We start from the raw sequence: 72089 nt of genomic DNA on the forward strand, positions 1-72089 counted from the left end.
ATGTGGGTTGGTGGGTTGGTGGGTTGGTGGGTTGGTGGGTTGGTGGGTTGGTGGGTTGGTGGGTTGGTTGGTTGGTTGGCAGGCAGAAAAGCGGACGGCAGGTTACGGATTGTGTGGCTCCTACTTCCTGTGTCTCTAACCCAGCCGCCATGGAGAATACAGTGGTATGACTCCCTATCTATGGTTCCGTGGGAGTTCCTTTTTGGCCTCACCATGTCCTGTGTCCTTGTGCAGGGAGCGGGAGCTGAGACCCCGCATAACACCCTGCATGACAGATATTAACACTTTCGAAGTACATTTTTCCATACTTTTAAATTTTGTTTATGCTAATTTTTCATGTATAATAGTTTCACATTATTATATAGTTAAATCTACTAATCTCCCTTTTATTGGTTTCTACTTTTAGACTTGTGCATTTGAGTTCTTCCCCAAATCATGATTTATATATCTTCACCTATATTTTAAGTGCTTTATTTTATTTTAATCTATAATCAATATAGGACTTATTTTGGTATATAGTATGATGTACCTTGATTTTTTTTCTAGATAATCAATTGGCTAAACACAATGGGTAATTTATGCTTTCCCCATTGATTTAGAATGCCACTCATGAAACATATTATTTTTTTTATAAATTTTTATGTCTTCAAAATAGGCTGCAATTCCTGGTATGGCAAATTCCTTTACATTACTTTTCTTTTACAAAATATGCTTGATTAGTCTTGTAAGTCTGGGTTAAACTATCTCCCTACAGTGAATTGAGTTGTTTCCTACCATTTTCTATACTCTAATAGTTCAAATTCTAAGGGAGATATTTGTTCCTTAAAAGTATGGAACATTTTACCTTTAAAATTATCTGGGTGCCAATATTCTATGACATTTTTTAACTTCTTTTACAGTTTTTTTTTCTGGCTTCTTGAATTGATTGCTTTATTTTTATTTGTTCATTGATAATAATAAAAGCATACAAAGCCCTGAATTTTTCTTTTAAGTATTGCTTCTGGGTATATTTTGGATATATAGTTTCCTCTATTTTTTTATTGTCTTAAACTCTCATTATAATTTGTATTTTCTCTGATCTAAGAATTATTTAAGACAGTATTTTAATTTCTAATGATTTTAGTACTTTGTTATGATCACTTTATTGCCTGGTGGTCAGATAATGTACTCTATGTGTTACTTAGTCTTATTTTATCCTGTATTTTTGTATAGGGTCCGTGGATATTTGAAAATAATATGCATATTATTAAAATCCACTATCTCTTTTTTGGGTATGGTTTTCGTGAAATTCTGCTGATTTTTGCATCTTTGCTTTGTATATTTTGATGGAATGTTACTAGGCACTGTTATATGTACAATATAGAATGTGACAATATAAAGTCATCCTCTTTTACCCAGGTATTTTTTTCCTTAAATTCTATCCTGATGTCAATATGACCAGTCCTGAATTATTTTTGTTGACCTCTGCTTATCTTTACGATTTTGTTTAATCTTAGTCATTTCATTTTAGGTGAACCTCTAATGAAATGCATGCACATGCACACACACACCACACACACACACCACACACATGCACACAAACGCATAGGTGCATACAAAATTTTGGTTTTTGATCCAAATTGAAAATCTTTAAATAAGGAGATTTAGGTGACATGTGGATTCTATTCTCCTTCTTATTTTGTCTGTTTTTCTTGTGTCTCCTTTCTTTTTCCTGTCTTTGGCTGTGTATTGATCGAGTCTGCATATATCGATCAAGGCTGTTTTGTGTGTGTTTTTCTTTTTCAGCAAACTATGCAAGAATTGACCATACTTCTTATGTTTTTTCACCTCTTGATTACTCCTCCCCTACCCAACCAGATGGTTATTTCCACCATTCTTAATGTAATGTCTCAGTAACCTCTGATTCCTAAATACATTGGACACTTCAGCCCTAGTCTTGCTACACCACCCAGTGGCATTTAACACCATTGGTTACTCTGCCTCCCCCACCACCCCGTTCTAGATGGCCCTGCAATTTTTAGGTTTTGTCTTGTTATTTGTTGAGCTACCTTTCTGTGTCCTTCCCCTCCTCCCACTCCTCCCATGTTCTAGGTTCTAACCCTCTATATTCTACTCCAGGTCATCTCCTCTACTGCTGTGGCTTCAGGTGCTACCAAATATGGCTGGGATTTGCAAATCTCCAGTCCTGATCACTTTTTTGGAGCTCTAAACTCACATGTACAATTGTTCTCTTGACATTTTCATGAGTACCTCCACCTCAGCATGTCCAACATGAGTCCACGGCTTTTCCTTCACGCCAACCCTCTCCTTTCCTCCACCTCATCAAACTGCAGTAACACAGACCTGTGGCTCAGACCATAACCTGAGGGACATCACTAGACCTTCTTTTTACCCCTGACCTCTTAACATCACCAAGTCCAAATGGTTCTGCCTCCGGCATATTTTTGGAATTACTCACTTCTTTCCACCTCCACTGCTAACGACTTGGTCTGAATGGCCATCATGTCTTGCCTGGACTAATACAATAGTCTCCTCACTAGATTCTCCGCTTCTACGCCTGCCCCTCTAAAATCTATTTTCCACCCAGCATCCAGAAAGAGCTTGCTGGTATATATATATATCATAACACTCTTCTCCTTTAAACCTTCCAAAAGATTCTTCCACCCTTAGAATCAAAATCAAACACCACTGGCCTGGGCCGAACACCCCAACTTCCCAGAACTTCTTGTCCTCTGTTTATATTCCAGCCACCCACATTCCTTCAGTCTCTCCAAAATCCTGATTGAGTTCCCCTCGCACTAGCTCTCCTCACTCCCTCCAAATCTTTGCCAGCCTGACTCCTCCGTGTCATCCTGGCCCCAGACCAAGTCCCCTCAGAAAGGAGGCTTTCTCCAACACCCAAGGCACCTGATTCTATTTTCATCATAATCCTCATCACTATTTAAAAATTTCTATGGATAATAATTTGTTTACTTGCTTATGTGTTTCCACCCACTAACACATAAACTCCTTAAATGCACACAGCTTGTGTTTTCACTTTTGTGTCCTCAGTGACAATGCGTGGCACTAACACGTGCCCAATAAAATGGGTCAAATGAAACGATGCTTAGTAAATCCCTCCCTGCCCCTTATGCAGGCATGGAAAGATGGAGGTTTGGAGTCAGAAGATCCAGATTTAAATACTGTCTATACCCCTTATTAGATGTGTCTTTTAGCAAGTTATGTGACCCTCAGCTTTCTCATCTGAAATATGTGGATAACAACAGTGTCTACTGTAGAAGCCATACAGGGTTGCTGTAGGATTAAAGGAGAAAAAGACCTAACCATTTGCACTGTGGTGCGCATACAATAAGAGCTCCGTAAGTCATAGCTAGCTAGCGAGAACCTATATAAATCACACACACAGTCTCTGGTGTTTCTCTACACTTGGATTAAGGGTTCCACTGCCCTGCTTCCGAGATCTCAACCTGTGCATTCTTATCAACATCATGTTTCAAGAGCACAGTGCGAGTCTCTAACATTCTCTGACCAGTTCCTACCACACCCCAGCACAGCATGAGCTTTATAAACCTCTTGAAGTAATTCACCTGGAAATATAAATATTCCTCTCCAGCGTAATACAGTGTTTTCAAGCAGTCTCCATTCCATCGACTTCCTCAGAGGTCTGTGAAGAGTAAATACACACAGGGCTATACAAATATCACACATGTTGAAAGGCATAGGGTAAAATCATCGTTGCACTCACCGCACAATCCTATGAGTACAGGTTAGAGAAGTAACCCCCATTATGGTGAAATCTGCCCCCTTTAAAACACATAATGGCTGGAACACTTAAATCTTTTATCATTTATTATTTTTATTTGGACAACATATATACATATGTACAAAATACCTACTGTCAGAATCCTCTATTATAATTTCATTTGATTTACAAAAACGGGACAGCAAAATAACTTAGGTCACTAATACTGCACAAAAATAAAACTGATTAAACAGTTGTAAAGATCAGTATCTTACAGAGTTACAGATCATCTGTTGTGAAAGAACATCGCAGTCTATCCAGAGTGATGATTACTGTGCTAAACCTATCTGCAAACTTACCACTAATCAGTTTCTGTAATTATAACTACCAAATAGAAATCTCAAAAGAAGCATGATGTAGAGCTAGACCTTAAAGCCAGGGCATCATTCCACAGTGGTGAAGGGCTTTCTTCTTCCCTAACCAAGGAGAGGAGTTATCTTAACTCTAAAACTATTAAATTTTCCAGAATATGACAACTACTTACAGTATTAGATAAAACAACTTTTCTTTCTTTTTAAACACCTGCAATAGTCTTTCAAAAAATTCAGTTTGGTTAAAAAAGTAAACAAAAATTACTATCCTGCATTTGGATTTTTATAAGTTAAATCCATGGTCTTTTTAATATAAAAAGTAATTGTTTCATAGTTTTAGTGTTCAATGAACTCTAGTAGTCCTCGTTGAACCATATTTGATATAGTAAATCTAATTAGAATGCTGGTTCCTGTTTTGTGACATTTTAAAACAGGATTTATCACAAAGAATAAAAAGCCTTGAGTTTATACGTTACATTACTATAACATATAAGAGAATATCAAATGTGTGTTCATCAACAACTTGAAAAGGCAAGTAGCAACTTTTTTTGGGAAGTAAATTGTGCATTTTTTTTTTTTTAAACAAGTTGCTGCATTTACATCCATCTAAGTGCTGGACACAAGCCACATACAGATTTACTCCTGAAACTACAAAGATTGTCTTTCACTGACTTTGCTTGGTTTTCCTTCGTTTCTTTCTGTGAGGGAAAGATGAGTTTGTACAAGTTAGTGAGTTGCTAGGCAACCCCAAACTCTTCACTCACTAAAAGGCAGCGTGCAGAGGATCACAAGCAGAACCATTCCATGAGTTCAGTAAGAAATAGGCAGCCTAACCTATTTCATATGGAAGAACAGATGTCCTTAAAACTTATTTTGGACACAGAAATTAAAATTTGGTTTAAAATAAGCGTTTCAAAAATCTGAAACAGAGGTAGAAAGTGTTCTTTATTTTTCCTGACATGTTTTCCCGTGAGAAAACACTTTCCTTTTTATCCCATGGACTGCTCCCAGTCCCTAATGTTAAAAGCAGTTCTCTTTATAGAACTACTAATACAACTATGTTGGTTAAACAAACAAACAAAAAAACCCCAAAAAAACAAAAAACACCGTGCTAGTGATGGCTATTGTATTGGGAGTAGGAGTCAGCTGTGACCCGTGCCTGCTGCAGGAGCCCGTACTGGTTCTGAACTGGAAAGAAGTCTGTATGGGGTGAAATAACGAGTTCACCGATAGGGAGGCACCCTGGCCTTACACGACACATCTTCTAGCACATGTGTAAACTAGAGTGCACCAGAGCTCCCTGTTTTAACTACCAGATAAAATTGTCAGAAAGCATTATTTCCGAAGAAAAAAAATGTAAACATTTCCCCCACGATCACTGCTGACTCCCCTATGTGAGGTTACTTCTTAACTATGAAAACTCAGTTCATTGTTTTGACCACGTAAAGGCCAAAATTAAGTTTTCAGGTAAATGGCATGTTATGGATGTAGTGGTTTAGGCCATTGTAGACACCTGGATACAAGATATATAGTGGTGAGGCTTCTGATGTAAAAGATACAGTGATGTATTTTCATTTGTACGTATTCCACGTGCCTTCGTTCTCCAAAAGGGATGAGTTTGCGGTCTCCTCTGAAATCATCGTGATGTTTTCCCTTGGCACTCACTACTCATAGGGGTATATTTTTCTTTTACATAACTCTCACACCTGTTGGTGGGAGTTTTGCAGGAACCTGGAAAGGAGACCAACAAACCTGCCCCTTCTTACCCCGCCCCCCCCCCAAAAAAAAAGACAGGTGTTTCCAGAGCTAGTTACTGTTATGCACCCATTCAAATAAAACCCAACAGAGTCAAAGCCCTCTCCCTCTGTGGCATTATAGTACAATAAGGTGACGTTAACTAAAAAGATCAGAAAATTTGGAAAAGTTGAGAGAGTTAAAATTCTATTTGTTTTTTTAAATTAGAGAACAACAACAAAAAACGAAACAAAACAAAAAAAAACTACCCTCCTTCTCCTTCAGCGTCTGTTGTATATATACTGCCCTTACATCTCTGCCATGATTTCTTAGGGAAATGTGTATACTGTAAAATAAGCCGATTATAACGTGGTTCCAAACAGAACGTCTGCTTCTATCCTTAAAGCATGTATTTAACTTATTAATCCTCTGCATTGGAAAATAAAAGTGCAGCTTATGTTCAAAAAGTACAATTCATACAAAGCAAGGTTTAAAAGTTCTGTACTTAGTGTAACCTTTCACAGGTTTGTCTTGATTAGTATAAATTCAGACTGCTTAACCATTGACTATAAGTAACTTTTTGTGTTTTCAAGTCTTTAGATGACAGATCATGCTGGAGTAGGTGTGCTCTTGCTTGCATAAAGACAGCTGTGCTATGGCGTGTTGTGTTTTGTTTTTTAAATTTCACAAGTTGACGTGATTCAAAAGAGTGGTTTTGCTAAAGAAACCAAAGCACACTCGTCATTACATTAAAAGGTACGAAAACAATTCTGACAGACAGCAAGCAGAAAGGGCCCAGAATGACTGTGTGACCCCCAGGTCAACTCACCCAGTCAGACATATGTACACCAGTGTTGAATCTTTAAAATTCTACCCCAGTCTTGGCTTAGCCCCTTATCCCCACCCGTTACCCATCCCACCCCCACCAAAAAATAATAATAATAAAGGAGAAAAAAAAACAACAGCATTTGCCTTCCCTCCAAAAGTCAAAGTTCATGGTTGCCTCTGCAAGGGGACCAAATGTAGACTTTGATCTTAGGCTACAATGTGCTTTTTAAAAACAATGCAGGGAGAGGAAAATTAGAATATTGACCAAAAAAAACTGACTTCCGGTGCTGGCAGCGTGCCTCTTCTGGGGCTCAGTTTCCACATGTCTGTCTGTTTGCTGGGAGTAGTTTTGTCTTTCCGGGGTCCGTCCTCCCTGGCTTCCGTGGGTAGCACCTCACAAAGGGTTGGCCGGTGCCTTTTTGGATCGCTTGATCATACTGGGGTGGAACTCGGTGTGACGCCGGGCGTGCTTTGTGAGGTGGTCACTCCTCATGAAGCGCTTCTCACAGAGCGGACAACGGAACTGCTTTTCCCCAGTGTGGGTCCGGTAGTGACGGGTCAGCTCGTCTGAGCGGGAGAACTTTTTAAGGCAGTCTGGCCACGTACAGGGAAAGGGCCGTTCACCTACGAGAAGGGAATCAAGACAGGATAGAGTTTAAAGAACGCGTACCCAACATTCTGAAGGCTGGTGATGGTCAACGATCCCTATGACTCAAAGTATAAATCCCTAATCTACAAGAGCAATGGGCTGAGTTGTGTGGCCCTGACCCCCATTCCTATGCTGAAGTCCTAACCCCCAGGACCTCAGAATGTGACTGCACTTTAAAGAGATGGTTAAAATTAAATGAAGTCATGAGGCTGGGCCCTAATCCAACAACTGGTGTCCTTAATAAGAAGAGGTTAGGACCCAGACACAGACAGGGGGAGAAAAGGCCATGTGAACATGCTGGGAGAAGATGGCCGTCTACAAACCAAGGCGAGAGGCCTCACAAGAAACCATCTCTGCCAACATCTTCATCTTGGACCTCTAGACTCCAGAACTGTGAGAAATACATTTCTGTTGTTTAAGCCGCCCAGTCTATGGTACCTTGTTATGGCAGCCCTAGCTAACTGATACCATAAAGCAATTGTTGAGAATCGTCTTCTCCAAGCAAATGAGCTTGCTACTTTGTACCCAATGGACCTCCAAGAACCTTGGAAATTATATTTTCTGGTTTTACTCTGTGGAGTTGCTTGTTTCATGAGTTCTCTCAGAGGAGTCAGAAAACTCAGTCCTTTGCTAAATTTCATGGCCTCATAGAGATGGAAGAGTTACTGAGGTATCCAGTCCAAATAACCTCCCACCTAGAGCAGGCATTTCCCCTCAAGCTCCTGAGTCCCTGTCTGAGCAAGTCTGGTGATGGGGAGACCTGTACCTGACAAGAAAGCCTGCTTGTTGCTGAGCATTTCTGTCAATACACTCTTATTCATGTGAAATCTGCCTGCAAAGACCGTATTTTAAATCAGATTGGCTTCATATCAAAAATAAGCTTATTCCCTCTGCCACATAAAAATCCTTCAAATATGTGAAGACAGCTATCATGTCTTTCTCTAATCTTTCTTTGTCAAGACTAAACAATGAGTTTTTTCCATATTTCTCATAAAAGAGCTAACATTATTGTAAAATAACCTAAGTGCAGTCACAGAGCTAAGGGCCTCATATGCACTGAATTCTCACAAGACACCCCACGGAACTGGCCCATTTTATAGATGAGGAAACAGAAGCTTAACACTTGACAATGTTTCCACATCCCTCCCCATTCCAGTTGCAGCTAAGACCCGCCTTCCAGATGTCATCAGGCCTCCTCATCCCCAGATGGCAGAGGAGGGACTGTGTCCATGTTTGGGAGGGACATACACAAGCAGAAATGCAGAACGGGCTGTCTGTCTAATAAGAGTCTTGCTGGCTCCTCTTAGGAATAACTGCCCCACTCCCCACCCCCAGCTCAGAGTGCCTGCCTGCTCCTCACACCTTTCCAAGCATAGCACAAAGCACAGTCTGCTTCACAGACTCAGGGCACAGACTCCTGGTTTCCACAGAACTCTCCAGACACTCCTTTAGTAGGTGTGAGGAGTGAATATTTTCTCACTCCTGTCCCCACCTTCCTGAAATCCAGAAAGAGACTCAAAAGGCTGGGAGCTGTCCAGCGTGGTGAGTCTGAATCATCCAAAAGTTATTCATTCTTTTCCCCAGCTTCTCCTAAACTGTGCCAGAGATGTAGAAATAATGATAGTATCAACAAAACAAAACCTTGATCACCTTCATGACAACCTATACGTGACTAAGGTTTTATTTGCTGTTCTCTAAGCAGAGAGAGCCACAGTCTTCATAACCCGTACAACCTACTTGTTCTTACAGGAAACCCAACATGGACAAGGAGGTCTATATACAGTAGTCCCCTTATCCGCAGGGTTATGTTCCAAGACCCCCAGTGGATGCCTGAAACCTCAGCTAGCACCGAACCTTATGTATACTATGTTTTTTCCTATACACACGTACATATCTGAATCGCCAGCATCACTACTCTTGCACTTTGGGGCCCTTATTAAGTAAAATAAGGGTCACTTGAACACAATCACTGGGATACCAGGCTAGTCAACTCGATAACTGAGACAGAGTCTAAGTGACTAATGGGCGGGGAGCACATACAGGGTGGAGATGTTGGACAAAGGGATGATTCACGTCCCGGCTGGACAACGCACATAGCAGAGTGGTCAACACACTACCCAGAACAGCACACAATTTAAAACTTATAAATTGCTTATTTCTGGAACTTTCCATGTAATATTTTCAGACGCTGGTTGGCTGTGGGTCACTGAAATTCAGAAAGTTAAATGGCAGGACAGGTGGGGGTGGACTACTGTAGGTGGAGTCCCTCTACGGGCAGTTCTAGGTGTAACTCCTCACTGAACTCTGCGCTAAAAGCCACAGCAGCAAAAGGCACAGCCAACCAATGAATGAAGACCCTTACCCAAGCTGGATGCTCAAGGTCTCTGGTGTGGCCGAAAAGAAAGAAAAAATAGAGCTTCAAACAGAACTCTCTGAAAAACTCAATGACATGGAGTTGAAAACTACACTTTGCAACTTGGTTGGATTAAATAGCATTTTTACCCAGTTCAGCAGAACTTTGAGCAAAAGCTGAAATGCAGGTTGTCACAACCCAACAAGGTTGAGTTTCCTCGGGCAAGGACAATGTCATGTCTGACTTTTGTGCTACTTGTGCTGCCAAGCATTTAGCAAATGCCTAAACTCATGTGTGTGTGTGTGTGCGCACGCGCGCGTGCGTGTGTGTGCATGTGTGTGCGTGTGTGCTGTGTAGTGAGCGTGTGCTTGTGTGTGTGTGTGTGTGTGTGTGTGTGTGGTGTGTGCTGAGTCGGTTCATCCTGCAAGTCACTCACATGACCAAAGCCTGCTCAGAAGTTCCCGCATCACCGGACAGACTTCAGGGCTACTGCAGAATTAGACTGCAACACACCCCTCTCTAAACCCAACAAAGTATCTATGGGAGAAATGTTCTTTTACATATGTATGTTAAAAACTACAATGAAGAGTCACAATTTATAGAGTGATAAATTATAATAAAAAAAAAATCAAAACACTCTCTCTGCTCTCTCCTTATTGGAGCCCTCTCACCACCATTATGATTTGATGGTAAGGAAAGCCATAACAAGGAAAAGCTCAGTGTTTGCTCAATGCTGCTTAGGACAAAAACTCATCAGATGCAGTTTTCCTCGAGGGGTGTAATGTGGTCTAGATTACTCACTGGCACATGTTTCTTTCAAGTGAATCATGAGAGGCGGTGAATTTATTTGAATGGATCTGTCTCCACTGTGGAGAAAAATGGATCGGAAGACCACTCTGCCGTGTGTTAGGATCAGAAAATAAGGGACTCCCTCTGTCTGAGGAGGATGGTTTCATGGACGTGATAATGGAAGATTGCCAGGAAGCCTGAGTCAGCTGTACGTACAGGAGAGTTACTCAGTATTGATGCTCACAATGTACATATATTTCAAGTGTGAGCAGGGGCCATTCCCGTTGAGTTCACTCTCGGCCTAGCTCACCGCTGTGCTCCCCTCACTGATCCTCATGGCGGTCATCCTGTGATTGTTCTCGTTACGTCTAACCCAGACGCCGGCGCTGACATAGCATTCTTAGCCCTGAGTGTTTGAGATCAGAGAGGCCCCCACAGATCCCAGCGCAAACCAGGGCTGGCAGCAGCCTTTGTTCAGCTCATAGAACTTGTATAATTCTTACAGTTTCCAAGCCTGTAGAAAAAGATCTACTTGAAAGTGAGACGCTAGTGTAAAAAGCTCCAGGATCATTTTGCTTCTCGGATCCTTCGGAAAAGCATTAGGAGCTTTGGATCAATGATCTTAATCAAGGGTTGGCAAACTATGGCCCCCAGGCCAAATGTGATGGGCCATCAATTTCTGTGAAGTCCACGAGCGAAGAATGGTTAGAAACACCATTCTTACATTTGCTCTTAACCAAATGGCTGAAAACAAAATCAAAAGAAGGGTAATATTTTGTGACGAGAAAGTTGTATGAAGTTCCAATGTCCATGTCCATACACAAAGCTGTACTGGAACACAGCCGTGCTCACTCGTTTCCGTATCATCTATGCTTGCTTCTCCTCTACAACAGCAGTTGGCTACAAGGATCGTATGGCCACAAAGCCTAGAACATTTACTGTCGGGTCCTTTAGAGGAAGTTGGCTGACCCCTTATCTCAATCTGAAGACTGGAACTTCTACCTGGTGTCAATCCAAACGTCTTCAAGAGCCAGACACATTATTAAAAATGGGTGAAATGCCAGGTTATTAGATCATGGGTTGTGGTGGAACCCATGGCCAATTGGAGAGTGCTTTTCCCTCAGAAAAGCATTCAGAGTCAACACTTTATAAAACATTGTGCCAACCAAGCAGTGTGTGCAGGGGACCCCGGATAATTTGAAGCCCTTTAAAGTCACCACCTCTTTAACCCAAAGGGGAATTTGCATACAACCTATTAGGAGATACATTTCAGCATGCTAGTCATTGATAGACGCATAATAAGGTATCATCGAGGAAATAATACATGTTTTACACCTAAGAAAGTATGAAATGGGGAAATCATATGTAGAGAAGGAATAGAAGTTAAGGCTGAATGGGACCAGAGACGCTGAGCAGAGGAAGGAGGAAGAGGTTAGGATTTGCCCTGCATCCTGCAGCCAGGAGGAGATCAAAGTCAGGCCTTCCCTTTTAGCTCAGTGCTGGGGCCCCAAAAAGAATGGTTACCCTACTTCATAGTGAACACATCATAAGGCACAGCAGCTATCAGTTAAAGAATATTTAAACTTGTCTTTAGTATTAATGAGAGAGTTACCATCCTCCTGGGGATGGGGGGAGAACAGACAAGTACTAGTGCTTTATTTCTGGCCTTCACAGGAAAACACACCCAGAGGCAGTGACACAATAAACTCTGCTTTACTGGAGCAGAGCTGTTAACAGCACAAGTTTCTCGGCGTTTTCATTATTTATACAACACTCCCCTCCCCTTTCAGCAACAAGCTAAGCACCTTTCGCTGACAGCCTCAGCTCACAGTATAAAATAAACCTGATCAAAACCGCTACTGCACATTGCACCAAATGTGTAAAAGACTTTCTTTGCAGAGAGGCCAGGCCTCCAGAAGTCTCCTGGGCCTCCAGTGGGCTTAGGAGAAATGGAGTGGGGCTTGCTGGCTCTGCTCTTGCCTATTTAGCACAAATGACGGCTCACTGCTTTTTAGAAGGAGCCTCCACTCCACCGGGAGATGAGTTTGACTATGCCAAGTGAAGCTTATTCTTGTCAGTAAAGTCTTGAACAGTGTTGAGTTCTCCATATTGAGGGAGAAAGGGGACAAGTGTGGGGATTGCTAATTGGATACACCTAACCCTGTCCAGGCTTCCCTAGGTTCCAACACGCTGCCCATTAAGGGAGATCTATGCTCTCAATACGGCCCCTTTCCCACCTGGTTCTTCTCATCTTCCCTTCCACGATTCCACAAAAAGGTCTAAAACAGGCTAACCTTAGCCGAGGCACGAAGGTTAAAAATACAAATTCTGAAGTTTCCATTGCTTCTAGCAAAAGTAACCCAATCTAGTAAATTAAATCTAAGGAAATGAGGCCTCCTTTTTAGAACAAAACTCTAAAAATGCCAATTAAGAATCATAGCTTCCTACAGATGTACAAAATCAAGGCTGCTGCTTGAGGAAAAACAGGGGTTTTTGAGTGCAAAAAAAGAGCAAGTAGGATTCCAGAGATAAAAGGATAATATATTAGAAAATCATATTGATATTTATTCCTCATTATAACACACTCACACCCACCCAGACACATATCTTGCCTTGACAAATATAAAACAGTATTTGATAAATTTCAACATCCATCCCTAATAAAAACTTTCTGAAAAATAGTTCCTTAACAGGATAAAAAATATGGATCTGAAACCTTTCCAAGGTCAATCACAAAATAAAAGTAGCATTCCCATTCAAGTCAAGCCCAAGGCATGAATGGACACCCACCCCCATCATTACTGCTATTTAATGTTGTTCAGGAAATGTTCGCAAGTGCAACTACATAACAAAATAAGAAGTAAACTGTGGAAAGGAGAAAGTGAAACAGGCATTCTTAATATTTACAGTCAATACAACTTTCTACTTGGAAAGTCTAAGATAAATAACCAATATAAATTAAAACTAAAATAAATTAAAATGCATTCCTAGGAGTAAGTACACAAAAGAGCAATGGTTTTCTTATATGCTGACCACAGCCAGTCAGGATAAGCCTTACAATAAAAGTTTAGGGCCTGTAAGAAGAAAATCATAAAACCTTAATTAAAAAAAAAAAATGAATACATAGAATACTTCCCATGTTCTTGGATGGTAAGACTTAATGGTGAATGTGGCAATTCTGTACAAATTCATCCATAAAATTAACAGACCTCCCAGAAATTCATTTTTCTTGAACTTGAAAAATATTCTAAAGTTCACTTGGAAGAATAAGTATGCTCAATTTGCCAAGAAACTTTTGCATTAGAATAATAGTAAGTGAGCACTTGCAATACCAGTTATTGAAATGTACGGTTACAGCTGCAGAAACTAAGACAGTGTGAGACCAGCACAGGGAAAGGCAATTCAGTGGCGCAGACTCAAGCCTGAAAATAAACTCAAGACTCTATCGGGATGGGACATTGCAAATTAGTGACTAAAACGATGCTTAATTCAATTAATGGCATAGACATCTGGTAAAAAAAACAAATAAATCTGGATCCCTACCTTATACCTTTCACTTAAATTAATTCCCAATGGGCTATATACATAAACGTAAAAAATAAAACCATGAAGATAAAAAAATAATATGTGAATGAATATTTTTTAGAATCCTGGAATGGGGAGAGACTCTCTAAACACAAAACCAAAGGCAGAGCCCTATTTGAAAGACAGCTTTGAAATACATAAAAATGTTAAACTTCTACATGGCATAAATACATAAGTAAAAAAAAATTAAGAACCATAAGAATTAACTAATAAAGGAAATTGCAGCATATGACAAAAGGTGAAAATCTGTAATATAAAAAGGACACTTGTAAATCAAAATGAATAGCCCAATTTAATAAAATTGGGCAAGAATGCAAACAAGTAAGTTGTAAAATAAGTTGAAAATATATTCAATCTCACAAGTAATCAAAACATGCCAGTTAAGACACCAATAAGATACATATCAGTCTGGTGAAAATGTTCAAGTATGTTCTTAGACCTATCATTGGTGCAGGCATGAGGAAATAAGCCCTCTACTGAATGGATGGGACTTATAACTGATCCGGAGCCAGTTGGCAATATATTTGTCTAAGAATTGTTTTTGGTAATAATTAGATAGGAAAACAAAAACATACACGGATACCAGCATTGTTTATAAAAGCTAAAACTTGAAAACAATTTAAATGTTTTCAAGTTTTAAACCAGTAAAGAACTGGTTTAATACAATATAGTGTATCCACACAGTAGAATAACATGTAACTGTTAAAAGGGTACCAAGTTGCTACATAATGGAAAGATGTTAGCAGCATATCCCTAAGTGAAAAGAGCAGCATATGTGTGAGAACAGGTATGGAGAGAAAAAATCCTGAAAGAATATATACAAAATATGAACAGTAGTTATCTATAGGTGAGAGGATAAAGAGTAACTTTGACTTCTTTCTGTAATTTTCCCCTACATTTTCTAATTTTTTTAAACAGTAAGTACAAATTTATTTCATAATGAGAAAAAGAAAGTCTCACAGAAAACAAAAGAAACAATGCTGCACCAGAGTTTAAATTCTTCCACAAATGTTTTATAATCAAGAATATATATAGTCCATGTGGGGAATGGAGGGGGGAAAGATTTACTTTCTACTGAGAAATCACTGGCACACTCCAATGTACAAGATCAAACAAAGGAGAAGAATCTTTCCGTTTCCTTTTCAAACAAATTGTTAGAAAGTGAGAAACTTTCTGAACAAACTACATCTGTTTTCTCACTCCTCCGCCACCTCCACCTCTCCTATGATTTCTACAGTGAAAGGAAAATGGCCCCTACGAGAACAGACAGGAATCTCCCTTCAGGTGTGGAGTTACACCCACAGTGACAGCAGGGCTGCCCCACCAAGGACTGTCCTCATTAGGAAGTGGGGACTGAGAGCATGCGGACGTGCAAAGCCAGAATCCAACAGTGCTTCTCATGGACCAGGCTGGTGGGCCTCATGTCCACACAGACCTGCCCCCACCCAAGTCCCCTGGCACCCTGTTGTCCATTATCACCTGGCCTTAGTACCCATGGGAAGGCAACCTTGACTTGCTGGTACAAAATGTGAGCCTTTGCTCTCCTGGTTTTCATTTCCATTGCCCTCAAGTGTAAAAGCACCCAAGCACTTGATAGAGGAAGTAGGCAGACCACTGCCAGGTAGAGACAATCCCACATTTCCCTGCATGAAGCATTCCAATTAATACTGGACTCAAAAATCAAGAGCCTTCTGTTTGCCAAAAAATATTGCTCCCTATACATGTAGATGTTCTGACAAAATAAAAACACTTGATAGGCTTTGGAAGAATAACCCTGCCTGAATGACATTCCATCATATTACCATTTGCTCTTGGCCCCTCTCGAAACACCTCTTGTGATTTGGTTTCCTTTCATATGGCACGTGTTGATACGACAGAATCACTATAGAGTTTGGATATGTGATTTTACTTCCTGGCCCCCGTGTTTATCTGTGGAAGGCAACCTGTCCCATCCTTTAGGTTCTGAACTGGGAAGTGGGTGTGAGTCTGTAACATCTGTCAGGAAGCACTTCCTCACTGGACCACGTTGGTGTCTAGGAAGCAAGTCTGTCCGAATACCGCCTGCACGGTTTCAACTTCGACTGATCTGTGAGACAGCCTACGTGCTGGGACCTCAGGAAAACAGATGGCAGACAATAGATTCTTGACTCTTTCAGTTTTCCGCCCAACATGAGATATGGCTTGATGTCTCAGTTATACAGCCCCCACTCAGCACTTCTGAATCAGCAGAGAGGTGAAGCAACCTCCCCACAACTACACAGCTAGCTCCATGCCCGGATTAGCTGATTCCCAAGCCCGCATTCTTCCACCATCCCAGACTACGCTACTTCTCCCCAGTTACTTGTGGGAAAGAGAAATAATAAATAAACCTACTAGGCACTGAACATTGAATAGGATATAAATATTGGATGGCAAAACTCTCCTGAGAATGTAAGATTCTCTGCATCTTTGCATTTGGGGTGATTTTTATGACCATCGAATTCACACCTGTTCTGTTTCTGATAAAGCCGACTCATGAATGTGGATGACCTGTTCGAGGTCACCCTTCCATTAGAACTAGTTTTCAAATTCCTCCTTCAGGTGTGAGCACAAAATACGATTAGGTTGTGAAAGAAGAGCAAAGGCCCTAACTAAATATAGTGAGAGCCTTTTACCGCACGTTCTTCTAATTCTCTTCCTTTCCAGATGCATTGCCTTGCAGAGGGCAGAGACAGTTTAACATAAGTAAATTGGTTGTTGAGCTTTAAATTTCAAAATGGAGTTTTAACAATGTAAAGCACACCCCGAAGTCCTTAAACTTAAACTCTCTGGATTTGCCAGTTTCATCCCAAGACCTGAGCTGTAGAGAAGGAGAGATTGGAGGGGCTGTGATGGAGAACAGACACAGAGGTCTCTAAGAAGTGCCTGGCAATCTGCACTTTCCTTTTAGTAACAGGCTTGGGCAGTCCCAGGGGAACGGCCACTGTCACCAGGCCCACAGCATGCCCAGAGCTTCTCTGAGCCCCTCCCAAAGGATGACATGTAACATGAACAGCCCTCCCAGAAAGCCAAAATCAGAGGTGAGCCTCTTGCCCACCAAATAATCCATTATTCCCAGGAGAAAGAAAAGCAAAGGGGGAGAGAGAGAAAACTCTAATTTTGCAAATTTTTACCCAAAAGAGGATACAATTTAAGACAAAATTCACTGAGAGACCCTGAATTGCCAAGATAAACTATTCCCAACAGAAACGGGTGGGGGGATGAAGGGGCTTGAGAACTCAGTTCTGGTTACGGAGGATTTTGCACACCCAGGATTGTGACTGGGAAGTTAGTTCTTACCCAACACGCATAGTTGCTTTTCCAGGGCCACTAAGTCTTTTGGCCTCGTTAGTGAACACAAGGGTAACCTCTCCATTTGTGCACTTCAGTAAAATTACTTGTTAGCATCCGCAGCTTCTGGTCTGGGGACAACTACTATCCAGAAAGCCAAAGCCTTTGGCTCAGAGATGACAATGGGCAAAAGAGGAAGACACTGGAGAGGAGACGGGAACCTGATTAGTAAATGCTTACTCTACATGCCAGCCAGGTTGGGGTCCTTGTCATGACTCAGAGTCACTAGTGATGCGACTCTAACATGTGTTTCTAGCTTTTTCTCTTTGGGCTCAACCTCTGTACACTACTGGCACCAGAGTAAGACCATATAGGTCCTCTTCACACATCCCACAGGGGTCACCGTCAAATAGTTTTTCAAGCTTTAACAGAGTGAGCCACGAACTCATACTGCCTGGTGTTTGTCCCCAAAGACCATGAAGAATGGCAAGTCTGAGCTGTCCACCCTTCACCAACAGCCCCCTGCCTGGCACCCCCAGCCCTCCTTGGGCACTCATTCCTGAGCAGTGTTTTGAAATTTGGGAGCAAGCAGGACATGGAGAAGGAATGACTCAGGATAGAGGGACACAGTCCATGTTTCCTTCATGCTGGGAACCCCCATCTCAGTGGGGTAATACTCACCACACAAGCATTTTGTGGCTCACCATGGGTACGATTTACAACATGATAGAGGGAAAGCCAGCTGTCTGGTTGTCATGCTGCTTATTTTCATTAAAATAGCAATGGTACAAAACTACAGCAGAATTATGGCAGCATAGGGATTTAAGTCATTTTGATGTGTTTTTGTAAGTTATTTTTAAGATCGAATTTTTGCCTCTTAGGATTTATTACGGTGTTTTTGTTGGGCATTACGCACACTGAAGAGACTTCTGAATTCCAATGGGCATCGCCAAATAAACAGCTCATCTTTGGAAAGAGAAGGCCTTTATCTATTAGTACACAGAGTGACAACTGCTCATGGAGACACAATTCATTTCTCTGGACATTAAAATGGAAAGACGACTGGAATTAAGACCAAGTGAGTCGTGCTACTGATCACACTACTGCTGTCCCACTTCTTCCCTGTGAAGCTTTGGGTTTTGGCTCCCAGAACAGTCACTGAGGAATGCATACGGATATGAGCCTGAGCACAAGAAGTCCATGTCGAAATAATCCATCTCTGACAGAGACCATTTAGTACATGCACGGGTGACCTAGCTTTAGGCTGGACTCCAGAGATGGTTCAGAGCCCTTTCTCTTCCAAGGGGAGAAAAGTATGGAGAAAAAATGGTTGGCATACAAATCTGTCTCTCATTTTGTCAAGCTCTGCTCTTTGGAATGTCCTGCTTGGAACTCTACATGGGCGGATAGCGAGAATAGCTGTTGGTTTGTCTGGCCTCCACTGCCTCTTTTGACTTTCTCTGGGAAGTCACCCCTTGCCTACTCTGAGTCTATGTAATTCCAGTGACTGACCCCATTCCCTCAGATCCAGAGGTTGGATATGATCCAGCTGTAGCACAGTGACTGAGTTTAGGGACAGGCACAAAATCGTAACTCAGATGTGACGTTTGAATGAAGCCTGGCACTTTTGCTGGCATCACTAAGAAGGGGGAACTGTCTTTCCACAGGGTTTGGGAACTGCCATCATACCACTGTTCGGAGACAGCATGCCCATCAACGCAGCCAAAGTGAAGGACAGCCAAGCCAGGGACAGCGGCAGACACTGTCTAGTTACACCTGTAACTAGAGCTACCTCAGATGTGTTCGTAATTCGAACCAATAAAGTTCTATGTTTTATTAAGCCATTCCAAGTTTGGATTCTGTTGGTTGCAACCAAGAGTCCTGATGAATACAGCTATGGACCCAGAACTGGGGTCTTTTTCAGGTGGAAGGAAGCAGGTTCTGGATAATTACTGGGAAAGACAGGGTAGGTTCAATTCAAGTCCAATATTTCTACAGATATTCCTAACCAAGTTTCACGAAAACCAACCACAAGCCAGAGTTAGAACACACAAGGAGTGAGCTAAAGACTGGTGGCTTTAGGGCCACATTCAAGAGAGCCATGCAAAACACAGGGACTGTTCCCACTGGCAGAAACCAGGCCGTCCAGGTCAATAACCATTCGTGCACAACTCCAAGCAGCCAGAAACATACTAGGAAAATCCCAGAGTAACCTTGGACTAAGTTCACTAACTCCAAGTCTAATTCCTCCTATAAAATGAGAATAAGACGACTTCTGTGAGTTTAAATGTGACAGTGTACGTAAACCATTTGGAACTTGACCTGTAATAAATGCTGGATATTATCGTTATAATTACTATTATTACTATTACTATTGGTACTGCTAATACTAATAATTTGCTCTTATTATGATTATTGTTGGTACTATTATTCACAATATGCCTACTGCCTGCAATCAACATGCTGCGCAGCTCTTTGCATGTAACATGCAAGAAATAAATATTGTTTATGAATGAGCCACTGCTGAATTAATCTGGACTTGTAAACAAAAACTCTAGGAACCTCAAGGGCTTTCTTGGCAACACATGTAAATCATTCCTTTTTTAATTTTAATATTCAGTATATGGGGACACTGTAATCAATGCTTTAAATAACTCATCTGCATTAAGTCTCATAACAAATCCATGAGTATATAAATTATTGAACTCCATTTTACAGATGGGAAAACTAAGGCTCAGAGTTCTTATAATTAGAGAATGGCAGAGGCAGGATTCAAACACAAGGTCTGAGGGACCCGGAAGCCCGCACTCTAATCACTCTATCTACTGCAGGTAAAGGCCTCTTCTGCAGAACCCCTGCATTCAAGTTCCTATGAGGGGACTGGTGTCTTCATCAGAGGCCAAGCTCTTTTTTTCTGACTGCCTCTTTCTCATTAAAGCTGGATCCCTGGAAGGGAGAGACGGTGAATCCTTTCCCCTCCCCTCCCTATCTTTTTGAACAAAGATGATCTATAAGATTTCTTCTAGGCCTGATATGTCCATAATTCTCAGGCAGGATTTCTGGACTTTTGTCTGCCCTACTGGTTCCCACTTTGGTTCCCATCAGGTCCGGGAGGGACTCACTTCCAAAACAACAGACTTGCCATGGAAAAATGTTCAAAATTTGTTTAATACAAATACTACTGCCTGCATTTCAAATCCTTGTCATTAATTCTGTATCATTTAAGCTTCCATCTCTTCCGTTTAATCCATTTAAATAATGTCCTCACTTTTCAAAAAGGTTCCATCAGGGATGAACTCCTTTCTCCAGTTCCTATTTGTGATCATTCTCAATTTTAAAAAAATGAAACAAAATTCAAAGACCCAGTGGCCCTGGCCTTACATGGTGAGCTCACTGGTTCGTGCAGCTCTAGAACCTTTAGATTTCAGATCCAGATGATCAATTCTCATCTCAGGACTCCAAAGACTAACATACCTCATGATAAACATACCTCATGAGTAAAAGGGAAGCGTGCAAGTACACCATCATAAACATGGGCTTTAAGCACAAATGGAAATAAATGCCTTGGAATATCCCATGCATAAAAAATAGATGCGTCTCCCTCCCTTAGTGAGGAAGGCATTCTCTAGAAATAATAATGTTAGTCCTATTATTTGCTGAGGGAACTGCTTAAGGCCGGGGTAAGACAAATGTTTACTCTTGGCCTTAACACACCAAAAAGGTATTAAAGTTTCAGGAGGGCTCCAGGAAGGGAGGAGTAGGAAATTTCACAGGCACTGGGCCTTGGGCTGTTTCACAAAGTATATAATACATAATAAAAGGGCGGAGGTCCAGGGCTGACTCCAACTCTGCTGGAAGAATTCACAAGGAAGGGAGAGCTCTACAGGGACCCCGCTCTGGCCACTAGCACTTCATCTTCTTCACAGCCCTTCAAAATACCTGGTGCTGCTGAGGAAACTGAGGCTTCGGGAGATTCCACACTATGTTTCAAAGCACACGCTTGTCAAGATGGACAGCCAGCTTTGGAACCCTGAGGGTGCACTTCCAAACCATCCAAGGCCCTCAAAATGCTTCAACGGGACAATCCCTATCTATCTGTGAGGGTGGGCATATGCTTTTTTAGAAACAAAATGATGGATGGGATGACCGCTTGAGGTCACTTCCAACCCCCCAATTCTATTCTTTTGATAATTGGGCGGGAATGAGAGGCAGGATTGCTCAAAGACCACTCAGAGGGTCCCATTTCTTTCCCTTTTTAACCATCGGTGGGTTTTTTTCTCCCTCCTTTTGCCCCTCCTTTCTGCATGTGTTGCATAGAAACAGAAAGTGCCTTTGTACCAATTACTAGGCACTAATTTACGCTCTTCAGTGGGCGCTGGGCCTGCTGGAGAAACATTAGGAAAAGGTGGGAGGGTCGGATGTGGGGGAGGATTTGAGCAGCAGAGGCCTGGAAGGCTGCAAGCTTTTTGTTCAAGCCTGAGAACAGCCAAAGGGGGAGAGGGGGGAACAACAGAAAATTTGGAAGTCAAAACTAACGAAAATGACAATGCTGTGGGTTTTTTGTTGTTGTTTTTTTTAAAAAATAAAGAATGCTAATAATCATAAGGCATTCACAAATCAAATTGATGGGCTAGAAAGCCTACTCTCACCAGGGCGTGTCAGGTTGTTGTAGGGGCTCGTGAAAGACTAAATACTGGGAACTCACCCACCCACTTTTCTTCCCAATGAGCTTTTTAAGGAAGGCCATTGTCAGCCACTTTCCCAATACGTCATATGATGTTTCTCCCAGGGAAATTCACTGTGGGCATTTCTCACAGATTGCAGAGTGACAAGTTCTTGGGATGAGTATCAACAATTGAGACAGGAGCACAAATCTGACCCTTCTGTTCATAGTCCAAGAACTCATTTCCCTCATGTTGCTTCTTTGTGTCTGAAGGTAATGGGGTGTTACCATCAAAACACCAAAGTATTATTTTTATTCTGGTATCACCCTCCCCAATCCAGCTCCATTTACACCCCTCCCCTTTCTCTTCCCACCACAGAAGATTTGAGAGGAAAATCAAGGAAGCAATGTTTTTACTTTGTAATTCTAATCCACTTGTATTTTCTGTGGTGAAATAGCAATCCTGCCAGCAGCAGCAACTTTTCTAAGGCCATCCCACTTTGTCTTTGCTAGGGCAGCTACATGGAAGATGATGGACAAGGAAGACACGAGAGAGAACCACAAATGGTTCCTCCACCTCTGGGATTAGGAAGAAAGAGCTGTTGAGTCCCCGACAGACCTTGATGCCCAGGGTGAGATTGCAGCAGCGGGCTGGGGTGGGAGCAGCTGTCTGGGCCATCCTTCCTTGGAATCAAGGAAATTTTAGCCTCTTGTCTAAAACCCAAGAGGACATCCTTGCAATCCTTAGAAACCTATTATCCACTAGACCTAGAGGCCATGTGTCTCCCTTTGCTCTTGAATGTAGATTGCTATTTTTTTCTGATAGGATACATGAGACGGTGTCTAGACGGTCTCACTGAGGGGAGGGGTGGGTAATATTCCCCTTAAGGGGGCAAAAATTAGATCTTTGGCAGGTGAAAAATTCTTAGCTATTACAATGGTTTGTGGTCTTCTAAAGGGGGAAAGTGCATTAACGGCTCTACAACCTATTTGTGGTATGAAAATGTCATGGGGGGGAGGACAATTATGGGAAAAAATGTCTAAAGTCTCTTTAAGGGAGAGAAAAACGGGGAGGGAGAAAGTAGAAAACCTATCTGTGCAAGCTCCACTCAGGATTAACTGTAAATCTATCTTGGATGAAGCATGTCAGGTTATGAAATACCATTCCGCATCGCTTTGAAGGGTACTCTCTGGAAAGAGCAATGGGGCAGAGAGAATGTCTCCATAAGGATCAAGGCACACGGCCTCCCTTCTACTAATGAAGGAAGACACAGTGGTACAGACAGGGCAAGGGCTATTTAATAGGCTGTCCAGAGTCTACCTCTGAGCTAAGGCAACTAGCATAGGGCCTTGCCTTGCGCTGTCCCTGCCCCCTGCCTCCTGGGGAGCAGAAGTGGGTCCTTCTCATACCTTTGATGGCACTGTAGTCTCCTGAACCAAACAGTTCATTCTAAAGCTTTTTGCAGTAATCAAGAGAAAAGAAAGAATAAAAGAGGCATGGAGCAAGCCTGGCATCTGTATAAGCAAAAATTTAAAACTTTAGTGTCAGGGAGGGTACATCCCATCTGAGTTAGACTTGACCCATGATGGACATTCCTAGAGAGGCCAGAAAATCTATTTCCCATAGTGGGGGATAACTTCCACGGTGGGGGTGATCCAGGTCCCTTCGGCCAAACAGTCTAAGTATAATAGGGAAATGTTCAAACAGGATAAGGAGAAACAGAAGCAGCCACTCTTGGAGTGTTTGCAACTCTTACCTCTCCTTGTTTTTACATGAACTTCCTTCTGCCTTATGATTATTTTTAATTGTTTAAAAACAATTTTTTTTTTTTCCTGTAGAACTGCAGTGTGATGGTTGGGATTTAGGGCTTTCTAATTTTCAGAATTCTGTAACCAGTGTCATCAAGCTCAACCCACTGTCACCAGTTGAGGATAGCTGACTTAAGTCCCTCCAAAAAGAAAGTAAAATTTCACCTGGCATGGAAAGAAGGCCTAAGGTTTCTATTGCTGGTATGTCAACCTGGTGTTAGGCAGATCTGACGATGATCTTTTGATCTGGAATTTGGATGTAGTTGTTTCCTTCCCCAAAAGACTCCCACCACCCCCCACCATACATATACTCTATGTACAGGGTAACCACAAAGTTGGGAAACTTAGGATCATTTTTTTTAAGTGCATATGGAGGGGTTATGGGGACGTGAGTAGCAGACGGGGGATGGGAAGTGAGTAGTTTTGAGTGGGTGTTTGTGGAGCACCAGTTTGGGGTATCTGCTGGGAGGTGGAGGAGTGTGGGGGTGTGGCTGAAGGGACTGCAGAATTTGTGTGTGCATGTGCATGCAGACGTAGAGGAAGGGGTGTGGGTGTGGGTCTGTGGTGGTGTGCCAGGATAAAGCCCAGTTGCATTTTCAGATAGCATGTTTGATACGTTTTCAGGCAAAGTACTCTAATTGTTAACATGAAACATTACAATAAATATACTCTAAAGTATGCAAAAAGTCTGGAAATGGAAAAGTGTTTTTGTTGCACTTTTTTTTTTTCAGATTAACCATGGAACCACTGCTTAAACTTTAGAGATACATCACCTAAGAAGACATCTCATCTCGAAACTGAAGGAAAACAAACTGAACATAGTATTAGAAAATGTAAACAAGCATACTTATATATAAGTATTTAAATATATTTAAAAATAACTATATCCTGTGTTTCCTAATTTTGAAGATCCCCATCATACACAAACTATATAATCCAGCATTTCTTGAGGGCCTACTGTGTATAGAATCCTATTAGGTGCTGTATAGATATTATCCTTGCACAAAACCTTTGAGATCAGTGATAATACCCTATTTTGTGGATTAAGAAACTAAGGATCAAACAGAGCAGAGGTTGCAAACTTAAATGCCAACAGGGTGCAAATTATCACAAACTAAAGGGCACTGCTCCATATAAAGAAAGATCAGTTCAAACCAATAATTGCTAACCAGGAATTCAGGCCCAGTATTGCCAGATCGTTCAATTTTTTCCAGAGAAGCCAGAAATCTGGATTTGTGCCGAAATCCACTGAATTTTAGATATTGGTAACTAATTAAAAATTTTAAGCCTTGTATTGGCCAAGCCAAACCAATGTGCAAAGCAAAATCAACACCAGGCCTCTAGCTTGCAAATTCTGAATTCAAGTAACTTGTGTAAGGTCTCCCAATGGGGCAACAACAGTAGGACAAATCAGAACCCAGCTCAGCCTGCCTCAAAAGAGTCTTTTCTCTTAGAACACAAGAGAAATAGTTGTACTGAATTAAATGCAATTTTGTTTAAATGATTCAATTTCTAAAGCCACTGGTTCAACCCAGGAGGCAGTGGAGACTACAGTAGAGGTAAGCAAGCAGCCTGAGGAATTCTTGTTGAGCCACATCTAGGAGAGGGGTGTGGCTGGAATTTTAGCTTATAAAAGCTTCACAGAATGCAGACATTTCAACCGCTATCTGTTGTTCACCTTCTGGATTTAATACCAGCAAAAAAGAAAACCAGGAAGCTCCTTTCCCCACCCCCAAAGCAATCTAACTCCAAGCTATATCTGAAACTTCCAAATGCATAAGACCTCCTACAAGTCTCTTATTTAGAGTAGCCTTTACACATACCTTCTTTAGCAGGAGTTCCCTTCTGACAAAATTTAGAGGCTGAGGTTTTTGTTCAACCATGTCCTAGTATTACTGTGCCCCCCAAACATAAATAAGACACCTGCAATCACCACATCACTAGTTTCAAAAGACTGACTGTAGCATTTAAAACAGGATTAACATTTCTCTTCGTTTTCCACTCTTGACTGTGTGTAAAAGGTTCTCCTGAAACAGCTGAGCAGACTTGCCTTATGGAGAATTAAAGAGCACCACGCATGCACGCACACATAAGCAGCCATTTCTATAAATGCCTGAGAAAATCACTCAGCTGAATGGTCCCGAACGCTGGGAATCAGTTTTCTGAGTTGGACAGACTGGGATAGCTCATACAGAAGCACTGCAGGTCTCCCCAACTGCAGGACTAGGCAGCTCCCTGAAGGAGAAAGTGCCTTTGCTCAAGGTGGCCGTGGGTGTCAATGTGAACACCCGAAGTCAGGGAACATGGCTGACACAGCCAGGCCCGCCCAACAGCTGTTGGTGAGTAACACCCTCTGTTTAATACACCCCTACTTCACCCCTGGGGAGGCACACTAAAGGTCACATCCCCCAATCCAGGCACAATACTTTCAACAAACATACAGATGCAAACTCTGAAATGTGCTATTTTACGGCCGCCTAGATGACAACCTCAAGCAGAACCGGGTTTTGCATTAACCACGGAGGAAATTCAGTTTGACTCCTGTGCCAGCAGCCACCTCCACAAGAAGCACTTTCCAAAGGAAATAAAATACGAGATGCAGTTACGTGGCCTTCCTTTTAAAAAGCAAAACAAAACAAAACCAACCAATTATCATTTTAAAACTACAGGCCCAGGGCCTCACATGTAAGTGCCAAAAATGACACCAAAAACAGCAACACTTTTCCAAGTAACTCCAACAACCACCTTTTCAAGATGGTGTCATAAGACAGTAGGAAAAGGAGTTTCACAAGAGGACCAAGCCCCGTGCTTCATTGTCAGAAGAGCAGTTATAAAGGAACCTTACTAAAGATGGTGAGACAGCAGGGCCAAGCATCAACACTTTCCAACTTTTTCCGAGTATGTGAAACAGAACCAACAGAATTGGTGGACCAAGGTCCCTGCAAATCTTAAAAGCCCACTTTATCCTGCAGATGTCTTTCCAGCCACATGCATTTGGCCAGCCCTGCCTTTGCTCTCCCTGGGAGACACAGTTCCTCAGGGCCTCTAGAACATTTCAACAGTCATTACCCAGCCTTGACCTCCAGCAAAGACCACACCTCCTGCTCCCTAACTGCTCTATTCAGGGTGGAGGGTAAAGCTAACTCACATGGGGGAAATAATCATCTCTGAAAGCCTTTGCATTAAAGAGGCTAACTAGTCGTGAAGTTAACCTACCAACCATCACTTGATCAAACTCCTCTGCTGCCTGAAGCAGTGTTATTTTAAACCTCTCTGGGGACTCCTGGCCAAATTTAAAACCACCTTGGCAAGCCCTGAAAAGTAGCAAGCATACAGCGAAATGAGTCCTTAGTCATCCTTAAAAGGTTCCATGTAAATTGCCACTTCTCCCCTGGTTTTGCCACTTCTCTGCAAACCCACAAGAAAATCAAATAGAAGATACGCCATTTGACTACCCGCCAGCCAGCATCTGCCCAGGTGGAGTGACCCCACGGTCTACAGATGTGGGAGTCCTGGGGGCGGGGCAGGACAGGGGAGGGGCGGCACCACTCCCGCTGAAGCCACGCACAGGGGCTGGCAGTCGGCACTCACTCTGTCCGCCAGTTTAATGCTCTCCGCGGCTTCCAGAGGCTGGGGACAATTAAGGATTGAGTGAGCTTTTCGTCTCTACACGGTCCAATTATTTAAAGAGTTAAAACCGCATCTTATCCAAAATGTTTGCACCCGTTAGGCCGACTGTAGTGTCCTTAACGCCCAGGAACGCTGCCTGGCCAAAGGTTAACTAAACCCAGAAGTCGGTGGGAGAGGGAGACGCCGCTAACCTGTATGCACTCTGTAATGGGCTTTGAGATGGGAGGATTTTCCATAGACTTTCCCACAGCCACTGTAGGGGCACTTGTGCCTCTTTTCGGAGGCGTGTTTCTCCTTCGCAGCCACTCCGGGGTGGAGGAGGGAGAGCGGGCTGGGCGCGCTGCCAGGATCCTGTCTCTCCTCCGGGCTGTGGGAAGGACTCGACCCAGATTCGGTGGTCACGTCGCTGTCGGATCCCATATCCTCATCCGGACTCTCCAGACTGTCGCTGCACACCGAGGGGTTCTGGATGGGTCGGTACTTGTTCAGGTCCAACAAGCTCTTGGCGATGGTGACCAGCGTGCAGTAATCCTTCCAGGTGTCCCCCGGGTCACCGTGCTCCTTGGTCACCTCGCGCTCAGGTAGTCGCAGCCGCTCGGCGTCCGGAGCGCCCCCATGCTCCGGCACCGCAGCGCGGTTCGAAATGGAAACCAGACACTGGGCAGCCACGAAATCCATGTAGGCGGCCGCGGACATGGTGCGGGCGACAGCAGCCCCGGCGGCGCGGCCCAACTTGGCGGTGGCTGCGGAGGTTCGGCTCGCCCTGCCCTGGCCTCGGACGAGCGGCGCGGCGCGGCGGCCAAGGGGGCGGGGGCGCGGGCGCTTCCGACTCTCAGGAGCGCGGAGGCGACCTCAGCCCCTCATCTTTACGTAACCAGCAGCGCCTCCGCACGCAGCAACCACGGCCCCGGGCTTCGCCGCGCGGCCGCCTCTCGCTGCCGCCCGTGCCCCGCGCCCCGCGCGGTCCCCACGACGGGCGCGCCCGTCGCCCCGAGCCGGCTTCCTTGGATAGATGCCACACGTGGCGGTCGCAAGTTTATTCGACTGAATACGCCCCCGAGGCGCTGGGAGAGGAAACTGCAAGAGAGGTACACGCCCTCGGCCGCCTCTCCGTCTAGCCGAAGACCCAAGACATTCACCCGACCACCCTAACACGGGTGGCGAGGGCTGGACCAAGCGCCACGGCTAAGAGACACTTTTCCCCCAGCCCACTGACGGCTTCTGAGCCCCTGCTCTCGCCGGTCCGCACCGTTCCGGCATTCTCTTGCTCAGTAACAATTTCGCAGAATCCCATCACGTCACACTCCAAACCCCCTCCAATTGGCCAGTGGGGAGGGTGATTCAACTCTGTTTACTTTCTCCCCCTGCCAGTCAGAACGGCCTGTCGGTGGAGAGGTGCGTCTAGAACTGGGGCGTGCGGCCAATCCGACTGTTCCGTTTCGGTGCCTCGTGCTACCCCTACAGCCACGAACGCTTACATTTAAAAGGGTAACAGCCCGCAGGCTGGAAAGGAGTAACCGTACATCTTCCAAAGTGCCTCTCGGTCTGGCAGCCGGTCCGGGCCTCCTGGCTCCGTTCCAGCTTGCGGAGCTGTGGGACACACCTTCCTAGTCGGCTGCGCCGCTTCTTATCACAAAAGAGAACTTCTGGTTCGGTTTTCCAGCTCGCAAACAGTTAAGTGACTTCCTGCAAACGCTACAGTCCCAGCAACCCGGCTTCCAATCAAAAGTAAGTTGGTTGATGTCACTGACATTGGCTCAGCCAATCAGAAGGAAGCGTTCCGAAAGCCAGCGCTCAACACTTGTAAATGCGGAGAGCTGTAGTGAAACTGGACACATCCTTGTATTTCGAGTTGCTCGTTGTAAAAATGAAAAATGTATGGGAGAGCAGGGGTGACGAATACATGCAATGTGAATCTATAATAAAAAAAAATAAAAAAGAAAACTAATTATGGCAGGCCATGTTGTCCAAGAATAAACAGAAATGAGAAAGCATCACTTCGTTTTTTTCAGTTTTTGGATGCAGCGTGCTTTGGGGAAGATTTTTAATAGTCCTTCTATCCAGCACATGAACTATGACTAATTCATCTTAAAAATGCAAAGGTGACAAAGTTCTGTTTTAAGAGCGCAGTCTTTCTATTGTCTGGCTATTCTTATTTTGAAACACCTAATCATTGCTTTTGTGATACCTTTTACTTCTTCTGCCCTAGAGCAATTTATCCTAAGTAAGTTTTTTGTTGTTGTTTTGAAGCTATTGTGACCCACCTTCAAATAAATGGACACAAAACCGTCATTTGTATAACATTTTTTAAAAAAATCATTCTTAGCTCATTTTCATTTCACAGATTCCCTGCATGGTTGTTAGGATGTGTGTCCTTTCTTCACCTTAAAAATGTGGAGACTGGGGACACAGAGAAGTGACTTGTCTACCTTATCAGGGTAGATAGTGACAGACCTCAGTTGGAACCATAGATCTCCTGATTCCTAGCTCTTTGAGCTTTACAACAACTGAGCTCTTTGGTTTTGTGAAATATTAACTATGTTAAACAAATTCTTAACTGTAACCAGCCAGAAGCTTTCGCCATTACTTGATCAACAATTAGTATGAGCCGTAGAGTCTGATTAACTCCGTTTGCCTCTCTCTTAATGAATGATGGGGTTGTTTTCCATCTTGATAGCTGAGAAAAGAATCTAGGGCTAATCTCCTGCAGAAGGCCTATTGTCAGCACAATTGATTAAAAATACATTTACTTTCCTAACTGGGTGTGAGAGGTAACTGCTTCTATGTGATGCAGATCCAGTGAGGTCCAACCGTGACCCCCACTGGCTGTTCGCCTTTGTTAAGGTTTGGGAAAGTTACACCAGGATTTTGGTTTCTAAAAGAAGGATCCCAAATTAATCCTCCCAGTCTGAAGGCTAGCGTAGTTTATTTTGACTTTGTTTTTGAAGTGATACACGAAGATATTACAGTAGGTGACTAAATGGGAAAGGGAAATATAGAAAGGGGGTTCTGGTCAACCGAGAATATCATCATCATCATCACCATCACTATCATACTAGTAAGATAGACACATACATCCGTTGTGTGTAAAAGGGAAGCCATCTTAGGTTTCTCGTATTCCAATCCCCTTAATTTTAGAAAAGAATTCACTAAAGCTCAGGAGAGTTTGCCTACTTCATGATTTTTCTGGGACACACTCTGTCCCCAAGGATACATTATCACTTAGAAACTGCACCTTCTCTTGCCTCTTTAAGGTCCAGCACAAATACCTGAGGGATCTCTCTAGGGTCCATACAATAATGGCCTGTACAGTCTCTCGGACTTTCAGTGCTACTGGCATTGCACTGGGAACCTTCACACAGCCCCAGAATTAATACTGGGGTGATTCCAGAAAGAAAAAAAAAAGTTATTTTTCCTTGAAAACTGTAATCCAGGAACTTGAATAAATCAATCATTACAGGACTTTTAAAAAATATAAACTTTCCCCTCCCTACCTCTTGCCCTCTTCTCTTTACCTTTAATTTTGTTTGGACATAAACCCAGAACTCTTACAACGCATTCATTTCAGAGTTATAAAAGAAAGTAATAAAGTAAAAGAAAACTGAGATTTCATACACACGAATCTCTCTCACACATTTACAAACATAATTGCTGCTGGATTTGATTTAGAATATCTTTTTAAACCCCACAATTCTAAAATTGTAGATTGCTTCTTTTTTCTCCTTTTCTACTCATTCACTCTCCAGATTATTTACATTTCTGTCAATGAGCTAGGCATAAGGGAATACAGAAATGAAAAGTCACTCTGTCTTCAATGAGGCTTATATGTTAAAAAATATATATATAAAAATAACATACTACAAGTAATGATTCCTACATCACGATTTTTTTTCTTGTATTTTCAACAACAGGTTTCCTTGCTGTACGGGGATGTATATTATAAGTTTTATGTTTAAAACCAGCTTATGCTGTTTTGCCAGCATGTAGTTGTCCTAGTTAAAATTCTGGCAAAATAAATTATCCCAAATTAATATGAATCATTCCTAATTACAATGAATAATTTACCAGTAAAGTATATACTCCGCCACATAAACGTGAGGTCTGTTTTTCCCCAAGTGAGTCTGTATAAAAACACATTTCAAATCTACACAAACCAATTGGGAGGAGCAGGAGAATTCAAAGACTGTAACTGTGTTTCTAATTTGTAAGGATGCATTTTCCTTTCTAAATTCTGCCTAACCTTGTCTTTATAATCCAAGTTCTCAAGAACAATGGCTTCCTGGGCCTGAGACAGCTGTGTCACTTTAGGCAACCTCTTAGAGCTATTTCCTTATTTGTGAATTGATGGGAATAGATTAATACATCTCCATAGTCCCTTCCAAACTCCAAAGTGTAGGGATCCCCTCCTCTAAAAAAAAATCCTAGGAAAAAAACCGGGCAAAACTTGGATTCTTTCAACACCACTTCATCTGCTGTGCGGCTACAAACAGCTCTTTATGCCAGTGAAGTTCAGAACACTTGACATCAATATTTAATAAAATAGCAGGCACAAATATAAAGTTGTCCAAAATCCCTTAAAACCTTTCTTCCTTAACTTCATGGTCTTGCTTTTTCTTTCTTCAGGTTAGTTTGTGGGAAGTAGCCTGGAGGATTCAGAGAATCCCATCTTTTTTCCTAAATTTTCCACCCTAGCCCAAAGTGAGCTAGTTCCCGGCAGAGAGCAACCCATTCCCAGGCCCCTCCCCTGAAAATTTTTATGCAACCTGAGTTCTAGGCAGAGTTTCCCCAACTAGCCTGGGTGGAGCCGATCCCCTGGAGTTTAATTTAAAATACGTATTGCCAGGTCTCATCCCTGCCCGAGGCCCAGGGAGGTTTAGGTTAAAATCGCACTTTGGAGGCACTGGGTTCCGCCAACTCTAGCGTTTCTCATTCTTTCCTACTGGGAGGCGTGGACGGTGCTGGGCCGAGCTGCCAGCCTCCAGGCGGGAAGGAAAGAGAACAGATGGCCCGCTGGGGGTAGGAGATCACGTGTCGGACCTCAATCTGGACTGGATCCAGACTTCTTTCTGGACCCAAGCCCTTCGGCTTCAGAGACCCCGTCTAGGCACACAGGGCAAATTTAGGGAAAAGCAGTGTTCATTTTAGTGAAAACTGGGTAATTAGGAGAAGGTGGCGAGTTTGGGGAGGAGGAGGCGGGGCTGCAGGGATCGGGCTTCCAACAATGGCGGAGTTTCCTGGATTTGAAATACAATCAGGTGAAGCCCTATCTGGTGAAACGCCCATCGCCATAACGACAGTTAACACCCAGAGGCTGGGGGGGAGGGGGCCTCTGGCTTGCGCGAAAACTTGCACGATGCCCTACTTTGCTCTCGCTCCACTTAGCAGCTTTCCGCAAAACTCCAGGCCTCTCCTTTGCAGAGCAGAAAGGCCACCCGTTCATGCATATGCAAGAAGATAAGTTTAGCTCGCAGTCCCCCGCACTCGGAGAAGCCCCGCGCCGTGCAGTATGAATCACCCGCGCTCAGAGGCGGGCGCAAGGCTCCAACCGCAGACTGGCGGGCGGCGCAGCCACTTGCGAGCCGCTCGCCGGGGCCTGGCATTGCCCTTTTAAAAAGTCTTCCGCAGGCGGCCACCGCAGCAGCAGCAGCCGGAGGAGGCGAGTTCATCTGAGGACAGTCCCAGTTCTCAGAAATCCCTTCCCTGCTGGAACATCAAGCTCCCTTTACTGCAGTTGAACAAACTGCCCTAGATTGGGGGATGAGGAACCCGCCCCAAACTCGTGCAAGGAGCTCCGGGCGCCCGCGCCCACGTGAGCTAACCTTGAAATTAGCCCCCGCACCCGGGCGGGAGGCGGAAGGGGCGGGAGTGGGCGGGTTGTGGGTCCCTTTCGGCCCAAACCCTTGGGTTTGCGCCCTCCGCGTGCGCGTACGGCCCCCATAATCCTGTTTCATAACTCTAGTGGGGCTGCATTTTTTTTTTAACTCTCTGGTGTAAGATAGATGTGGAAGAAGTGTGTGTGTGTGTTGGGGGCGGGATGGGGAGGGAGGCACCTACTCCATCCCCCAAGACCGCGAGGAAGAGGAAAACCTGCCCTGCGGTCCCCCCAGGGAACACTGCGGAGTAGGGTGTCGGGATGACATCAGCTTCTAAACATAGCCGGCATCGCACCCCAACTCTGAGCGCCGCGAGCCGGACTGGGGCGGCGGCGGGGGGAGAGCGGGGTAGGCGGGTACTGCTGTCCGCGGGCGGGGCGGCCGGGCTGGCAGGGCAGTGCGGGAGGACATGACTTTGCAGGAATGGTGCTCGCTGAGTTTGCAGGCGAATCTCTCCCGCGATGGTCGGGCCACGAGGTTAGGAAACATTCCTGTCATTTCCGCGCTGTCCTCCACCCCACAAAAGCCACACCACACACACACGCAACCCTTGGAGCTAAGGTGGTTTTTTTTTTTATTCTTTATAATCAACTCGTCCCCCAACCGTATCGCCCACGTTTGCTCCGTACGGAGGGCACCCGCGCCCTCCAGTCCCGGGCCTGCCTCCGGGCTAAGCCTGCGAGGGGGTCGGCGCGGCCCTCCCGGTGAGTCAGATGGGCTGTGTTTCCTGTGGTTGTTGTGGAACAGTTTGTCCTTTTTACCCGCCCCCCACCCCGCTCGGTCTCCACCCCTTTGGTAAATATAGCGCTCACGTTTCATCATCTCTTTGTCCAACGAGCGCCAGACACCCCGGCCCGCGGCCCCCGCCGCCTCCCTCCTCCTCCCGTCTCACCGTTACCTCGCATAACCCCGCGCGGGCAAGCGGCGGGCAGCGGCCTGCCCCAAGGACCCCGCCAGCCCTGCACCCCGTCGTTTCCCGCCGATGTACACTCCCACCCACCTATCCCCTCCCCTTCTTCCAATTTTCCCTTAAGTTAAGCCCCCCTGCCCTTGTCCCACACCTCGCTACCCCTGTGTCCTGGGTACGGTGTCGAGACATGTGTTGATGTTCGTAGGTAGACACCCCTTCTTTCCAGCCCCAGACGTCACCCACGCTCAGGTCAGTACCGGTTTTTCCGCTTACCTAACCTTCCCCCTCCAAAGTCCCAAGCCCTCACCCCCCCGTTCCCCTCAGGAGCGCAGGTGACATGCTGCTGAGACAGTGTCTGATTCACGAACAGCTAAACCAGCTATGCGTACTTGGGGGTGGGCGCTTCGTGAGCCGTCTCCTTCCCACCCCCTCACCCCAGAAAAGAGTAGGCTGGTGGGTCGAGAAAGGCGAGGTGGGTGGATAACAGCCTAGAAGTGCGTGCTTACTCTTCTCTCTCTCCCTTCCCCTCCCAGTTTCATTTCCACACATACAGCCACCCACTGGGGACCGGAGGCGGCTGGTGTTCTCTGAACGCAGGGAACTGGCGCTCTCTTTGGTCTCCTGTTTACTTCCCGCCTCCCTCCCCCCCTTCTCGCTCCCACCACCCCCCACGCTGCCTCCCTCTCGGAGCAGCTGGGAAACCTGCAGCAAAACACTGCAGTCATGAGAATTCCCTGGACCCGAACTGTGGCCCGGGTTTGCCCTGCCCGCATTGCCCTGTGTTCACTTGGGGCACTTCTTTCAGTCCTGGAAAGAAAGGCTCTCGGGGCTCCCCATCCAGGAATGTGGAAGAGGTGATGGCTTCTCTCCCTCTTCTCCCACCTTGGCACCAGATACCATCCTGTGGGGGCTCTTCCTGGCTGACTTGGCCAGGGCTCTGGGCCACCTCCATGAGTGACCACCTGTCCAGGGAGGGGTAGTGAGAGAGGGGACAGTGTGTAAGAACTCGGGATCCAGGATACTGCAGGGCTGGCTTATTTGCTATAGCAGGCTGTCCTGTTCATGACAGGGTGCCCAAAGTTCCCTGCTGACCAAGATTTTTAGGCACAGCTCAGAAACCTGCTCCCAGGAACAGACACACCCTCTCCTTATGGAGTCTGGCAAAAGCTTTCCCTTTCAAAGCTTGCTTCCCAGAAGGGAAGAATACAACCTCTCTCCCTAAGTAACCTGAATGAACAAAGAACTCTGAGGAGGCCAGGAGGGTTGAGCTCTGGGTGCCTCCTCTCTGAAGTTCACCCCATTTAAAAACCACCTCTTCACTACCTCTGCCTCACTTCCATGGTTACCAGCTCTCTGTTCTTGGGCAGCACAAATGTTGCACAAAAGCAGAAATAAACAAGGGTATTTTAAATGTTCTTTTTTAAATATCTAAAGCACTGCCTAGGTCTTTTGGTAGCAGGGAAGTGGGAATGAAAAGTCCCCACTGTTCCCTGGTTTCCTACTGACCCCAGGGACCCTGAATGAATCCCTCATTCTGCATGGCCTCTCAGCTGCCAACAGAGGGAAGGAAGCTTATTGAGTGAGGTACCAGAGAGTGAGATTCATAACAAAGGTCCACTCAGGGCAGGAGAATTGTTACCCCAGTAAGGCTATTTCTCCCCTCCTCCCTCCCATCTGAAACTGCTCCCCATCTGAAACTGCTCCCCATCCTCTCCAATCCCCCACCCCCCAGCTGCTCAGCAATACCTGCCGTCAGACTATACACCCCCAATTGTTGCTATCTTGTCTAGGCTCTTATGTACAGCCCCTCATTCCCAGAAGATCCTACTACCTGGTAAAAACCCTGATTCTGTCCAGCTTTAACAGGCTGGACAAAAACAACAGTGCTAATTGTTGCAACTAAATTTATGATTATAAATCTCAAGTGGGCTCTCAACTCTGCCCTTCTGCATTTCCCTAGTCTTTTCACTTTCCACACTCTGGTATCACTACATTGCACCTTCTATCCTCAAACATCCAACACCCCTCTCCTTCCTCACCCTGAGCTGAAAACCTTGCTGCTTATTTCACTGAGAAAATAAAAGCAATGTGGCAAGAACTGCCTCATCTTCCCATCACCATAGCTTCCATCCTACCTGCCTCTCTGCCTGGACTCTGCCTTCCTTCCTGTTACTTTGATGTAGTGTCCCTGCCCCTTTCTAAGGCAAACTCCTCCACCTGGCACCATTGTCCCTTCTCCTCTTGACTCTTTAATGACTGCTCCCGAAATTATTCCCCCATTTCCTGCTCATCAGTTGTCTCTTTTTCCTAAGTAATTAACAGCACAAAAACATGATGTACTCCCTCCTATCTTTATGTATACTCATATGTATGTATATGTACCATATTCCTCTCCAATACTATTATTCCACCAGCTTTTTTTGTTTTGACTGCAAACATCACAGAATTGCCTGGACTCGCTGCCTGCATGTCCACACCTCGTATTCTCTCTTGATCTCACACCAATCAGACTTTCACCCCAATCGCTCCATCAGAACCGTTCTTGTCAAGGTCACAGATGACCTCTATCCTGCCAAATCTGGTAGGTACCTATTTTACTTCATCCACCTCAAAGCAAAGAAGACTAAGAACGAGTAGGCAGTAAAATAAGAGGAAAACAGGAGAATATTTTGTCCTAGAAGTGAAGAGAAGAATTGTTTCAAGGAAGAGAGTTTAATTCCTTTTTAGTCTCCGTTGTCTGTTTTGGTTCATCTCCTGGCTCTCTAAAAGTTGGGGTGCCCCAGAGCCCTGTCCTTGGCCCTTTTCTACATCTATACTCACTTGGTGACTTAACCCTGCCTCAAGGCTTTAATGCTTTCTGTATGCCAATGACTCCCAAATTTTTATCTTCAATCCGGACCTCTCTCTTAAACTCCAGACTTGACTATCCAACCATCTACGAGTATTCATCGTCTCCAGTTGAATATCTAACAGGCATCTCAAACTTAACATAATAAAATTGAACTGATTATCCCCGCACCCCCACCCCAAATGGCGTTATTCAAAGCCTTGCCCCGCATAGATAAAGGCATTCTTATGCTTCTGGTTGCTCAGGCCATAAACCAAGCTGTTATCCTTGATTCTGCTCTTTATACTCCACAGCTAATTCACCAGGAACTCCCGTTAGCTGTATTTTCCAAATATATCCAGTATCTGGCACTTCTCATCACCTTGGCTGCTTCCATCTTAATCTCTTGCATTTATAACTGCTTTCTAGCTGGTCTCCCTGCTTCCACCCTTGCTCTGGCTTCTTTCCTCAAGACAACTGCTGGAATGCTCTTCTTAAAGTACGCGTCAGGTCGCATTATGCCTCTGCTCAAAACTCTGCAGTGACTCCCATATCACTCGGAGTAACTGTTAAAGTCCTCACACAGAGGACAGGGTTCATACCATCTGCTTCAAACATGACTTTCTGACTTCCTCTCCGACTTGCCCCTCATTTTTCTCTCCACTACAGCCACCCTGCCCACCTTAAAGCATTTGCAATTCCTCCTAGCTGGACCCCTAGTCTCCAAGACCTCTGCATGGCTCATTCCTTCACTGTCTTTGAAGTGCTCGTTCTGTTCTTTCCCTTCCCAAGTCTCTGGGGGTGGAAAGGAGGAAGAGAGATTAGTTACAGATTTAAAAAATGTAAATAAAATATACTTCCCAGAGGGAAATAAAAACACATTTTTTGGGGGGGAGGACATTGTTCAGATGTCCCCTTCTAAGAGATCTGCCCTGGAGTCCTATTTGTAGTTGCAATTCCTGCAGTTGCTCCTTTTCTACATTTTATTTTTCCACACCACTATCATATTCTGACATGTTACATAATTTGCTTATAAAAGATATTTATTGTTCATTGTCTGTCACCTACTAAATACAAACTGTTCTGTTTGCTGATGTATGAGGTGTGACAATTAAGTTCTCAAACTTGTTGCAACGACGTTGCTAACCTCTTTTGATATCAGAGGGATTATTTGTTATGAATTTGTACCAACTGGACAAACAGTTAAGCAAGTTTACTATTTGGAAGTGCTGAAAAGGCTGTGTGAGAAAATTAGATGACCTGAACTTTTGCCAACAATTCATGGCTCTTGTATCATGACAATGCACCAGCTCTCACGGCATTGTCTGTGAGGGAGGTTTTAGCCAGTAAACAAATAACTGTATTGGAACACCCTCCCTATTCTGATCTGGCCCCCAATGACTCCTTTCTTTACCCAAAGATAAAGGAAATATTGAAAGGAAGACATTTTGATGACATTCAACACATCAAGGGTCATATGACAACAGCTCTGGTGGCCATTCCAGAAAAAGAGTTCCAAAATTGCTTTGAGGGGTAGACTAGCTGCTGGCATTGGTTTATAGATGAGGAAATTAAGGTACAGAGAGGGTAAATGAGAAATCCAAGCTCACGAGATGACAAAGCTAAGATTTGAACTCAGGACTCTGAATCCAGAGCTCATGGTCTTAAATACTCCAGTATTGTGCCTTTGTATATACGAGTAAGCCGTAAGGCCAAAAGTGATTTTTGTCTGCTGTGGCAGCAGTCAGCTGTGGAGAAGCACACTGCGACATCTCCAGATGTCACTTAAGTATGTGTGTGGGAACAGGGTGGGTCACAGAGGCTCTTTCTCCTACTCCAGATGCTAGTGCTAAAGAAAGGGTGAGGGTGATGGGCAAGGACATGACCATGTATTTGGCTTGCACCAGAGTACTTTGGCTACTTATGAAAGTGTTGATCGTATTTGTGTAATGGAGGCAGCTTGGTGCAGTCGATTAGTTTTTTGTTGACTACATTTTAAACAAGGATTGGCTGGAGTGTCTATTAATTCAGGACCCAGGTTGAGGTAATAGTCCCCATTTGGAATATTCACGTCATAATTTCTACTTGCATCTCCTATGTCACCATCCCATCCATAAAAGGAACAGAAAGCACAATCCTTCCATGTGCCTTGAAGGCAGAGAGCTAGAAATATTTGTTGGGTCCATGTCTAGTGTCACTGGTAAGCTTTTGTTGAACAAACCCTTTTATAGAAAACAACTATAAACTCTGGATAACATAAAAAACAATTACTTGAGGCTCCTGGAGAGTAACCAAAAGCAGGCAGATAGTGGAAAGGAGTTGGCATTTGGAAGATGAGAATGATGTGAGAAGAACTTGTTTATTATGACTTTTAGCCTGAGCATAGGTCCTCATTTGTACCATTTAAAATAGTTAAAACACTGATAGAAAGCCAACAGTCTTATTGGCTTAAATAGCCAGAGGATAAGTTTTAGGGTACCCACAAGTGCTGGAAAATACAGGACTAAATTCCAGAGAAGGTAGAGCTAGAGAGATGGAATCCTAAATTCTGGGTATAAACTCTGCCCAAGCTCTGGCTGATCACTGAATCATGAATGCATGTGGTGGCAGACTCCAAGCAGTCCAGGTAAATCCACACAAGTGAACTTGTGTGAAATTTGAGCAGCTACTCGCTGTATAGGAAATGGAGTTTTGCAGTTTGAGGTTCAGCCAAGTTAACTGTCCACTTTAAATAATCAACGCTCTTTGGAGGAATACAACAGAACCCATAATCTCTGCAACCTATTCACAATATCTAGGATATATCCAAACTTAGTGGACATATGAAGAAACAGAAAAATATGGCCTGTTCACATTAGAAAAGACAGTCAACCCCTACATGACTCAGATGTTCAATATTGCAGATACAGATTTTAAAGCAGCTATTATAATTATGCTCCTGGGTGAATAGGAAATCTCAGTAAAAAAATTAAAAAATCAAATGAAAAGTTATAGAATTTAAAAACATCTGAAATAAAGTATTCATTGGATAGGCTTAACGAGCAGATGGAAATGAAAAAGGAAAGAGTCAGTGAGCTTAGAGATAGCAATAGAAATTACCCAAGAGAAGAGCAGCAAGAAAAAATATTAACCAAAAAAAAAAGCTTCAGGGATCCGTGGGACAACATCAGAATATCTAACACATGTGTAATTGGAGTCCCAGGAGAAGAGAGAATGGGGCAGGCAATGTATTTGAAGAAATAATATTGAGAATAAATTAACAGATTCAAAAAGTTCAGTGAATACTAAGCAGGATAATACAAAGAAAAGCACACCTAAGCCCATCATAGTCAAACTCCTGAAAACTAAAGACAAAGAGAAAAATGTAAAAGCTGACAAAAGAAAAGCCAAATTGTATCCTCTAGAGGACTATAGATTTGAATACCATTGACTTCTCATCAGAAACAATAGAGACTGGAAGACAATGGATGGCATCTTTAAAGTACTGCAAAAAAAACCTCCTGTCAAACCAGATTTCTATATCTAGTGAAAATATCCTTCAGGAATGAAAGCAAAATAAAAATAATTTCAGATAGAAGAAAATCAAGAGAATTTGTCACCAGCAGGTCTGCACTACAAGAAATGCTAATGGAAATTTTTCAGGATGAAGGAAAATGAAACTTGATAGAGACTCAGATCTTTAGGAAGGAATAAAGAGAATCAGAAATGGTACGTATGTGGGTAAATACAAAAGACAAAAAATTTCTTTAAAATATATATTAACTGTTTAAGGCAAAAATTATAACATTGTCTTATGCAGCTTATAGTAATGTACATATACTGCATATGATAATTATGTAGTACATAAAAGATAAGGGGAGGTTAAGTGGACCCACACCGTTACAAGTTTTCTAAATTTTATGTGAAGTGGTATAATATTAACTCTTAGTAGATATATATATATATATATATATATATATTTTTTTTTTTTAATTGGGGTGACAATTGTTAGTGAAATTACATAGATTTCAGGTGTACAATTCTGTATTACATCATCTATAAATCACATTGTGTGTTCACCACCCAGAGTCAGTTCTCCTTCCATCACCATGTATTTGATCCCCCTTACCCTCAGCTCCCTCCCCCCACCCCCTTACCCTCTGGTAACCACTAAACTATTGTCTGTGTCTATGAGTTTTTGTTTCTCATTTGTTTGTCTTGTTCTTTTGTTGTTTTTGGTTTATATACCACATATCAGTGAAATCATAGGATTCTCTTCTTTTCCTGTCTGACTTATTTCACTTAGCATTATAAATAGATATATTTGATGTACAGCAAATGACTACTATGTTATAACTTCGCAAAGAATTCACAATATGATGGAAGAAGACTTATGTCCAAATAATTACAACACAGTGTCGTATGTGCAAACAAAAAAGGGGGATTCCAGGGCATTAGTAATTAGTTCTCTTTGGGGGTAGAGAAATAAAGGTTTCATGATAGAAGTTATATTTGAACTGGATTGTGAACGGTGATTAGACGATGAGAAGGAGAAGGCATCCTGCACGTGGCAAATAGTCTGAGCACAGGTGTGAGGGCAAGACGGTGCAGAATGAGTTTAGGGCACCAATAGTCATTTGGTTTTTACCTCTGAGAGTGACAGGAACTATGAATCTGTCAAGAAGGCTCAGATCATACAGAAAGATCACTGTTGGGTAACATATGGAAGATAAACTGAGGCAGAGGGAACCTGAAGATAAGAAACTAATTGGGAAGAGGTTACAGAAATCCTCATAAAAGATGATGAGGGCCTGAACAAAGGCTGTGGCAGAAGGACTGGGGCTGAGGAAATAATGGGAAAGTTGGTTGGAGAGCAGCATTAGTAGGGCTTAGTAACTGAGCGAAATTTGGGAGGAATTCAGAGTAAAGCCTCGGGCTAATGAACGTGGAGATGAAGGGTGCCGTTAACTAAGATAGCAGAAAACAAAACCACAAAAATGGGAGGAGCAAATTTGGGATGAGCGCAGGGACTGAAGTCATTAACATGGTTTGATATTTTGAGTTTGGTGAGTCCGAGGGACATTGGGTGGACACTGTAGTTGCTGCCCCATTATCGATTCTCCTTTGTCTTGGGAGCTGGCTTTGATTTCTGTTTGGGTACCCATGCCTCCTTGAGCAGTACAGTGTTTTGGGGGAATCTGAACGTGTCTCAGGATATAGAACTTGGGTATTTTGCGTTAGGACGAAGCTTATCAAAAACAATTTAATTTTCTGGTACTTTAAGAATGACTTGGGTCAAGGAGCCTTTCCTGGGGGCTTCTAGAAAAGAAGCTCCTTTTGTCTCCTTTTGGATGAGGTAGTTTTATATGATTGTAGAATCTGGAGGATCTACAGGCCTTCTGTCACCCTGAGGGAAGTCAGTCTTAGGGTGAGTTGGACAGACAGAAGTCAGATAAGAGAGTTGGAAAAGAATTGTGCCCTTGGTGATAATGCATTGATGAATTAAAATGACTCTAAAGTCACAGAACCTGTAATTTTCATGTTACATGAATCAGTAAGTATTCTATTGTATAAGGCCAGTTTGGTTGTGGTATTTGCAACATAAACAGCCTAACTGATCTATTTAGATAGAGATGAGCAGTAGGCATTTGGAAAGATAGGACTGGATCTAAGTAAAGGCTTGAGTTTTAGAGAAGTTGGTTATCTAGGTTGAGATTGTGGTTATGGTAGAGGATGAGATTGCCCAGGGAGCAAATATCAAGGAAAAAGAGAAAACAATCATGTACATGTAGAAAAAGACTCAAGTAGAAGTAAAGGGGGACAGGAGAAAAAGTGTGTCCCAAGAGTTAGAGGAAGAGAGGATCAGGAGAAAGGGAGTAGTCAACAGTGGTCAAGTAGGGCGAGGACTAGATTTTAAAATTAAGAGGTGATTGGGGAGTTTCGAGGGTCGGACACTTTATTTTCTACACAAAAGTCACCCCCCCTGCCTGTTCTGGCAGAGATTCCTTGAATCTCAGGAAAATCAGGCCTATCCCTGCTCTGGAGATGGGCATATGATTCAGTTCTGATCAATGGGGTGTAAGGGGGAGTTTGCTGAGGGGCATTTCATAAAGCTTTCCCTCCATGCTGAGAGGCAGGCACATGCGGTGAAAATCAGTCCAATGAGCCATGCAGGTTTCCTCATACAGTCATGTGAGGCTATGATATTTAGATCTGTTATGACCATGAGAAGACCAAGAGGATTTCTGAGACACCAACCCAGAGCACTGTCATCGGTTAAATGCTGAATTGATAGCAGTGACCTACTTCTGGGCTTGTTTATGAGGAGAAATAATACTGTTTGTGTGTAAGCCATTGCCAGTTGGATGTTCTGTTGTAACCAAAAGCATTCCTAACAGACACATTTAGTAAGAAAAATTTCACTATTTTACTGCGACATTAATCAAACTCAAATGAGCTGAGGTATGAACTTACAGGTAAACACATAGCACCAGATTATGGCATGTTTTTTCAAGAAGTTGTGAGATTAAGGGGAAAAGCAGATGTAGGGTTATATTGAGGGAAGAAAAGATGATGAGAACTTTTTTTCCTAGATTGCAAATACTTGGATATATTTCAATTGAGGAGAAGGAGCTAGTGGTTAGTAAGAAATTAAAAATATATGAAAGAAGAGATCATTGATAAAACAAAGTACAGAAGGAAATAGAGTGTCAAGAATCCAGGAAGAAAAAGGAAAGCCATGCCTACCCTTCGAGGAAGAAAGAAGGATGTGAGCCTGGCTGAAAATGTGGAGAACTTCGGAAGTTGAAAGAGGAAAGCCTTGGGGAGTTCACACCTGATGGCATCTGTTTTCTGGTGAAGTAAAATCAGGTAGTCTGTACAAGGGAGACGATGGGGAATGTGACAGGCCATGGGGAGAGTGGCAGGGGTTTGGGATGCCTGTCATTGGAATAAGTCACCTTATTTAAATCTCCTTGTACTATGCCTGGCACATGGCAGGTTCTGTCTATTGGATAAATGAGTTGACTCAGTATGAGTACAGGCGTACCTCAGAAATGTTGCAGGTCCAGTTCCAGACCACTGCAATGAAACGAGTCATAATCTTTTTTGCTGGTGGAAGGTCTTGCCTTTAATTTGTAAAAAAGAAAAATGCAACATCTCTAAGTGCAATAAAGAAAAGCGCAATAAAATGAGGTATGCCTGTAATAGGATCATTAAATGGAAACAGCTGCCTAGCTGAGATGGGAAACTGCATTAGTGGCACTTTTTAAATCACTTTTATTTCTTGTTACAAAAGGAATGTATTTTTATTGTAGAAGAGTTTAAAAATACAGATAAACAAAAAGAAAAAGAAAAATCAATCATATCCCACAAACCCCAAGGTAACCATCATTAATATCGTAGCTCCCCCCCCCCATTATCCTTTGGGGATAGGTTCCAAGACCCCCAGTGAGTGTCTGAAATTGCAGATAGTACCAAACCCTATATATACTATGTTTTGTCTTATACCTACACATACATATCTAGGATAAAGTTTAATTTATAAATTAGGCACAGTAAGAGATTAACACCAGTAACTAATAAATAGAACAATTATAACAATATACTGTAATAAAAGTTCTGTGAATGTCCTCTCTCTCTCTCTTTTTCCCTCTTTCTCTCTTTCTCTCTTTCTCTCTCAAAACGTACTCACCCTTCTTGTGATGATGTGAGATGGTTAAGTCGAGAAGTTTCACCTTTTCACTTAAAGGAAGCACTTCTGTGTGGCAAAATCTGAATTGCCAGCATCACCACTATTGCGCTTTGGGCCATTAGTAAGTAAAATAAGGGTTATTTGAACACAAGCACTGTGATACCTCCGCAGTCAAAGTGCTAACCAAGAAGGTGGCTACTAAGTGACCAATGGTCAGGGAGTGTGTACAGCGTGGAGAGTCTGGACAAACGGAGAGTACTCGTCCTGGGCGGGAAGGAGCCGGATGCAAAGATTTCATCACTACTCAGAAATAGCGCTCAATTTAAAACCTCTGAATTATTTATGTGTGGAATTTTCCATATAATATTTTATTTTGTTTACCATGGTTGACCAAGGATAACTGAAACCCCAGAAAGCAAAACTGTGGGTGGGGGGACTACTGTATTTCAGTACATACTGGTTTTGTCCTTTTTATGCATATCTATACATGTGAAAAAATAAAAGTGAGATCAGGCTGTATGTATTTTTTTTAATCTCTTTTTATGCTGACAATTTTTAATGTATATATTCCACATGTTACATTTTAAAATTTACTTCAAAACTAATTTATCTTTTGAATAAGTAAACATTCACATGGTTCAATTCAACAAATAGAAAAAGATATGTAATGAAAAATCTCCTTCATAACCCTGTTCTGCAGCGATCGAGTTACCCTTTCCAGAAGCAATTAAATTTTATCTTTATTTTTAATAAATTCTTCCTGAGGTATTTTTTATGTATGTCGAAACAAATAAATATATCTTGCCCACATTTTCACACAAATGGTTAATATAATAGCGTTCTGCACCTTAGTTTATTAACTTAATATCTCGAAGGTCACCACAGATCAATATATATGGTCTTCTCACATTTAAGGGCTGCCAGAGAATTCTGATATCAATGTACCTTAATTTATTTAACAAGTCCCCTGCTACCCAGCATTTAGGTTACTTTGGGCCTTTTGGAATTTCAAAAAAATACTACCATAAATAATCTTCTTTCACATTGGGGCACTACACCAGTAGGATAAAGTTCTTGACATGTAATGTTTTGTAATTTTGATAGATGTCAAATTGCTTTCCCCAGAGTGTGTACCAGTTCCTACACTTCTACGAGTAATGTATAAAAGTGCCTGTTTCTCCACATTCTCATCAATGAGTAAGTTAAAATGTGTATGATTTTTGCCAATTTGATTGATAAAAATGATATTCAGGGTGCTTTTAATTTTTACTCTCTCTTTAGGTGAGGTTGACAATCTTTTCATAATATTGGAAAGCTTGTATTTACTTTTTATCCATAGCCCTTGCCTATTTTCTTTCAGACTGTAGGCTTTCTCTCTATAGAGTCTTTCTAAATCAGGATATTAGCCCTTTGTTTGTGATATGAATCACAGATATTTTTCCCAATTTGCCATTTGCCTTTTAACTTTGTTGTGTTTTTGCCATGTAGAAGTTTGTTATTGTCATTATACTTATCAGTTTTTATACTTGTAGATGTTATTTCATAATTAGAAAGGTCTTACACATTCATATTATAAGATAATTGTCCCATGGCGTCCTCTTGTGCCTTTACGATTTTATTGATCTATTAAAATTTTTTGTCTGGTGTAATTTGTGAAATGTGTGCCCAATTTTTTCCAAATGATATTCAGTTGTTTCAATTCCATGTGTTGACTTTATTTTTTTACATACACAATGATGTCAACTATGAATAAAGAGAATTTTTTTTCTTTTCTTCTGAGCTTTATGCTTTTCTTTTTCTTACCTCATCATAGTTGCTAAAACCTCTAGTAAAATTAGGGTTCCCAGGCGGGAGTTCCTACCTGTTCTCAGGAATTGTTTTCTGCTTTCCTTTTCCCGAATCCCTAGAAAAGTTGGTCGGGAAATCAGGAAAATCGGCTCCTCCAACCCAGGTGGTTGATAGTATGGGCTGTCACTTTGTGGAAATGATTCATCGTGGAGAACAGAAACCAGGTTATATCTCAGAATTCGGGTACAGGAAAGCAAAAAAAGTCCCTGAGAACAGGCGGGCGTTCCCACCTGGAAACCCTAAGTAAAATGTTGGCTGAGGCAGGTGGAGTGGGCATCTTTGCCTTGTTCTTTATCTTCCCTGAGAGCAAACAGGTAAGTTATCAGCTGGATATGTATTGCCAAATTGCTCTCCACAAAGTTTATGCCAATTTGAACTACTCTGCAGTGTGTGGTGTTACCTAGGAAACCATAACCATTAAGTCTGATGTTAGTTGTATGTTGTAGATGGCCTTTATCAGATTGAGGAAGTACCCTTCTATTCTTTGTTGAGAGTTTTTATCATGCATTTTGACAAGTGCCTTTTCTCTATCTATGGAGATGGTCATATTTTTTTGTGTGTGCCTTTATTCTCTTAATGTGGTGAATTGTATTAATTTATTTTTAAACATGAAGTCAACCTTGCATTTCTGGAATAAACTCCACTTGGTCACGATTATTCTTCTTTTTATACATTGCTCTCTACTGATTTGAGATACCACTTTAGTTATATACTAAATTTCCGTATATGTTTGAGTCTCTTTCTGAATTTTACACTACATTCGGTTCCATTAATATTTGTCTTTCCTATCTCATTATTGTTAATGGATGCACTGTTGGATATTTAGGAATTAGGTTATTTCTGGTGGCCTGATATTACAGACAACACTGTAATACACAATATTTTGGTTAGCTCTTTTCCCACTCCATGATTATCTCCTTAGCATAAATCCTTAGAAGTTGAATAACTGGGTTACGGGTAGACATCATTTTAAGAATTTAGCTACTTTGTCAATCAGTGTCCTGTTAGGAAAATAGAAACCATGTTAATTGTTTCAATCAGGGGCCCTAATTTAAGGAATGATTACTATTGTTGGAAGGGCTAAAGGAGCAAAAACGGAGAAGGTGAGATAACCCCTCCGTTAGTAAGTAAGTGCAGGAAGCCACTACCAACCCCAGAACTGTAAGAGTGAACAGGAGGAGATGGTATTCCAGGGCTCAGCACGTGCTCACTGCTGAAAGTAATGAAGACTGTGTTTGCTCTGAAAACCACTGATGCTACCACTAGAGTCACTGCAGAATGCTAGGACCACAGGCAGCCACTGCTGCAGCTGCTGGAACCACGAAAGGATGTTCCAGTAGTACTTCAGGTGTATCCAGAAGCAGAGAGAGATACAAATGCCTCCTTCTTTCTGCCTTGCAGAGGGCCCTCCTGCCCCACCAATGCTGACTGAACCTAATCAGAAGCTACATGGCAAAGAAGTCTGGAAGAGTAGTTTGCAGGGTACAGCTCCATCTGATACAAAGCAGCTAGGATGCTTCATGGACCATTTGATTTCGGCAGGCACAGAGGGTTCCATCCTTAGGAGGGCCCTGTGCTGTCATGCTCTTGAAATGCTCAATACTTTTTGAACAAGAGGTTTTGCATTTTTATTTTGCACAGGCCCTGAAAACTTTATACATGGTCCTGCAGAACAGAGCGTGGAAGGGCAAACATGGAGCTGAGAGCAAAGAGGAAAATGCTGTTATTTTCCTCTTTGTGTTGCTAAATTGCTCTGCCCAAAGTTTATGTCAACTCAAATTACTTAGTAATGCAGGGAGTTGCCTGGGAAACCATGAACTAGCACGGTGCTGATAGGCAAGTTCCTAAGATTTGCTCTCCTCGAGATAGTCCCTAATGGTTCCAAAGCCAAGAGCAGAGAAGTCCACGAACTGGTTCTCTGGCCTTCCAACTCAGAAAATTAGATTAGAAACCCTCACTGAGCTTTGCTATGTAGATTCCCTACCTCGCCCCTTTAAGGAGGAAACAGATCTGGCTGGGGAATATGTTGGTTGTCATCAAATTCAAGTATAATTTCTTTGTTTTTGTATATCTGGTCTATTATTAAAATTATCATTCATTGTTCTTCTTTCTAGATCTTGTTGGTACTGAGAAAATGGTAAGTCAGACACTCAGCAGCACCTGGGGTTTTGTTAGGCTCCACAGGTCGATTTCCAGGGGCAGGGCTCCTGGCATGCTCCTGCAGGGAGACACCAGTCCTCACACTGGCTCTGAATAACCCAGCAACAGTATGAGAATGGAGGAAGTGTTCCAAGGGCCTGGAGGTTTGGGTAGGGTGGTTACATTATAGCAAGGGCCAGAGTGTGGCAATGTCATTGAAGGAGGTGGGCAGGTGGTATAGACAGGAAATAGAGGGACCCCACAAGGAACCCAGAACCAATGCACCATTCCTTTAGGGACTGAGAAGAGCCCACTTTGGGATAAGGCACTCTCAGATATACCTCCCCCATGCCTGCACAGTTCTCTAAAATATCCTTCTTAACAATCCATTTCCTGATTTAAAGCATGGAACCCATAGGTAATTTTCTATAGTTACTCACAAAGGAAGTCTTCATTAATTAATTCATTCATTCTTAGGTACCAATGTTGGGCTTAGAACTAGGGATATAATGTAAACAGAACACACACGACCCCTGTCTACCCAATCCTGCAGTCTAAAAGGGAGGAAAATAATCAATTGCAATACATTGTGATTAGTGCGTGACAAGAGAATTAAAGGATGCTAGAAAGAAAATATAGTAGGGGTCCCTCACCTTGTCAGAATATTAGGGAAGGACTGAGACTTAAGCTGAGTAGTAGTTTGGCAAGCAAAGAGGGGAAAGGAATGAGTGGAGGGATATTACAAGAAGAGGTAATAGCAAGTAAAAAAGTCCTGAGGTGAGAGATCAGGTTGCATATAAGGAACTGAAAGAAGTATAGCATGGGAAGACAGAAGTGGAGAAAGACTGAGAAGGAAGACATGGATCACATCTCAAAGGGCTGTGAATACCCAGATGGCCTTTATCCTAAGGACGATGGCCGGAAAGCTGGGTGTATAGCAGTATTATTTTTTTCAATTACAGTTGACCTTCAATATTAGTTTCAGGTGCACCATATAATGGTTAGACATTTATATAATTTAGGAAGTTATCCCTTTGTAAGTCTAGTTCCCATAGTTATCACAATATTATTAGTTTTTTTGAGGGGGGAAGGGGAACAGGACTTTATTGGGGAACAGTGTGTACTTCCAGGCCTTTTTTTCCAAGTAAAGTTGTTGTCCTTTCAGTCTTAGTTGTGGAGGGCGCAGCTCATCTCCAAGTTGTTGTTCTTTCAGTCTTAGTTGTGGGAGGGCGCAGCTCAGCTTCAGGTCCAGTTGCCGTTTCTAGTTGCAGGGGGCGCAGCCCACCATCCCTTGCAGGACTCGAGGAGTCGAACTGGCAACCTTGTGGTTGAGAGCCCACTGGCCCACGTGGGAATCGAACCGGCAGCCTTCGGAGTTAGGAGCATGGAGCTCTAACCGCCTGAGCCACCGGGCCGGCCCCAGTTATCACAATATTATTGACTGGAGTATTTATTTAATGGCTTTAAGTGTAGCTCCCATCACAGCCACATTACCACATTGTCCTAATTAGGATTCATATCCTTCTAAGTTCAAGAGTGAATTGCTCTGTGGAGGTTTGTTTCAATATTTTAAACGTGTTTACTTACCAAAAGTATGTAAACTTTTCCTTTGACTGGAAACCTCAAGGGAGGATGATATCGCTAGACAAAGGGATCATTAAGCAGCGGGTCACCCTGGGTTGAACCCTGTGACGGTGACAAGCCACTGCCACTTCTATTGGTCAGGCACATAATTAGTGGCAAGGCTAAACAGATTCATCACTATCTCCATCACCAACTCAACATAGGGAGAACATGTGGGCCAATGTTGAAAGTTGCAGCCCTACAAACACAGATTTCAATTTGGAACATCTTTACCCCTTCCACAAGTGCTAAATTTTTCCATGTAGACAAAGAATTACATTTTGATCCTTGGTACAAGAAATAGCTGGAGAATTCTGTCAAAGTCATATTGCAAGTTGATACTCTAATCACCATCTTTGCTCCAATGATACCAGTAATAAGCAAAATATAAAATGGGAAAATAAAGCAGACATAGCTATGCTCAAAGACAAGATAAACATTTGTTGATCAGAAGTGGAGCAGAAAAATATATAGTGAGTAGGCCTGAAGCAGCAGGCTCTGGGTCTAAAATCAGGCAGAAGCAGTGGAAAAATAAGTTTTTGCTTAGAGTGGGACATTCAACACATTTATTCGATATGAAGAAAGATTAAAAATCAATTAGTAAGTATTGTGCTTACAAAGGTAAATAGAAAACGAGAGGAAATCTAAAGAAAATAAAATGAAGAAAACAGTAATTGTAAAACTAAAAGTAAGTAAAATATGAAACAATATAGAGTCTTAAAGCCAAAAACTGATTTTTTTGAATTTAATAAAATAGTCAAATTTCTGGCAAGATTAGTCAAGGAATAAAAAAGGATATTGGGAAAATATTGGGATCATAACCATAGATACGTAGAGATTTTAAAAATTCACAGGTGATGAATACGAATAAGTTTTTGATACTAAATTTTAAAATGTCAATGAAATGGGCAATATTTTGGAAAGAGATAATGCATCAAAAAGTGAATCAAGAAGAATGATCAGTAACTATTTAATATATTGGCTTGGAGATTGTAAAAATCTTCACTTTAACAAGACAATAATGCCCCTTTACTACAACTAGTCAAGACTGTAGAGAAAGTTCTACAAAGAGGGGAAGACAAGTTGAGGAAACAAAAGGCATAGATTTGGGGAGGAGGAGGCAAAATTTTCAACATTTGTAGTTGATAGGACTGTCTAAATAGAAAAACCCAAGCACACAAATGATGAGAACTAATACTAGTTCAGAATAGTAGCAGCTATACTTTCAACAGACCTACAGAAATCAGAACCATTGCTATAAATCATTAGCGATTAATTAAAATACATAATTTAAAAAGATGCCATTCAAAATATCAAACAAAAATTGTAAGGTACTTTAAATTTTAAAATATGGGCGACACTATTCTGGAGCAAATTTTAAAACATTTCAAAAGACATAAAGGAAGGTTGAATAAAAAGAGTGGTAAACTCTCTCATGGATGGAATGACTCAATATTTTAAAGATGTCAGGTAGTCTAAGTTAATCTTTAACTTTAAGCCATTCCAAATAAAATCCCTGAGATAGCATTGAACAGTGTCAGTTTAGCTAGGCAGGAATTTTGCTACCAAGACGTCCCTTCATAGAATGGTCCTGGGTTAGGATAGCCATAAGAAAAATCTGTGTGAGGACTGGAAGGTAGAGGTGAAGCAGTTGTCACTTTTTATGCTCTGAAGGTCAGTCCAAGGCCAGGCCCTGTTGCAACTCATGAGAACCAGCGCGGTGTGACCGTTCTATGGTGAAGGGTATCAGCTTATCCTGAAGGTCACCTGCATTACTGAGATTGGGGGCAGTGAGAGAAAGACTGGGCTTGCCCTGATGGGTTCCTAATTGTCTCTGCTCTGCCTCATTCTTCTTTCCCTATTGCTGGCCTTGCTGACTTCAGGTCCAACACCAGACACGGAACAACAGCCTTACATAAAACGCTTAGGTACCTCAAATGTGTAGGGTTTAAGCCTTATAAAAAAACTAGTCTATATCATCCATAGTGGTTCTGTGTTTCTCATAGACTTCTAACTAATGTAATCCTAAACAGGTATTTCGTAGATATTGACAGGCTGATCCAAAAGTTAGTTTGGAAGATGAAGCCAAGAAAAAGCTAAGAGAATTTTGAAAAATTAAAGAAGATGGATAGGGGGAGACTTGCTCTAACAGATATTAAGACTTATTATACAACTATTTAATCAAAAGTATAATAATGGTTGAATGACAAAGCAAAAAGGCTAATGAAACAATATAGAGCACATAAAGACACCCAAACATATATGAAAACGTGTTATATATGATAAAAGAGGCATTACAGTTCAATAGGGAAAATGATGGACTATTCAATGTTGCTATGGCATTTGGATATCTTATGTGAGAATAAAAGTATATCTCTATCCTGTCATATTAAAAATATATTATAGAATGACTGAAGATCTAACCATGAAAAACAAAACTTTAAAAAGGATCATAGGAGATTATCATTTAGGACGGGAGAATTTCTTAAACAAAACACAACAATTACAACCATAAATACAAAGTCGATGCATTTAACTATATTAAGAAAAAGAAAACCTTAGTCAAAGTGATAAAAAGACACCAAAAACAGTTAAAATACAAATTACATCTTGGGAGAAGACTGCATTACACACAATAAACAAAGGATTAGCATCCAGAATACACAGAAAACTCCAGCAAATAATTGAGAAACAACCTCCTGACCAAAGAAAAGGGAAGACAAAGAAAAGAACACAGATAGGCAATTCATAGTAGAGGCTGACCTGAAGGGGAAGATGTTCAGTCTCTCCAGTCATCGTAGAAATGTAAATTATAATTAAAATGAGATACTATCTCGTACCCATCAGATTAATGAACATTAAAAGTCAATGATATTAGCGAGGATGTAGAGAAAAAGGAAACTTCACACACTGTTGGTGAACGTAAATTGGGAGGACTGCGAGAGGAATAATTTGGTAATACTTATAAAAATGGGAGATATACGTACCCTGTCACCAAGCGTATATCCTAGAGAAACTCTCTCAAGCATTTCATTGCAGTGTTGGAACAGCAAAAAATGAAGACCAAAAGTCTGTTAAAAAAAGGATGACTAGATAAATTGAGGGCTATTCAGCATACAACAACTAAATGAGTAAATTAGACCAATGTGTAGCAATATAGATGAATCTCAAAATCATAATGTTTAAGTTTTAAACAGCAAGATTCAGGATCCCATGTACTACCTCTTACATAAATTTAAAAACACTCTCGAACAATATCAAATATTGTTAATGATATATATATATCATTATATATACACTAAAAAGTATATATATACACATATATAATAACATTAATATATATAATATATAATAATGTATAATATGTATATAATAATATATATTATACATGTTTTTATATATAATATGTATTCATACATATTATATATATTTATATATATTATATATATTACATATATATACTAAAAAGCATAAAAAGATATTTAAAGGGTCAACACAAATTTACTGATTGTGGTTGCTTCTCAAGAAACAGGAGCAGGATAGGGTCCAGATACATTTTTCAAGTGTAGATGTAACATTTAGAATAAAGATTCAAAGCTAATATGGTAAAGCATTAACATTTATTAAGTCTGGATGTTGGGGTACCATGGTTTATGTTACACTTTTCTGTGGTTTGAAATTTTTCATAATAAAAAAACAAAAGTACTAGTGGTGACCCTCCACCACAATTTATATGTTGAAACCTTAATCCCCAGTGTGATGGTATTTACAGTTAGGGTCTTTAGGAGGTAGGTAATTAGGTCATGAGGGTGGAGCCCTCCTGAATGGGATTAGTGCCTTTATAAGAAGAGAAACAAGACAGTCTCTCTCTCTCTCTGCCATGTGAGGACACAGCAGGAAGGCAGCCATCTGCAAAGGAGGAAGAGAGCACTCACAAGGAATCAGCTAGGTTGGCAGAGCACCTTGGATCGAGAACTAGGAGAAATATGCTTAAATGCCTGTTGTTTAAGCTACCCAATCTATGGTGTTTTGTTACAGCAGCCCAAGCTAATTCAAACAAGTGGACATTCGTGGTTCCCTTCAGCTTCGGCCTCCCCGGAAACTTAGGTTCTGCAGGGAGCTCCAACATGTGGTCTGATTTTACCACCCTGATGACCTTGCTCTGCATACCAGTGCAGAAGACCTTCGTTTGGCCTGGGTTGCAGACTTGAGGGTGGGATCCCCTGAAGTTTCCAGTCCACTGGGTAAAAAGACCCTCATTTGTTTTGCCCACGGGGAATTCTCTCTCTTCCGGCAAGACTGGCTGTGTCACGCCATGGCTGGCAGTCCCCGTGGACTTGGAAACCGGAGTGTCAGATGCTTCATGTGCAGCCATGCTGTGGTGTTGATTCTAGTTTATCAGGTTGGCCTGACCTCACATGGGCCTGGACAGCTGCAGCTTCGTTTGCCCAGGGCTGTGTGGTGTGGTCAGCACATAGGCTGGCATGGCTTTCCTCTTCTTCGCAGCCAACAAAACTGTTACCCCTCGCCTCCTGTCCTATTCCTACTGTCTCCACTCAAAACAGTCTGGAATGGAGAACTGTTTCTTACATTTACCATTTACCTGGCATATGGATTCCTTGAAAGGCAGATATCCTATTCTCCCCTCTCTTCCTCTTTCTCTTCTCCCTTCTGATTTTGCATTTGCTTCTCTGGTTTCCATGCATGACTTTATTGTTTCACTGTGTGTTGCCCACTTTGCTGTCTACAGTCTGTCCCAGGGCTCAACTTTTTCTGATCTCTGTTTCTTTCTCTTGTATATCTGCCTACTTGTTCTCTCTTTGGCTTCCCACTGCATGTCTGTGAATATCAGTGAGAGCTTCCCATCCCATAGACCAATAGGAAAACCATAAGGAGCTCTGAATGGAAGTGGGAGAACATAATAAATTGCAGAACAACTTCAGGATTACAGGATCATAAATCCCAGCAGATAGTAGCCATTGAAATCTCGTACATCTAAGTTGAATGTATTCAAGGCTTTCTTAAGCTTTCGATTCAATCTATAGCATGCTACTGAACAGTCATAGATTAGTGAGGACTGAGACAAAGGTTGTGTAGAAGGCTAATATAGAGGTTCTCCCAGGTACCTTCTTTGAATCACTAAGCAATGGTCTTCAGCCAACTCTCAGTTCCCAGCTCTGCGAATCCGGTGTTTATAGCTGAGAAGGTTTATGACTCTTCCCATGGAGGCACTTTCTGTATTGCAAGGTCTATGATGGGGTTTTGGATTTGACTGGAAACTAAAAGAATCAATTGACCTGAGAAAGTTGTATCTTAGTGTTAGACTGATTTCAATAAATTATAAATTGAAGTAGCCACACTGAGTGAGGCCACCCATTCAGCCCAAGTTATATGAACAGTGGTTTAAGATGTCAGTGCTCTCATAGTTCATATTACCATGCTGGATATAAATGGAAATTTTACTCGACACAGCCACTTAAGGGGGAATATTATGTCTAAGTTATTTTAAAAAGACAGTCTGTCTTCTCTTTAACACTTTTATGCTGTCAGTGTTTTATAAGCAACTCTGTAACCTGAAATAGAGGCAAGCATTATCATTCTCATGTCATGGTTGAAAAGTTAGTGCACAGACATTAATTAACTTTCTTGCAGGGCAATGGCTGAGTCATTCAGGGTCATTAGGTCTCCTTTTTACTGCTTGTTCTATAGGACAGCAACACCTCCTGGTCAGTGAGTTAAAATTCCTGGGTTCTACAACTGATGGAGGCAGTCTTTTGGTGACCTTGAGTGACTTTCATGTTCCCTCTGGGTGTTCATTTTCCTGCTCAAAGTCCGGACAACAAACCCATACTTCTGACTGTATTTTTTTTTTTTAAATTAGGAATGGATTGCCAGTGTATCAGAGGTAAGGGACAGAATCTCCAGGTTAGAAAGAACCTGAAAAGGGCAGCTGACAGGGTGGTCTTAAAATTTTGCCTTACAGGGGAATTAGTGAAGGAGTTAAAAAATACAGACTCTTGAGCCCCATCCTACTGAAATGAAAAATACCAACATGAGGACCAGAATTCTGTATTTTAAAAACCACTCCAGGTGGTTTGGTGCAGATTTAGAAACCATGGCTTCAGTGGGACCACTCCAAGTGTGTGGGAGAGGGGACATGCGCTGCAACTTCTGAGGGGTCAGACGTGCACTTTAAATCATTGGGCCATGGGATCAGAAATGCAATTCCTTTAAAAGCAAGTGAGCAGATGGGAGATGGACTGGGCAGAGGCGTTGGGAAACCCTGGACTCTGTTTTTGCCAATAAGTCCTCGAGCTTAAATATGGAAGCTGGGAAGAACCCTGAATGGAACAAGGCTCAAGAAGTGTCACGTCAACCTGCTGTGTGATCTTGGGCAAACCACTACCCCTCTCTGGGCCTTAGCTTCCTATCTGTAAAATGGGAGTTTGGACTTATGGATCTCTAAGTGGCTTCTATGACACTTTGAGATTTCCCTCATGTCCTTTTTGATGCGAACGTGCTTCAATACTAAATGCTGTCCACTATATTATTATTATTATGCCTTATGGACCCAGTACTTGTCCCATTGAACCCGTGATCAGTCATGGGTGTACGGGAGCAGCATGAATGCTCTGTGCAGACACTGAGTCAGTGCAATTGCCTTAAGAAATTAAAACATTCCAAGATGATGCTGTGCCGTCTTAGGCTGGAAAACCAACCTCCAAGGAGGTGAGTTCCAGGGAATGGAGGCAGAAGTTTAGATTGCAAAGGCATTTCAAGGAAAATGTGGTCTGGATTGGAGAGAGGTAAGTACCCTACCAGACATCTCTGCCCCAGGTGAGGGTAATTCTATCTGCTGCTTGCTGCTTCAGAAAGTGACCAGAGAAGCCTCCATCAACTGGCAAAGACTGAATGCTTTCCAGTGACCGGGCTTACCTTGCTCCTGGGTCACAGCTGCTGTTGGCAGGAGAAACATGTAATGGTTATAGTTACTGGCACCAGTGTCAGCTGTTCAGGCCCAAGCTTGGCCAATGAGAAGAGGCTTAGTAAAGAAAGACTGCATAAGCAGCAGCATCTCTGTTGGCCAGAAATGATCAAGTGTTCCTCATGATTGGAAAGGAACCAGAAGAGAACAGTTTAGGTAAGAGAGCCCAAGGCAGAGGAGCCAAGTAATAGGTTTCATTGGGTTTTGTTAGAGTTAATTAAATTCAATGGAAGAAATATTTATTGAGCACCTATTATGTGTCAGAAATTGTGCAAAACTTAGGAATTCAAAGAGAAACAAGGGAGGGTCCCTTTCTGTAGGTGTTTACAACCTGGCAAGGAAGTGCTCCATATATCATTCTAGTGTTAATAGCATGGCAGGGGGAGGAGCTTACAGGATCTGGGCAGCAGGAAAGGAAGGCAGATGAGGTGACATCTGAATAGGATTTTGCTTGGAGAAGGAGGGAGTGAACAGGTCAGCTAGGCAGAGGAGACAAAATTAGCAAAGGCAAGAAGTCGTGGGAGAACGTGTCGCCTTTGGGAACTAGAGACCAGGTTGGAGGTGTGGGACCATAAGTATACACCTACACGTAGGATGGGAGGGTGGAGAGGTTCAGTTGTAGACCTAGCTAAGGATCTGGGCTGTGTGTGTGTGTGTGTGTGTGTGTGTGTGTGTACGCGCGCGCTTTAGCAAAGGGGATGTCTTATTAAATAGTCATATTTGTGTGTTCTGCAAGCAGTGTGGAGGATGAGTGGGCAGAGGGCAGGAATGGAACCAGGAGAAATATTAGGAAGTCAGGGAAGAAAAGCAGTGTTAGAGAGGCTGGGTCATGTTTTGCACAGGGTCACAGGATGGTTCTGAGGGCTGTCTGGATGTGGGCAGTGCGTGAGAGGGAGACGTAAAGGATTGTTCTGTGTTTCAACTTGGATAATGGGCTTCAGAGATATCACTTTCATCCCTCCACTCTCTGCTCCCCCGAATCAGTAACACTTGCTCTCTGCTCTTATAGCAGCCATCCCAGATAAACAGGAAGCAGCTGGTAGAGGGACACACTTTAAAAAACAGGGAGCTCTTACCATTGACTACTGTGTTTCCCGAAAATAAGATCTAACTGGAAAAGAAGCCCTAGCATGATTTTTCAGGATGACATCCCCTGAACATAAGCCCTAATGCGTCTTTTGGAGGAAACATTAATATAAGACCTGGTCTTATTTTCGGGGAAACACGGTATATTCTCTATGGTGTCAGCACCTAATAATTATGTTGTTTTGTACACCTGAAAATAATAGTAATATAAAATGATAAAAAAAAGAATCCAAAACCCATTCCTGGGCCTATGAAGACACACACACACACACACACACACACACACATACAGGAGCATGCGCGTCCAACAGGGAGTTCTCAGAAGTGCCCATAAGAATACCTAAAAATAAACTTTTGCAAAACTTTTGTAGGTCATGTGTATCATTTAAGGACTGTCTATTAATCTCGAAAAAAAGACGTATCAAACATTTTCCACATACTGAAAAATGTACACAGTAGAAAAGTACAATTCTGACTGATCACAAAGCAAACCTCTGTGTGACCATCGAACGTGCTGGGCCGGAACTGGGGGCAACATTGCCAGCACCCCGGAAACCCCTTTCATGCCACTGTCCTTTTGTCCAGCCACCTCTCCTCCTCCAGGAGAACCACTATCCTCATGAAATTACTTTTAAAAAGCATACTCATTTGTCGATTAACATGAACTAAAAGCAAATCTTCTTTATTTTCCCTTTTCCAATTTGGATTAAATTTTCCTCGTCTTAGTCTGACCTTACGGGTGTCCTGAAATTTGGTTCAACACCTGTAGTAGTAACAACACTGATCTGGACTGCCCTCTGCGCTGTGTCTATATAAACTAAGCTGTGCTCTTCATCAATTAATCGCCTCCGTAACTTTGTCGCTTATACAGCTGTGAGTTTACAGAAAGTCCATTTCTCTTGAGAGAGGAATTTGCTTTTGTGTAAACACTGATGAGTACACTCCGAACCACTTAAAGGGAGAGAGGAGACGAGGAAAGGATGAATGGTTGAGCCTGGAATCCTAACATTTACTTATTTAGGTTCTGAGTATCTTTATAGGCTTGAGGAGCTATTATTGCATCCCTCTTCCTAAAGCTGCTTTAATTAATTAATCAATTAATTAATTATAAACAGGCTGTTAGAATTGCAGGCTCCAGTCACCTCTGATACAGAGAACACTTTTCATTCATCACAGAAGGCAGTTTTGTGTGAAGAGAGGGTCTACCTAGAGGACAGAGTGGATGGCCCAGATGTTTGATCCACTCAAGTGAGCCACATCAGGAGAGGGTTGGGCAGTGAACCAAAGCATTAGGAAGATTGGGAATGACCCAAGAACTGGCAAAAAGGCAGCAGGGCCCCTCCTCCTCTGCTATCCTGAAGGCAGGCTAAGCCAACCTTCCCAAGTTCATGTTAAGGTCTACGAAGGTCAGCATGTTTGTGCTGGCCTTGACAGTTTCACAAATTGCTCTGTAGCTGTTTTTATTAGTTTTATTCCAGCTGTTGCTCCAGGACCCTTCTGGCAGCTGGGCCTTCCAGACTGGCTTGGAATCCTTGGTTAATTGACTCAAGTCATGAAAAGTTGCCATCGGCTTTGAACTCTTGCCTGTTCTACGCTGGATAAATTCCAGGCATGCACCATAGGAAAAGCAGTAATGAGGATCTCACCTCCAAGTTTGCAGTGCAGAACTCTGTCTGGCCAGGTGTTAAGAGCAGAGGTGAAGTGCAAGCTCCAGGGGGGACAGGTATGAAGAGTAAACAGGCCCTGAGACTGCTTGCTCCTGGGTCCTAAGGGATGCCAGGCTTGGGAGGAGATTTCACAGCATTCCTGTCAAAACCCTGCAGTTAATAGCCTCATGACGACCCAAATGAATTCACAGATATCTGTTACTCCCTCTGTTTTCACTTCACACCAGCTCTCCACTGATGCTCCTCAGCGTGGGAAAAGCTTGGGAAGAGGCCTCTGAGATTTTTCCTGTGAAGCTATTAGTTTTACCCCACTTCATAGAGAGAAAATACTAAAACGCTTAAGGAAGTTTCGGAAGAAGGGCCACAGGCACTGTGATGTAACTGATGTGTACAGCTGATTGAAACACTTTCTCATTTCATTTTTATGATTTAAAAGTTATGACAAGGGCAGCGTCAACGGCGCAAAATATTTATTGACTTTTGTGAAACATTCCTCAATAGTACCGCTATTTAAAAGTACCACATCAACTGTACTGTGAAATTGACTCCTATATCCTCCAGTACAATGTGTAATCAGGCTATCTTTCCTTGATAAATTTTGATACTTTAAAATGGACCCAAGTCCAAGAACACCTCTTGAAGTTATATCTTAAATACGGGGTCCAGTAAGCTGTTATTTATTTATCAGGAGAGATGAGTCCTGAGAGAAATCAGAAAACAGTATGTTTACTAAGGCTTGGAAGGATTGTCTCAATATGTACCACTAGTGCCGGGGTGTGGTAGGTGGGGAGTGGTGGTAGATTGACAGAGAAGTTATACATTAAAACAGATTTAAGACACATATCAACCAACTGCAACGTGTAGACCTTGTCTGAATTCTGATTTGGATAAACCAACTACAAAACAAACAAAAAACAAGACATTTGGGGGAAATTAGAACGCTGACTGGATATCTGCTGAAATTAAGGAATTCTTTTTTAAATCTAGGCATAAGAATGGTATTATAATTACGTGAAATAAGCGTTCTCATCTAATTTTTTAGAGATATGTACAGAAATATCTATAGGTGAAATGATATGATGTCTGAAATTTGTTTCAAAGTAACCCAAAGGGTAAGGTTTGGGTAAAGTGTCTATCAAGGCAGGGTGGGGCAACAAAGGAAATAAAATTGGCCTTGAACTGATAACTGTTGGAGATGAGAGATAGAAACAAAAGTTATGGGTTTATTTTATTTTCTCTGCTTCTCTATGTTAAACATTTCCATTATGCTAAGTTCAAAATGAAAGATCTCAGTGGGTTGTTGCCTCTGTTAATTTTCTTTGGTAGGGAAGGGAAAAGTTATTAAGGATTTCCTCCGCGATTGGGCATGCAATTTTTACTTTTATTAAATTTATAATCAAAGACATCTCATTGAGCTCCTTCTAATCTTATGATTCTTTGATGATATGATTCTGTGAGAGTGTGACCGATTGATATACTGGTCATAATAGTTATTGCTCGTCCCACATTGTGGTTGGAAAGAGGCAGAAAAGGAGGAGCCTACTTGCCACGGGGAAGTTGTTGGGTTTTTCAGTTATACATAGCCAGGACCTGGTCTGAATATTCATAATGAGGTGGGGAGAGGTGGGACAACAGAATGTGATGCTTTTGAGCACTTAAGTAAATGTGGGTAGAGAGAGTTAAGTTATGATTTGTGCAATAAAGCTCATTTTAAAGAAACTCTATATCCTAGGCTCAAAAATAATTTATACCTTAGACTGGGTTTCCAGTGCTATCACAACTATATTAGTTATCCATGCTGTGTAACAAATTCCCCCAAAGAGTAGTGACGGAAAACCACAAGCATTCATTATCTCACAATTTCTGATGATTGGGAATCTGGGTATGGCTTACCAGAGGAGTTCTGGCTCACAATTTCTCTTGAGGGTGCAATTAAGGTGTTGTCTGTAATGCACTGATCTAAAGGCCTGATTAGGGGAGGATCTGCTTCCGATTTTATTCATGTGGCCGTTCACAGGCCTCAAATCTGTTTCCAGGTTCACTCTTGTGGGTCCCTCCACAGGGCTTCCTCATGACACAGCAGCCAGCTTCTTCTAGAACAATTGAACTGAGAGAGCATCATACAGAAGTCAGTCTTCATACAAGATAATCTTGGAAGTGACAACTCCAAGATCTCTTTTTTCTGTATTCCATTCTTTAAAAGTGAGTCACTAAATCCAGCTAGAGTGACCCATTCTTCATAATTTGCCCAGGACTTTCCCGCTTTAAAACTAAAACTCCCACAACTTGAGAATTTCCTCAGTCTTGGGCAAACCAGGATGATTGGTCACCTGAAATCTAGCCTATACTCCAAAGGAGGGAATTATACAAAGGTATGAATACCAAGAGGTGTGGATCACTGAGGGTCATTTTGGAAGCTGGCTACCACAATAACCTTTCTAAGGTTTAGTTTTCTTCACTACTGAGAAATAAGACCTATGAGCCCTTTTATAATTCGCATATCAGAACATATGCCTCAGTTTTTAATGATATAATGGATCATGTTAAAGTGAATTGAAAACTGCATAAACCAATTTTAGAAACAACTTTATTTGAGGGAAGGATAATGAGATGTGATATATATATATATATATATATATATATATATATATATATATATATATAATTTCAAAGTGAATATTGATGGTGGTATACCAGTTCTGTCTTTTGCTTTGATTTCTAGGATTTCTAGTCATATTTAAGGCCTATTTTTAAAGAAAAGTGAATATTTTAATTATAAAAGTATTATTCTTTATTATAGACTACTTAGAATCTAGGAAAACATCTGAAGATTTTTGCTTATTTCCAGACATTTTTTTATGTATTGGTGCTTTGTGTTTAATCTTATAGTACTTGTTTTGTACATGTAATATTGAATCCCATTTCCCCCCATTATATTATAAGTATTTCCTATCTTGTCACAAATTCTTCATTGATGTGTTTTTTTGTGGCTATATATTTTTTCAGTTAAGGAGATGTACCATGATTTCCCTTACATTTCCCCTCTGGCTGGATATTTTAATTATTTTGAATTTTTGGAACATATTTAAAAATTTTAAAACCTGGTTTGGAGTTGACCGTTTTGACTGTCATTCAGAAGGATAGTGAAATCACTCACCCATTCATTCAAGCCGTAGATGTTGTGAAGCACCTACTGTGTGCTGCGTATTATGCTCAACACTGCGGATGTAGGATTGAGCAAGAAGGACCTAATTGCTTTTTGTATCTCATGGAACTTGGAGGCTATTGGGTCAGTAAAATGAGGTATCATTTCATTTATCCACAACTGTGGAAAGGGGCTGAGTGCCCCTTTCTTGTCCTCTGTTTGTGCCTTCTGCCCTTGGCTATCTGACCTCTAACATTTCATGGAAATTGTCCATTTGCATACAAGTTTCTTCCACTACACTGTGAGCTCCTTGAGAGCAAGGAGCATGTCTTTGTTCAATCTTAAAAAAAAAAGAAAAAAACATATTGATGGCTTCCTATATGCTAGACCCTCTGCTATGTCCTAGTTAAGAAAGCTAAAAGATTTCTGTTTTCTTGTAGCTTCCAGCCTGGTGGGATGACTAACATTAGACAAGCAGAGACACAAAAAAGGCTTTACATTGTGGTAAGTGCCATGAAGGAAATAAAGGAGAGAATAACAGGAAACCCTAGCTTGGATGGATTAATTGAGGAAGGCCCATCTGAGGAGGGACATTTGAGCTGAGCTTAGACTTGGGGGAAGAAGGCCGAGCATTTATGGGAGCATCTGAGCGAGGGGTATTTCAGCCCAAGAGAATAGAGTGTACAGAAACCCTAAGGTGGGAAAGGTCTTAGAATGTTCAAGAAACTGATAGAGGGCAATATGGCACCAGTGTTGTGGGGCAAGGGGAGCATGTTGAGAGTGAAAATTGGAGAAGTGTGTAGGAGATTCATACTGAACTTTCTGGGACAGGAGGAGTTTGAACTTCATCCTGCAAGCAATGGTATGCCATGGTGAGGATTGTAAGTTGGGCTAGTGAGGGGTGAGGGTATATGGGCAGGCAGTGTCTACTGCAATCATGATCCAGTTTAGGAGTTAATAGATCCCTTTCATTCTTTCCTGGTGAATAAATCAGAAGCAGACCAGGGTGGAAGTGGGAGACCAATTCAGAGGCAATTTCAGTAGGAAATGTTGGAGACCTGGACAAGGTGGTGGCAGATGGAGAGAAGAGGTCAACTTCAGATTCATGTTGGACATGGTATCAACACCTTAGTGATGGTTTGGACATGGGATGTGAGAGAGAAGGGAATTTCATGAGTTATTTCTGGCTTGAATATCTGGGTGGGTGGTGATGCCATTTACTGAAATGGGAATACTGGAAGATGATTGGGTTTGGGTGATACATTTATAATGACATCAGTTGGCACAGTTATGTGACTTTCTCCAGCAACGCTTAGCTGGCACAAAGAAGGTAGTTATAGGTTTCATCCACAGGTGGGGGTTTGTCAGATAGAGAGCAAAGGAGTTGAAGGCACCTGCAAGGAAACAGTTAGCATACTGTTGGACTAAGCTCACAGACAGGGAAACCAAGGCAGGAAGGAGCAGTTGGTCAGAGACATGATGGGTAAGACCAGTGGATCGACCGTGGGGCTACTAGAGAAAGTAAACTGGAATAATAGGAACATGTGATCTTATTCATCTTGGTACCCATAGCACCTGGCCTGTAGCAAAAGCTCAATAAATATTTATAATTAAACTGAGGTCATTGTTGACCTGAGGATGGGTCTTAGAGGGATTGGGTTGCACATTTCTCTAGTTCTCTATTTCTTGGGTTCAGCAGCCTTTCTGAAGAAGTTCATTCTACTTCTCTGCTTCCAGTCCCCGGTGGGGTATAAACACAGTAGTTATTGCCGGGCAGGCCCAATGTCACTCTGTGCTATGGGAAGCTGGATGGACTGTGGATTGATCTCTGGACATCCATGCATCCACCCATTCATCCATTGACTAAGGCTTCATGAGCCTAATGTGTGCCTATCTTCCTGCTAGGTTTTGCAGGAGCAAAATTAATGAATGAGTAAATGGCCAAAAATGTTCTGTGCATTAGGAAGCTACAAATAGCACCTGAGTTTCTAGACGTGACCTTATTGCCTCTTTGCCCTTTATACACAGTTATATTGAGACTAAAGGAGGAGAAACCTTTATTCTTTTGCCTGCTGTGTTGTTTTAAAATTTTATCAAAATGTACAATGCCCTGAAGAAACCCAGGCAGAAAGAAATCTTTCTATGGTGTCTAAAAATGTACAACTCCATTTCTCTAAGAGTTGTGGTGGGGTCAGCAGTCATGCTTCCATCAAGGGCAGCATGCAGATCCTCAATCTTTTCACATTTTAAAAACTACCACATATTATTTTTCAGAATAGCTTTATCTTCTTAAGGGTAATACTCACCAACTCTTCTTCAGAAATTGTGTAATCTCGATGAGAGACATTTAATTTTAGTTAATTGAATTGGCTATTTATTTTGTTTTTCTAAATGTTCCGCCTCTCCCAGACAATCTGAAGAAATCTCTCCTCCAAGGAAACCAGGAACTGGCCTGGTGGCTCAGGTGGTTGGAGCACCATGCTCCTAATGCTGAGGTCGCTGGTTCAATTCCCACATGGACCAGTAGTAAGCTGTACCCTCTACAACTAAGATTGTGAACAATAGCTCTCCCTGGAGGAGCACAAGGCTTATAATACCAGCAGGGGCCAGGGAGCTGTGTCCTACACAACTAGACAGAGAAACAACCGCTTGAACCAGAGAGGCGGAAGAAGAAAAAAAAAGTGGAAACCAGGCTTTTGGGCATTTTTGTGTCAGCTCTTTCCATGGTTGCATTCAGAAGGTTGGAGGGGGCAAGTCTTATGTGTTCGCTGAGTGTCTGGCACAATGGGGTGCACACTAGATGCTCATAAATTCTTGTTTGACTAATGGATTGATATAAATCTTATTAGGGCTGGGATTATGTCTGTGTCCTCAGCCTCTAGTACAGGGCCACCTACCTTTTGGGTGATTGCTCAGTGAAAATGTTTGTTGAATGAATGCATGAATGAATTTTACTGGAGAGAGTTAAGCTTCGAAAATTCAAAAGTGTGCTCCCGGGTTGACTTATTTGATCACCTTTTAGCTCTGAACAGTAATATGAGATGTGGCCATGATTTTAGAATACTTTTGCCTGTGTTCTGTATCCTTTATGGGGAGGTGGGGAACAGGTTAGCAGACTGAGACATCTTTAACTATCACACTGATCTGACCTTCTCCTCGTTCATTCTCTTCCTGTGGAAACTGCCACTCTGACCTAGTCATTGAAGTAAAAACAACCTCGGGTTAAATTGTTACCCCTTTCCCTCATGCCAGAGATTTATGACCCAAAATAGAGGGGCAGCCTGAGAGGCTGTAAACTGAGTGAGCACCAGAAAGTTAGGAAAGAAGAAGACGCCTGAAGAAGAAAGGCCCCATTTTCTTAGCCATTCTTGAGGACTTCTCCTGTCCACTCTGACATAAGGTTTGTTTGTGTCTTGGCTCATGTTGGAGGAATGCTAATTTCCCATTCATGATGTTCCTTCCATGTGGAAGGGTTCTCTATTACAGTAACATTCCTGACCTCTCCATACCCATTTACTCATCCCTCCTGGGAGAGGATAGGTACTGTGTTTCCCCGAAAATAAGACCTAGCTAGTCAATAAGCTCTAATGCATCTTTTGGAGCAACAAATTAATCTAAGACCCAGTCTTATTTTACTATAATATAAGACTGGGCAGATAACATAATATAATACCCGGTCTTATTGTACTTTAAGAGTGGGGCTTATATAATATAATACCTAATATAATATAATGACGAATTTGAGAGAATGGATTGACTTTTGTGGCTCAGTTTCTCCTTCCCTTGGGACTAACCTGATAGCAGAGAGCACCCATTCTGCTCTGCTCCATCATCCTTTATATAGGGCAAGCTTTACCTCATTGGGGGGCTTGTAATCATTCAGTGCTGCCCATGACTGGGTGGGAATTCTGCCTAGTTCATTCTTGCTGCACACACAAGACACATCTTCCAACCCTGAGTAATGTAGTCTGCTTAGGCTGCTATAACAAAAATACCACAGACTGGATTGCTTAAATGACAAACATGTTTTCTTACAAGTCTGGAGGCTGGGAAGTCTGAGATCAAGGGTCAGCATGGTTGGGTTCAGTGAGGGCCCTTTTACTGTTTTGCAGACAGTTGTCTTCTCCCTATGTCCTTACATGGCAGAGAGCTAAGAAAGGGGAAGCAAGTTCTTTTGTGTCTGTTCTTATAGGGGCACTAATTCCATCATGAGAGCTCCACTTTCATGATGTAATTACCTCCCAAAGGCCCATCTCCAAATAGCATCATGTTGGAGGTTAGTGTTTTAACATGTGAATGTTTGGGACACAAACGTTCTGTGCACAGCAAACAATAGGAACAGCATTTTCATCTCCATCTGCCCAACTCCTGCGACTTTCTCCCAGTTGGTTCCAAACTTGAGTAAGAAAGGGAGTACCTCAAATAGCAACAGCTGAGGTCTAGCATGTGGGTAAGGGGGCTGATCTGGCTGAAAGGACCAGGGACACACAGATGGTTTCTTTGGTTCTGCCCTTAACCAGTTTGCATGGAACAAATTCCTTTTCGTTTCTTTGTGTGCCTGCATCCAAGACTGCCATAGCCCTCTCCTATAGTTACTGCTCCCTTCTCTGCATGAGGTATAACCCTCTGCTGTGCTGTTTTCCTGCAGCTGCTACAGACTCTTTTCTCCAGCATTCTCCATCTGATAGCATCATGGGGAGAGGGCTGGGCCTTTAGGAACAGAGAGAAGGAAGAGAGGGCAGAAGCACTCTAAGTAGCAGCCCTCTAGGCAACACCCAGTATCGTCCTATTTCCTGTCTTGTCAAACCTCACTGGTGACCTTTTCCCTCCAATCATACTTTTCCTTGGCTACCTATAAATCATTGGCTATTTGTTCAGAGTGTACATCTACAGAAAAAGCTGAGAGAGCCAATATGGCAAGCCTCCACCCCACTAATTATGCAGTGAAACTCAGGCAACAAAACAGGAGGGCAGTGCTCCAGGGCATATAGCTAGGGATATGGTCAGAAAAAGAACCCAGGTCCTTAACTTTTCCCCTTCCATATACTTTCTTTTCAAGGAAATTAAATCCCAGGTTGGAAGATATGAGGTCTGACAATTAAGTTCACAAACTCATCCTAGAAAAAGTGATAAAAACCTCATTGCTGAACATCACTATGGTCACCTTCAAAGTACACCCCTTGGGAAGCTATACACTGATGCCAGCACATAGTCCACCCTTCAAAGCAATTTTGGAACTCTTTTTCTGGAATGGCCATCAGACCTGTTGTTGTATCACCCTTGATGTCCTGAATGCCATCAAAATGTCTTCCTTTCAAAATTTTCTTTTTCTTCGGGTAAAGAAAGAAGTCATTGGGGGCCAGATCAGGTGAGTAGGGAGGGTGTTCCAATACAGTTATTTGTTTACTGGATGAACACTCCCTCACAGACAGTGCCGTGTGAGCTGGTGCATTGTCGTGATGCAAGAGCCATGAATTGTTGGCGAAAAGTTCAGGTCGTCTAACTTGTTCACACAGACTTTTCAGCACTTCCAAATAGTAAACTTTGTTAACTGTTTGTCCAGTTGTCCAAATTCATAATAAATAATCCCTCTGATATCAAAAAAATTTAGCAACATCGTTGCAATAAGTTCCCAAACTTAATTATCAGATCTTGTATATGAGAAGTCAGCTACAGGCTTCAGAGAAACTGCTGCCTAAGAGTCGGACAGGTAAAGTACTATGGAATTTGATAAACTAGAACTGATATGTAAAACTTTCTAGTTAGGTCACCATGCATTTACCAGACAAATTCCTTCAGGAGAGTGCCCCAAATGGTTCATGTTTCTCACTTTGCCTGTCCCACAGAAGGTATGATAAATATTTATTGAATGTATTGGCACACATTCTTTACAAAGCACTGTACTTGAATTGTGGTTAGGCAGGGAGACATTGAGAGAAGCTTTTGTGCTCACCACAGCTCTGTGCTGGAAAGATCTAACTCACGATGCTTGAACTGGGTTTCTTAAGTATTTACCTTGGTCCTTTGTGTTTTCTGTTTTCTAGTTCCTAGTCAGGTGAGCTCTTTCTCTTCCTCCAAAAACAGCCAGAGTGCTTAGTCTAATGGAACTGTGATTGTCTTACTAGAAATACAGCACTTTGAAAAGATTCCCTTCAATGTCTACCCGAGGCTTGTGAGCATGAGGGCAATGGCAGCTACTCAAGGCTGTTAATAAAGAATGTTCATAAAGTGGGAAGTGCCGTATAAACAGCTGGCTGCTCTGCTCCAATGTTGCCATGTGTGGATGCGCACCCCTGGAGAAGAAGACAAAATGGCTCTAGGTTCTTGGTGTACCTATTAGGCTCTGAGACACAGTTATTGCTATTATTATTACTAATAATTAAAACTACTCATTTAGTGTTCACGGCAAATCTCCAAGTAGGAATTATTGTGACCTATAACTTACACAGGAAAGGACATGCAATTTGACTAAGGTTATATCACCAGTAAAAGGCAGAGCCAGGACTCAAGCCAGACTCCAAGTTCTTTCCCTCTTGCTGAACGAATGATTTAATGAATGAATGAATGATGATATCACCATATGCACCAGCTGAACTTTCACTAGGAATTGACCTGATTGTTGATGTTCTGCAATTCTTGTGCTTTCCCTGAAATATTGATTGGCATAGTTCATTATCTAAATTCAAGTGAAGTTAGTTGATGGATCTAGGCAATAGCATTCTGTTAAATTCACGAGGTCACTTAACTAAGTGTTTGTGAAAGGAGGCACCATCAATCAACACATTTTGGTACTGTATATATTGATACCTAGGTGCCAACCAAGGTGAATTTATGGAAAGTTGGGATTCAGATACTCTCAACTGCTCATGTTAGCCAACTGTTTCTTTCCTAGTTTGAATGCAGGTAATGTGTAGTAGTGCTGAGTGAACTTAAACTCTCTGTGCTCTCTCCTTGCTCCTGTGAGATAAATGAGCCCAAGGTGAGAACCCAGGAGGCCATGGGAAAGAAAGAAAGAAGGAGCTGGGGTGATTCATACTTTGAAAGCCAGTGTTTGAATAATAATAATAATAATAGGAGTAACTTATGATAATTTTTCAGCATTTGCTCATTCTTCCTTTCTTCTCTAAACTTGAACGTCCAAAGTGAGTGTTGTTGTTGTCTTTCCTGATAATATAGCAGCTAAAATGCATATCACCCTTAAGAACTTACAGATGGAACTTCACAACAACTCTCTGAGGGAAGTGTCATTCACAGAGGCATTGAGTCTAGACACCAAGGCTGGGCCACTGACTCCAAGTTCACTGCTCCTCCAGAGCCCCAGGGCCTTCTCCTAGGAGCTTCTCCTCCCTTCCCTCTATCCCCACTTACAGACTGCCACCTGCTTTGGAGGAAAATGTGTATGAAGAGTTCCTAAAGCCTTGGATTTTTCAGACTATTCCACTGCGTCTCAGAGACCAACTCATGAGAGTTTGCCCTGAAACATAATTTCTGTGCTAGATACTGACTTTTTGGTATTTCCTGCTGGAGCTCTGTCTGGGTGGAGTTCCCTTTGGAAGCGCCAGAGTTTTCCTGTTTGTGCAATTGATTTTCAAAACCTTAAATAAACTCTGTTGTGATGTGTTCAGAATAATAACAACTCAACAACTATTTATTAAGCACCTACTATGAGCCTGGCCCTGCTAGCTGGGGTTACAGTGGTGACATCAGCAGACCCTGCTTTTTCAAAGAGCTTTCAGTCTGGGTCCAGGACACAGATTAGTAAACAGGTATTTGCCCTCCATGTGGTAAGTGCCCTGAAAGACGAAGTCCAGGGTGTTTGGGTGGGGGTGCGGTGCAAATACCAGGAGCAGCCAATTCAGCCCTGAGAGCAGCAGGGCTTGGGGGGTGTGATGAGTACCAGCAGAGGCTTCCCAGAGCCAGATCCAGCTAAACTGCATCCTAAATATGAAGAACTAATTTTTGTAGAATCTGTTCTCAATTATCATCAAATAGATGATTCCACTTAATTTGCAAGGAACCTTTTTTTAAGCCTTTTTTCAATGGCTCGAGTATCTCAACTCCCTCTATTTTCACTACAGGTTAACAGAGAGGCCCCGGATCTTAAGAAGGCAGAGCTTCAACAACAGAGATAGCCGGCTTGGAGGAAGGTTTGGGATTGGGTGACACATTGCATTTTCTGCTTGCAATGAGGAGAAGGGAAAAGTGGGGTCAGGCAGGGAAAGTGAAGTGCCTCCCAAGCTTCCAACAATTCAGGTCTTCACAATTCAGGAAGTCCATTATTTCGTTTGAAGTGTATTTCGGGATATCAAGCAGGCATATCTCTATTCACATACCAGATAGGCAACAAAACACATTCCAGAGCCATCAGATGTAAATGACTCGTGGGTTATTCTCTTTTTAAATTCTCTAGGCCATTGTTCCCCTCCATTAGTGCAAATAATAAAGACCAACTTCTTGCCAAAAGAAAACAATAGTAGGTGCAGAAGGGGAACAATAGAAAGGCTTCTGTATGTCTCTCCAGATGGAGTTCCTTGTGATTGTCTTGGATCTACTTTTGATCTGTTGGTCAGGCAATAAAATGCCTATATATTTAATTTTAAAATAAACTTTAGTAAGGTATACTTTACATGCAGCAAAACACATCCATTTGAAAAATACCATTCTAATGAGTTTTGACAAATGTATATAACTGGTTTAACCATCTCCACAACCAAGACAAGCAACATTTCAACTCCCCAAAGTTCCCTTAGGCCTTTTTGCAGTTACCCCAGCCCCAGTCCCAGGCAACAGCTGGCCCACTTTCTGTCACAATAGATTAATTCTGCCTGTTTCAGAATTTCCAATAAACGGAA

General features: G+C 42.3%; 1 protein-coding gene across 1 annotated transcript; it reads right to left on the bottom strand.

The window, feature by feature from the left end:
- Positions 1–3836: 3836 nt before the first annotated feature.
- Positions 3837–29452, bottom strand: KLF9 (KLF transcription factor 9). The gene is made up of 2 exons (XM_081067551.1): positions 27654–29452; positions 3837–7299 (listed from the first exon to the last, which is right to left on the bottom strand). The coding sequence occupies exons 1-2, from the start codon at positions 28156–28158 to the stop codon at positions 7070–7072; spliced, it is 735 nt and encodes a 244-aa protein (XP_080923677.1). The 5' UTR covers positions 28159–29452; the 3' UTR covers positions 3837–7069.
- Between the last annotated feature and the right edge of the window lie 42637 nt (positions 29453–72089).

This window comes from Rhinolophus hipposideros, assembly GCF_964194185.1.
Source record: "Rhinolophus hipposideros genome assembly, chromosome: 11".
NCBI classification, from domain to species: domain Eukaryota; kingdom Metazoa; phylum Chordata; class Mammalia; order Chiroptera; family Rhinolophidae; genus Rhinolophus; species Rhinolophus hipposideros.

Coding starts and splice junctions, on each gene's coding strand:
- KLF9 (XM_081067551.1), bottom strand. CDS start 28,158: ATGTCCGCGGCCGCCTACATGGATTTCGTGGCTGCCCAGTGTCTGGTT. Junction 7,300..27,653: donor CCATTACAGAGTGCATACAG/GTTAGCGGCGTC, acceptor CCCTTCTCGTAG/GTGAACGGCCCTTTCCCTGT.